The sequence below is a fragment of the Rhinichthys klamathensis genome, unplaced genomic scaffold (assembly GCF_029890125.1).
Source record: "Rhinichthys klamathensis goyatoka isolate OS25496 unplaced genomic scaffold, OSU_Roscu_1.1 h1tg000410l_1, whole genome shotgun sequence".
Lineage (NCBI taxonomy): Eukaryota > Metazoa > Chordata > Actinopteri > Cypriniformes > Leuciscidae > Rhinichthys > Rhinichthys klamathensis.
In genome coordinates this window covers 338,899-410,987 of record NW_026606910.1, presented here as the reverse complement: position 1 = coordinate 410,987, position 72,089 = coordinate 338,899, and the positions used below count along the sequence as shown (strand labels likewise).

Sequence of the window (72,089 nt, the reverse complement as noted above, 5' to 3'; positions counted from 1 at the left end):
CATATGATGATTTCTGTCTCTATGATGATCAGCATATGATGATTTCTGTCTCTATGATGATCAACATATGATGATTTCTGTCTCTATGATGATCAGCATATGATGATTTCTGTCTCTATGATGATCAACATATGATGATTTCTGTCTCTATGATGATCAACATATGATGATTTCTGTCTCTATGATGATCAACATATGATGATTTCTGTCTCTAAGATGATCAACATATGATGATTTCTGTCTCTGATGATGATCAGCATATGATAATTTCTGTCTCTATGATGATCAACATATGATGATATCTGTCTCTATGATGATCAGCATATGATGATTTCTGTCTCTATGATGATCAACATATGATGATTTCTGTCTCTATGATGATCAACATATGATGATATCTGTCTCTATGATGATCAACATATGAAGATTTCTGTCTCTATGATGATCAACATATGATGATTTCTGTCTCTATGATGATCAGCATATGATAATTTCTGTCTCTATGATGATCAGCATATGATAATTTCTGTCTCTATGATGATCAGCATATGATGATTTCTGTCTCTATGATGATCAACATATGATGATATCTGTCTCTATGATGATCAACATATGATGATATCTGTCTCTATGATGATCAACATATGAAGATTTCTGTCTCTATGATGATCAATTATGATGATTTCTGTCTCTAAGATGATCAACATATGATGATTTCTGTCTCTATGATGATCAACATATGAAGATATCTGTCTCTATGATGATCAACATATGATGATATCTGTCTCTATGATGATCAACATATGATGATATCTGTCTCTATGATGATCAACATATGAAGATATCTGTCTCTATGATGATCAACATATGATGATTTCTGTCTCTATGATGATCAACATATGATGATTTCTGTCTCTATGATGATCAACATATGATGATTTCTGTCTCTATGATGATCAGCATATGATGATTTCTGTCTCTATGATGATCAACATATGATGATTTCTGTCTCTATGATGATCAGCATATGATGATTTCTGTCTCTATGATGATCAACATATGATGATTTCTGTCTCTATGATGATCAACATATGATGATTTCTGTCTCTATGATGATCAACATATGATGATTTCTGTCTCTAAGATGATCAACATATGATGATTTCTGTCTCTGATGATGATCAGCATATGATAATTTCTGTCTCTATGATGATCAACATATGATGATATCTGTCTCTATGATGATCAGCATATGATGATTTCTGTCTCTATGATGATCAACATATGATGATTTCTGTCTCTATGATGATCAACATATGATGATATCTGTCTCTATGATGATCAACATATGAAGATTTCTGTCTCTATGATGATCAACATATGATGATTTCTGTCTCTATGATGATCAGCATATGATAATTTCTGTCTCTATGATGATCAGCATATGATAATTTCTGTCTCTATGATGATCAGCATATGATGATTTCTGTCTCTATGATGATCAACATATGATGATATCTGTCTCTATGATGATCAACATATGATGATATCTGTCTCTATGATGATCAACATATGAAGATTTCTGTCTCTATGATGATCAATTATGATGATTTCTGTCTCTAAGATGATCAACATATGATGATTTCTGTCTCTATGATGATCAACATATGAAGATATCTGTCTCTATGATGATCAACATATGATGATTTCTGTCTCTATGATGATCAACATATGAAGATATCTGTCTCTATGATGATCAACATATGATGATTTCTGTCTCTATGATGATCAACATATGAAGATATCTGTCTCTATGATGATCAACATATGAAGATTTCTGTCTCTATGATGATCAACATATGATGATATCTGTCTCTATGATGATCAACATATGATGATTTCTGTCTCTATGATGATCAACATATGAAGATATCCGTCTCTATGATGATCAGCATATGATGATTTCTGTCTCTATGATGATCAACATATGATGATTTCTGTCTCTATGATGATCAACATATGATGATATCTGTCTCTATGATGATCAACATATGATGATTTCTGTCTCTATGATGATCAACATATGATGATTTCTGTCTCTATGATAATCAACATATGATGATTTCTGTCTCTATGATGATCAACAACATATGATGATATCTGTCTCTATGATGATCAACATATGATGATTTCTGTCTCTATGATGATCAACATATGATGATATCTGTCTCTATGATGATCAACATATGATGATTTCTGTCTCTATGATGATCAACATATGATGATATCTGTCTCTATGATGATCAGCATATGATGATTTCTGTCTCTATGATGATCAACATATGATGATTTCTGTCTCTATGATGATCAACATATGATGATTTCTGTCTCTATGATAATCAGCATATGATGATTTCTGTCTCTATGATGATCAACATATGATGATTTCTGTCTCTATGATGATCAACATATGATGATATCTGTCTCTATGATGATCAACATATGATGATTTCTGTCTCTATGATGATCAACATATGATGATTTCTGTCTCTATGATAATCAGCATATGATGATTTCTGTCTCTATGATGATCAACATATGATGATTTCTGTCTCTATGATGATCAACATATGATGATATCTGTCTCTATGATGATCAGCATATGATGATTTCTGTCTCTATGATGATCAACATATGAAGATATCTGTCTCTATGATGATCAACATATGATGATTTCTGTCTCTATGATGATCAACATATGATGATTTCTGTCTCTATGATAATCAACATATGATGATTTCTGTCTCTATGATGATCAACAACATATGATGATATCTGTCTCTATGATGATCAACATATGATGATTTCTGTCTCTATGATGATCAACATATGATGATATCTGTCTCTATGATGATCAACATATGATGATTTCTGTCTCTATGATGATCAACATGATGATTTCTGTCTCTATGATGATCAACATATGATGATATCTGTCTCTATGATGATCAACATATGATGATTTCTGTCTCTATGATGATCAACATATGATGATTTCTGTCTCTATGATGATCAACATATGATGATATCTGTCTCTATGATGATCAGCATATGATGATTTCTGTCTCTGATGATGATCAGCATATGATAATTTCTGTCTCTATGATGATCAACATATGATGATATCTGTCTCTATGATGATCAGCATATGATGATTTCTGTCTCTATGATGATCAACATATGATGATATCTGTCTCTATGATGATCAACATATGATGATATCTGTCTCTATGATGATCAACATATGAAGATTTCTGTCTCTATGATGATCAACATATGATGATTTCTGTCTCTATGATGATCAGCATATGATAATTTCTGTCTCTATGATGATCAGCATATGATAATTTCTGTCTCTATGATGATCAGCATATGATGATTTCTGTCTCTATGATGATCAACATATGATGATATCTGTCTCTATGATGATCAACATATGATGATATCTGTCTCTATGATGATCAACATATGAAGATTTCTGTCTCTATGATGATCAATTATGATGATTTCTGTCTCTAAGATGATCAACATATGATGATTTCTGTCTCTATGATGATCAACATATGAAGATATCTGTCTCTATGATGATCAACATATGATGATTTCTGTCTCTATGATGATCAACATATGAAGATATCTGTCTCTATGATGATCAACATATGATGATTTCTGTCTCTATGATGATCAACATATGATGATTTCTGTCTCTATGATGATCAACATATGATGATTTCTGTCTCTATGATGATCAACATATGATGATTTCTGTCTCTATGATGATCAACATATGATGATATCTGTCTCTATGATGATCAACATATGATGATTTCTGTCTCTATGATGATCAACATATGATGATTTCTGTCTCTATGATGATCAACATATGATGATTTCTGTCTCTAAGATGATCAACATATGATGATTTCTGTCTCTATGATGATCAACATATGATGATTTCTGTCTCTATGATGATCAACATATGAAGATTTCTGTCTCTATGATGATCAACATATGATGATTTCTGTCTCTATGATGATCAACATATGATGATTTCTGTCTCTAAGATGATCAACATATGATGATTTCTGTCTCTATGATGATCAACATATGAAGATATCTGTCTCTATGATGATCAACATATGATGATTTCTGTCTCTATGATGATCAACATATGAAGATATCTGTCTCTATGATGATCAACATATGAAGATATCTGTCTCTATGATGATCAACATATGATGATTTCTGTCTCTATGATGATCAACATATGATGATTTCTGTCTCTATGATGATCAACATATGATGATTTCTGTCTCTATGATGATCAGCATATGATGATTTCTGTCTCTATGATGATCAACATATGATAATTTCTGTCTCTATGATGATCAGCATATGATGATTTCTGTCTCTATGATGATCAGCATATGATGATTTCTGTCTCTATGATGATCAACATATGAAGATATCTGTCTCTATGATGATCAGCATATGATGATTTCTGTCTCTATGATGATCAACATATGATGATTTCTGTCTCTATGATGATCAACATATGAAGATATCTGTCTCTATGATGATCAACATATGAAGATTTCTGTCTCTATGATGATCAACATATGATGATATCTGTCTCTATGATGATCAACATATGATGATTTCTGTCTCTATGATGATCAACATATGAAGATATCTGTCTCTATGATGATCAGCATATGATGATTTCTGTCTCTATGATGATCAACATATGATGATTTCTGTCTCTATGATGATCAACATATGAAGATATCTGTCTCTATGATGATCAACATATGATGATTTCTGTCTCTATGATGATCAACATATGATGATTTCTGTCTCTATGATAATCAACATATGATGATTTCTGTCTCTATGATGATCAACAACATATGATGATATCTGTCTCTATGATGATCAACATATGATGATTTCTGTCTCTATGATGATCAACATATGATGATATCTGTCTCTATGATGATCAACATATGATGATTTCTGTCTCTATGATGATCAACAACATATGATGATTTCTGTCTCTATGATGATCAACATATGATGATTTCTGTCTCTAAGATGATCAACAAATTATGATGATTTCTGTCTCTATGATGATCAACATATGATGATTTCTGTCTCTATGATAATCAACATATGATGATTTCTGTCTCTATGATGATCAACATATGATGATTTCTGTCTCTATGATGATCAACATATGATGATTTCTGTCTCTATGATGATCAACATATGATGATTTCTGTCTCTATGATGATCAACATATGATGATTTATGTCTCTATGATGATCAACATATGATGATTTCTGTCTCTAAGATGATTTCTGTCTCTATGATGATCAACATATGATGATTTCTGTCTCTATGATGATCAACAACATATGATGATTTCTGTCTCTATGATGATCAACATATGATGATTTCTGTCTCTATGATGATCAACATATGATGATTTCTGTCTCTAAGATGATTTCTGTCTCTATGATGATCAACAACATATGATGATTTCTGTCTCTATGATGATCAACAACATATGATGATTTATGTCTCTATGATGATCAACATATGATGATTTCTGTCTCTAAGATGATTTCTGTCTCTATGATGATCAATATATGATGATTTCTGTCTCTATGATGATCAACAACATATGATGATTTCTGTCTCTATGATGATCAACATATGATGATTTCTGTCTCTATGATGATCAACAACATATGATGATATCTGTCTCTATGATGATCAACATATGATGATTTCTGTCTCTATGATGATCAGCATATGATAATTTCTGTCTCTATGATGATCAGCATATGATGATTTCTGTCTCTATGATGATCAACATATGATGATTTCTGTCTCTATGATGATCAACATATGATGATATCTGTCTCTATGATGATCAACATATGATGATTTCTGTCTCTATGATGATCAACATATGATGATATCTGTCTCTATGATGATCAGCATATGATGATATCTGTCTCTATGATGATCAGCATATGATGATTTCTGTCTCTATGATGATCAGCATATGATGATTTCTGTCTCTATGATGATCAACATATGATGATATCTGTCTCTATGATGATCAGCATATGATGATATCTGTCTCTATGATGATCAACAACATATGATGATATCTGTCTCTATGATGATCAACATATGATGATTTCTGTCTCTATGATGATCAACAACATATGATGATATCTGTCTCTATGATGATCAACATATGATGATTTCTGTCTCTATGATGATCAACATATGATGATATCTGTCTCTATGATGATCAACATATGATGATATCTGTCTCTATGATGATCAACAACATATGATGATTTCTGTCTCTATGATGATCAACAACATATGATGATATCTGTCTCTATGATGATCAACATATGATAATTTCTGTCTCTATGATGATATCTGTCTCTATGATGATCAACAACATATGATGATATCTGTCTCTATGATGATCAACATATGATGATTTCTGTCTCTATGATGATCAGCATATGATAATTTCTGTCTCTATGATGATCAACAACATATGATGATATCTGTCTCTATGATGATCAACATATGATAATTTCTGTCTCTATGATGATCAACATATGATGATATCTGTCTCTATGATGATCAACAACATATGATGATATCTGTCTCTATGATGATCAACATATGATGATTTCTGTCTCTATGATGATCAACATATGATAATTTCTGTCTCTATGATGATCAACATATGATGATTTCTGTCTCTATGATGATCAACAACATATGATGATATCTGTCTCTATGATGATCAACATATGATGATTTCTGTCTCTATGATGATCAACATATGATGATATCTGTCTCTATGATGATCAACATATGATGATATCTGTCTCTATGATGATCAACATATGATGATTTCTGTCTCTATGATGATCAACATATGATGATATCTGTCTCTATGATGATCAACATATGATTTCTGTCTCTATGATGATCAACATATGATGATATCTGTCTCTATGATGATCAACATATGATGCTTTCTGTCTCTATGATGATCAACAACATATGATGATTTCTGTCTCTATGATGATCAACAACATATGATGATATCTGTCTCTATGATGATCAACAACATATGATGATATCTGTCTCTATGATGATCAACATATGATGATATCTGTCTCTATGATGATCAACATATGATGATTTCTGTCTCTATGATGATCAACAACATATGATGATTTCTGTCTCTATGATGATCAACATATGATGATTTCTGTCTCTATGATGATCAACATATGATGATTTCTGTCTCTATGATGATCAACATATGATGATTTCTGTCTCTAAGATGATTTCTGTCTCTATGATGATCAACATATGATGATTTCTGTCTCTATGATGATCAACATATGAAGATTTCTGTCTCTATGATGATCAACAACATATGATGATTTCTGTCTCTATGATGATCAACAACATATGATGATTTATGTCTCTATGATGATCAACATATGATGATTTCTGTCTCTAAGATGATTTCTGTCTCTATGATGATCAATATATGATGATTTCTGTCTCTATGATGATCAACAACATATGATGATTTCTGTCTCTATGATGATCAACATATGATGATTTCTGTCTCTATGATGATCAACAACATATGATGATATCTGTCTCTATGATGATCAGCATATGATGATTTCTGTCTCTATGATGATCAACATATGATGATTTCTGTCTCTATGATGATCAACAACATATGATGATATCTGTCTCTATGATGATCAACATATGATGATTTCTGTCTCTATGATGATCAGCATATGATGATTTCTGTCTCTATGATGATCAACAACATATGATGATATCTGTCTCTATGATGATCAACATATGATGATTTCTGTCTCTATGATGATCAGCATATGATGATTTCTGTCTCTATGATGATCAGCATATGATGATTTCTGTCTCTATGATGATCAACATATGAAGATATCTGTCTCTATGATGATCAACATATGATGATATCTGTCTCTATGATGATCAACATATGATGATATCTGTCTCTATGATGATCAACATATGAAGATATCTGTCTCTATGATGATCAACATATGATGATTTCTGTCTCTATGATGATCAACATATGATGATATCTGTCTCTATGATGATCAACAACATATGATGATATCTGTCTCTATGATGATCAACATATGATGATTTCTGTCTCTATGATGATCAACATATGATGATTTCTGTCTCTATGATGATCAGCATATGATGATTTCTGTCTCTATGATGATCAACATAATATGATTTCTGTCTCTATGATGATCAGCATATGATGATTTCTGTCTCTATGATGATCAACATATGATGATTTCTGTCTCTATGATGATCAACATATGATGATTTCTGTCTCTATGATGATCAACATATGATGATATCTGTCTCTATGATGATCAACATATGATGATTTCTGTCTCTATGATGATCAACATATGATGATTTCTGTCTCTAAGATGATCAACATATGATGATTTCTGTCTCTGATGATGATCAGCATATGATAATTTCTGTCTCTATGATGATCAACATATGATGATATCTGTCTCTATGATGATCAGCATATGATGATTTCTGTCTCTATGATGATCAACATATGATGATTTCTGTCTCTATGATGATCAACATATGATGATATCTGTCTCTATGATGATCAACATATGAAGATTTCTGTCTCTATGATGATCAACATATGATGATTTCTGTCTCTATGATGATCAGCATATGATAATTTCTGTCTCTATGATGATCAGCATATGATAATTTCTGTCTCTATGATGATCAGCATATGATGATTTCTGTCTCTATGATGATCAACATATGATGATATCTGTCTCTATGATGATCAACATATGATGATATCTGTCTCTATGATGATCAACATATGAAGATTTCTGTCTCTATGATGATCAATTATGATGATTTCTGTCTCTAAGATGATCAACATATGATGATTTCTGTCTCTATGATGATCAACATATGAAGATATCTGTCTCTATGATGATCAACATATGATGATTTCTGTCTCTATGATGATCAACATATGAAGATATCTGTCTCTATGATGATCAACATATGATGATTTCTGTCTCTATGATGATCAACATATGAAGATATCTGTCTCTATGATGATCAACATATGAAGATTTCTGTCTCTATGATGATCAACATATGATGATATCTGTCTCTATGATGATCAACATATGATGATTTCTGTCTCTATGATGATCAACATATGAAGATATCCGTCTCTATGATGATCAGCATATGATGATTTCTGTCTCTATGATGATCAACATATGATGATTTCTGTCTCTATGATGATCAACATATGAAGATATCTGTCTCTATGATGATCAACATATGATGATTTCTGTCTCTATGATGATCAACATATGATGATTTCTGTCTCTATGATAATCAACATATGATGATTTCTGTCTCTATGATGATCAACAACATATGATGATATCTGTCTCTATGATGATCAACATATGATGATTTCTGTCTCTATGATGATCAACATATGATGATATCTGTCTCTATGATGATCAACATATGATGATTTCTGTCTCTATGATGATCAACATATGATGATATCTGTCTCTATGATGATCAGCATATGATGATTTCTGTCTCTATGATGATCAACATATGATGATTTCTGTCTCTATGATGATCAACATATGATGATTTCTGTCTCTATGATAATCAGCATATGATGATTTCTGTCTCTATGATGATCAACATATGATGATTTCTGTCTCTATGATGATCAACATATGATGATATCTGTCTCTATGATGATCAACATATGATGATTTCTGTCTCTATGATGATCAACATATGATGATTTCTGTCTCTATGATAATCAGCATATGATGATTTCTGTCTCTATGATGATCAACATATGATGATTTCTGTCTCTATGATGATCAACATATGATGATATCTGTCTCTATGATGATCAGCATATGATGATTTCTGTCTCTATGATGATCAACATATGAAGATATCTGTCTCTATGATGATCAACATATGATGATTTCTGTCTCTATGATGATCAACATATGATGATTTCTGTCTCTATGATAATCAACATATGATGATTTCTGTCTCTATGATGATCAACAACATATGATGATATCTGTCTCTATGATGATCAACATATGATGATTTCTGTCTCTATGATGATCAACATATGATGATATCTGTCTCTATGATGATCAACATATGATGATTTCTGTCTCTATGATGATCAACATGATGATTTCTGTCTCTATGATGATCAACATATGATGATATCTGTCTCTATGATGATCAACATATGATGATTTCTGTCTCTATGATGATCAACATATGATGATTTCTGTCTCTATGATGATCAACATATGATGATATCTGTCTCTATGATGATCAGCATATGATGATTTCTGTCTCTGATGATGATCAGCATATGATAATTTCTGTCTCTATGATGATCAACATATGATGATATCTGTCTCTATGATGATCAGCATATGATGATTTCTGTCTCTATGATGATCAACATATGATGATATCTGTCTCTATGATGATCAACATATGATGATATCTGTCTCTATGATGATCAACATATGAAGATTTCTGTCTCTATGATGATCAACATATGATGATTTCTGTCTCTATGATGATCAGCATATGATAATTTCTGTCTCTATGATGATCAGCATATGATAATTTCTGTCTCTATGATGATCAGCATATGATGATTTCTGTCTCTATGATGATCAACATATGATGATATCTGTCTCTATGATGATCAACATATGATGATATCTGTCTCTATGATGATCAACATATGAAGATTTCTGTCTCTATGATGATCAATTATGATGATTTCTGTCTCTAAGATGATCAACATATGATGATTTCTGTCTCTATGATGATCAACATATGAAGATATCTGTCTCTATGATGATCAACATATGATGATTTCTGTCTCTATGATGATCAACATATGAAGATATCTGTCTCTATGATGATCAACATATGATGATTTCTGTCTCTATGATGATCAACATATGATGATTTCTGTCTCTATGATGATCAACATATGATGATTTCTGTCTCTATGATGATCAACATATGATGATTTCTGTCTCTATGATGATCAACATATGATGATATCTGTCTCTATGATGATCAACATATGATGATTTCTGTCTCTATGATGATCAACATATGATGATTTCTGTCTCTATGATGATCAACATATGATGATTTCTGTCTCTAAGATGATCAACATATGATGATTTCTGTCTCTATGATGATCAACATATGATGATTTCTGTCTCTATGATGATCAACATATGAAGATTTCTGTCTCTATGATGATCAACATATGATGATTTCTGTCTCTATGATGATCAACATATGATGATTTCTGTCTCTAAGATGATCAACATATGATGATTTCTGTCTCTATGATGATCAACATATGAAGATATCTGTCTCTATGATGATCAACATATGATGATTTCTGTCTCTATGATGATCAACATATGAAGATATCTGTCTCTATGATGATCAACATATGAAGATATCTGTCTCTATGATGATCAACATATGATGATTTCTGTCTCTATGATGATCAACATATGATGATTTCTGTCTCTATGATGATCAACATATGATGATTTCTGTCTCTATGATGATCAGCATATGATGATTTCTGTCTCTATGATGATCAACATATGATAATTTCTGTCTCTATGATGATCAGCATATGATGATTTCTGTCTCTATGATGATCAGCATATGATGATTTCTGTCTCTATGATGATCAACATATGAAGATATCTGTCTCTATGATGATCAGCATATGATGATTTCTGTCTCTATGATGATCAACATATGATGATTTCTGTCTCTATGATGATCAACATATGAAGATATCTGTCTCTATGATGATCAACATATGAAGATTTCTGTCTCTATGATGATCAACATATGATGATATCTGTCTCTATGATGATCAACATATGATGATTTCTGTCTCTATGATGATCAACATATGAAGATATCTGTCTCTATGATGATCAGCATATGATGATTTCTGTCTCTATGATGATCAACATATGATGATTTCTGTCTCTATGATGATCAACATATGAAGATATCTGTCTCTATGATGATCAACATATGATGATTTCTGTCTCTATGATGATCAACATATGATGATTTCTGTCTCTATGATAATCAACATATGATGATTTCTGTCTCTATGATGATCAACAACATATGATGATATCTGTCTCTATGATGATCAACATATGATGATTTCTGTCTCTATGATGATCAACATATGATGATATCTGTCTCTATGATGATCAACATATGATGATTTCTGTCTCTATGATGATCAACAACATATGATGATTTCTGTCTCTATGATGATCAACATATGATGATTTCTGTCTCTAAGATGATCAACAAATTATGATGATTTCTGTCTCTATGATGATCAACATATGATGATTTCTGTCTCTATGATAATCAACATATGATGATTTCTGTCTCTATGATGATCAACATATGATGATTTCTGTCTCTATGATGATCAACATATGATGATTTCTGTCTCTATGATGATCAACATATGATGATTTCTGTCTCTATGATGATCAACATATGATGATTTATGTCTCTATGATGATCAACATATGATGATTTCTGTCTCTAAGATGATTTCTGTCTCTATGATGATCAACATATGATGATTTCTGTCTCTATGATGATCAACAACATATGATGATTTCTGTCTCTATGATGATCAACATATGATGATTTCTGTCTCTATGATGATCAACATATGATGATTTCTGTCTCTAAGATGATTTCTGTCTCTATGATGATCAACAACATATGATGATTTCTGTCTCTATGATGATCAACAACATATGATGATTTCTGTCTCTATGATGATCAACATATGATGATTTCTGTCTCTATGATGATCAACAACATATGATGATATCTGTCTCTATGATGATCAACATATGATGATTTCTGTCTCTATGATGATCAGCATATGATAATTTCTGTCTCTATGATGATCAGCATATGATGATTTCTGTCTCTATGATGATCAACATATGATGATTTCTGTCTCTATGATGATCAACATATGATGATATCTGTCTCTATGATGATCAACATATGATGATTTCTGTCTCTATGATGATCAACATATGATGATATCTGTCTCTATGATGATCAGCATATGATGATATCTGTCTCTATGATGATCAGCATATGATGATTTCTGTCTCTATGATGATCAGCATATGATGATTTCTGTCTCTATGATGATCAACATATGATGATATCTGTCTCTATGATGATCAGCATATGATGATATCTGTCTCTATGATGATCAACAACATATGATGATATCTGTCTCTATGATGATCAACATATGATGATTTCTGTCTCTATGATGATCAACAACATATGATGATATCTGTCTCTATGATGATCAACATATGATGATTTCTGTCTCTATGATGATCAACATATGATGATATCTGTCTCTATGATGATCAACATATGATGATATCTGTCTCTATGATGATCAACAACATATGATGATTTCTGTCTCTATGATGATCAACAACATATGATGATATCTGTCTCTATGATGATCAACATATGATAATTTCTGTCTCTATGATGATATCTGTCTCTATGATGATCAACAACATATGATGATATCTGTCTCTATGATGATCAACATATGATGATTTCTGTCTCTATGATGATCAGCATATGATAATTTCTGTCTCTATGATGATCAACAACATATGATGATATCTGTCTCTATGATGATCAACATATGATAATTTCTGTCTCTATGATGATCAACATATGATGATATCTGTCTCTATGATGATCAACAACATATGATGATATCTGTCTCTATGATGATCAACATATGATGATTTCTGTCTCTATGATGATCAACATATGATAATTTCTGTCTCTATGATGATCAACATATGATGATTTCTGTCTCTATGATGATCAACAACATATGATGATATCTGTCTCTATGATGATCAACATATGATGATTTCTGTCTCTATGATGATCAACATATGATGATATCTGTCTCTATGATGATCAACATATGATGATATCTGTCTCTATGATGATCAACATATGATGATTTCTGTCTCTATGATGATCAACATATGATGATATCTGTCTCTATGATGATCAACATATGATTTCTGTCTCTATGATGATCAACATATGATGATATCTGTCTCTATGATGATCAACATATGATGCTTTCTGTCTCTATGATGATCAACAACATATGATGATTTCTGTCTCTATGATGATCAACAACATATGATGATATCTGTCTCTATGATGATCAACAACATATGATGATATCTGTCTCTATGATGATCAACATATGATGATATCTGTCTCTATGATGATCAACATATGATGATTTCTGTCTCTATGATGATCAACAACATATGATGATTTCTGTCTCTATGATGATCAACATATGATGATTTCTGTCTCTATGATGATCAACATATGATGATTTCTGTCTCTATGATGATCAACATATGATGATTTCTGTCTCTAAGATGATTTCTGTCTCTATGATGATCAACATATGATGATTTCTGTCTCTATGATGATCAACATATGAAGATTTCTGTCTCTATGATGATCAACAACATATGATGATTTCTGTCTCTATGATGATCAACAACATATGATGATTTATGTCTCTATGATGATCAACATATGATGATTTCTGTCTCTAAGATGATTTCTGTCTCTATGATGATCAATATATGATGATTTCTGTCTCTATGATGATCAACAACATATGATGATTTCTGTCTCTATGATGATCAACATATGATGATTTCTGTCTCTATGATGATCAACAACATATGATGATATCTGTCTCTATGATGATCAGCATATGATGATTTCTGTCTCTATGATGATCAACATATGATGATTTCTGTCTCTATGATGATCAACAACATATGATGATATCTGTCTCTATGATGATCAACATATGATGATTTCTGTCTCTATGATGATCAGCATATGATGATTTCTGTCTCTATGATGATCAACAACATATGATGATATCTGTCTCTATGATGATCAACATATGATGATTTCTGTCTCTATGATGATCAGCATATGATAATTTCTGTCTCTATGATGATCAACATATGATGATATCTGTCTCTATGATGATCAACATATGATGATTTCTGTCTCTATGATGATCAGCATATGATGATATCTGTCTCTATGATGATCAACATATGAAGATATCTGTCTCTATGATAATCAACATATGATGATTTCTGTCTCTATGATGATCAACATATGATGATATCTGTCTCTATGATGATCAACATATGATGATTTCTGTCTCTATGATGATCAACATATGATGATATCTGTCTCTATGATGATCAACATATGATGATTTCTGTCTCTATGATGATCAACATATGATGATTTCTGTCTCTATGATGATCAGCATATGATGATTTCTGTCTCTATGATGATCAACATATGATGATTTCTGTCTCTATGATGATCAACATATGATGATTTCTGTCTCTATGATGATCAACATATGATGATTTCTGTCTCTATGATGATCAACATATGATGATATCTGTCTCTATGATGATCAACAACATATGATGATATCTGTCTCTATGATGATCAACATATGATGATTTCTGTCTCTATGATGATCAACATATGATGATTTCTGTCTCTATGATGATCAACATATGATGATTTCTGTCTCTATGATGATCAACATATGATGATTTCTGTCTCTATGATGATCAGCATATGATGATATCTGTCTCTATGATGATCAGCATATGATGATATCTGTCTCTATGATGATCAACATATGATGATATCTGTCTCTATGATGATCAACATATGATGATTTCTGTCTCTATGATGATCAACAACATATGATGATTTCTGTCTCTATGATGATCAACATATGATGATATCTGTCTCTAAGATGATCAACATATGATGATATCTGTCTCTATGATGATCAACATATGATGATTTCTGTCTCTATGATGATCAACATATGATGATTTCTGTCTCTATGATGATCAACATATGATGATTTCTGTCTCTATGATGATCAACATATGATGATTTCTGTCTCTATGATGATCAACATATGATGATATCTGTCTCTATGATGATCAACATATGATGATTTCTGTCTCTATGATGATGAACATATGATGATATCTGTCTCTATGATGATCAACATATGATGATTTCTGTCTCTATGATGATCAACATATGATGATTTCTGTCTCTATGATGATCAACAACATATGATGATTTCTGTCTCTATGATGATCAACATATGATGATTTCTGTCTCTATGATGATCAGCATATGATGATTTCTGTCTCTATGATGATCAGCATATGATGATTTCTGTCTCTATGATGATCAACATATGATGATTTCTGTCTCTATGATGATCAACATATGATGATTTCTGTCTCTATGATGATCAACATATGATGATTTCTGTCTCTATGATGATCAACATATGATGATATGTCTCTATGATGATCAGCATATGATGATATCTGTCTCTATGATGATCAGCATATGATGATATCTGTCTCTATGATGATCAACATATGATGATATCTGTCTCTATGATGATCAACATATGATGATTTCTGTCTCTATGATGATCAGCATATGATGATATCTGTCTCTATGATGATCAGCATATGATGATATCTGTCTCTATGATGATCAGCATATGATGATATCTGTCTCTATGATGATCAGCATATGATGATTTCTGTCTCTATGATGATCAACATATGATGATTTCTGTCTCTATGATGATCAACATATGATGATATCTGTCTCTATGATGATCAACATATGATGATTTCTGTCTCTATGATGATCAACAACATATGATGATTTCTGTCTCTATGATGATCAGCATATGATGATTTCTGTCTCTATGATGATCAACATATGATGATTTCTGTCTCTATGATGATCAACATATGATGATTTCTGTCTCTATGATGATCAACAACATATGATGATATCTGTCTCTATGATGATCAACAACATATGATGATTTCTGTCTCTATGATGATCAACATATGATGATTTCTGTCTCTATGATGATCAACATATGAAGATATCTGTCTCTATGATGATCAACATATGAAGATATCTGTCTCTATGATGATCAACAACATATGATGATTTCTGTCTCTATGATGATCAACAACATATGATGATTTCTGTCTCTATGATGATCAACAACATATGATGATTTCTGTCTCTATGATGATCAACAACATATGATGATTTCTGTCTCTATGATGATCAACAACATATGATGATTTCTGTCTCTATGATGATCAACAACATATGATGATTTCTGTCTCTATGATGATCAACATATGATGATTTCTGTCTCTATGATGATCAACATATGAAGATATCTGTCTCTATGATGATCAACATATGAAGATATCTGTCTCTATGATGATCAACATATGATGATTTCTGTCTCTATGATGATCAACATATGATGATTTCTGTCTCTATGATGATCAACATATGATGATTTCTGTCTCTATGATGATCAACATATGATGATTTCTGTCTCTATGATGATCAACATATGAAGATATCTGTCTCTATGATGATCAACATATGATGATTTCTGTCTCTATGATGATCAACATATGATAATTTCTGTCTCTATGATGATCAACATATGATGATTTCTGTCTCTATGATGATCAACAACATATGATGATTTCTGTCTCTATGATGATCAGCATATGATGATATCTGTCTCTATGATGATCAGCATATGATAATATCTGTCTCTAAGATGATTTCTGTCTCTATGACGAGTCACGCAGGCACTGGGCTACTCCACAGCGGTGCCGACCCGACCGGTCTAAAATAGTCTATAAACACTTATTATAAGTGGACCGTAGTGATTCAGGATAAGACAAAAACACGGTTTAGAAAATGGATTCATGATGTACTCGCTGCTCATTACGGTATATATATTTCGTAAACTTTTAACACAAAAAAAGTAAAATACTGCAGCTTTAATGTTTATGCTCAAAAGAAGTGCATATATAATTGTATTTGTTGTTTGCTAATTTTCAAATATAAAATTTGAAATGTATACACACGCACACACACACGTTTGTCTTACTCTAGTTCAATGGGGAATTGTGAAACTGTAATCTCACTTTTTTAACACTGAAATGATTTAATTCCTTGTGTTTGAATGTCAGTATGTTATAGAGTTAAAGCTGAATTTACTGCAGAAAGAGAAAAACCCTGAATGTATGAGGAAGAACAGTGATCATTATTACACTGACTAAAGATACTCACCAATGACTTTAACTCTGAATGTCTTGTATGAAACTCCACTGCTGGATTTGATCTTTAGTTTATATTCTCCATTGTCTGTGTTTCTGGTGTTCATGATGATCAGAGATCCAGTCTTCTTGTCCAGCTCCAGTCTGTCTTTGAATATCCCACCAGCAACAACATCATCATATTTAGAGATGTCTCCTCCTTTGATTGTAACTATTGGAAAGTATCTATATCCAAATGTCCACTCTATGACATCATCTCTCTGTATTTCAGCATCAGTCTCTAGAGCGACAGGATCTCCTTCAGACACTGACAGTGTTACTCCTTCATGCCACAGGAACACATTGAAACAGAGAAATGAGAAATTAGGATATAAGCCGATGAACATGTCAGTAAAGCTTCACTGAGGGTGTGTGTGTGTGTGTATTGAAGGGTTGGATTCTGGAATCCACAGCATCTTCAATATATCCTTTTAAATGATTTCCAATGAACGATTTATAATCAAGGTGTTATTCAATATCTATCCTTCATATTAAATCAACATATGATGATTTCTGTCTCTATGATGATAATATAAAGTCAATGGAGAGGGTTGGATTGTTTCCCCCGGTGGATGTGGTTTTCAGATTATGAACATAAGATTTCTGTCTCTATGATGATCAACATATGATGATTTCTGTCTCTATGATGATCAACATATGATGATATCTGTCTCTATGATGATCAACATATGATGATTTCTGTCTCTATGATGATCAACATATGATGATATCTGTCTCTATGATGATCAACAACATATGATGATATCTGTCTCTATGATGATCAACATATGAAGATTTCTGTCTCTATGATGATCAACATATGATGATTTCTGTCTCTATGATGATCAACATATGATGATATCTGTCTCTATGATGATCAGCATATGATGATATCTGTCTCTATGATGATCAACATATGATGATTTCTGTCTCTATGATGATCAGCATATGATGATATCTGTCTCTATGATGATCAACATATGATGATTTCTGTCTCTATGATGATCAACATATGAAGATTTCTGTCTCTATGATGATCAACATATGATGATTTCTGTCTCTATGATGATCAACATATGATGATATCTGTCTCTATGATGATCAGCATATGATGATATCTGTCTCTATGATGATCAACATATGATGATTTCTGTCTCTATGATGATCAGCATATGATGATATCTGTCTCTATGATGATCAACATATGATGATTTCTGTCTCTATGATGATCAGCATATGATGATATGTGTCTCTATGATGATCAACATATGATGATTTCTGTCTCTATGATGATCAACATATGATGATTTCTGTCTCTATGATGATCAACATATGATGATATGTGTCTCTATGATGATCAACATATGATGATTTCTGTCTCTATGATGATCAACATATGATGATTTCTGTCTCTGATGATGATCAGCATATGATGATTTCTGTCTCTATGATGATCAACATATGATGATTTCTGTCTCTATGATGATCAGCATATGATGATATGTGTCTCTATGATGATCAACATATGATGATTTCTGTCTCTATGATGATCAACATATGATGATTTCTGTCTCTATGATGATCAGCATATGATGATATCTGTCTCTATGATGATCAACATATGATGATTTCTGTCTCTATGATGATCAACATATGATGATTTCTGTCTCTGATGATGATCAGCATATGATGATTTCTGTCTCTATGATGATCAGCATATGATGATTTCTGTCTCTATGATGATCAACATATGATGATATCTGTCTCTATGATGATCAGCATATGATGATATCTGTCTCTATGATGATCAACATATGATGATTTCTGTCTCTATGATGATCAACATATGATGATTTCTGTCTCTATGATGATCAACATATGATGATTTCTGTCTCTATGATGATCAGCATATGATGATTTCTGTCTCTATGATGATCAACATATGATAATTTCTGTCTCTATGATGATCAACATATGATGATTTCTGTCTCTATGATGATCAACATATGATGATTTCTGTCTCTGATGATGATCAGCATATGATGATTTCTGTCTCTATGATGATCAGCATATGATGATTTCTGTCTCTATGATGATCAACATATGATGATATCTGTCTCTATGATGATCAGCATATGATGATTTCTGTCTCTATGATGATCAACATATGATGATTTCTGTCTCTATGATGATCAACATATGATAATTTCTGTCTCTATGATGATCAACATATGATGATTTCTGTCTCTATGATGATCAACATATGATGATTTCTGTCTCTGATGATGATCAGCATATGATGATTTCTGTCTCTATGATGATCAGCATATGATGATTTCTGTCTCTATGATGATCAACATATGATGATATCTGTCTCTATGATGATCAGCATATGATGATTTCTGTCTCTATGATGATCAGCATATGATGATTTCTGTCTCTATGATGATCAACATATGATGATATCTGTCTCTATGATGATCAACATATGATGATATCTGTCTCTATGATGATCAACATATGATGATTTCTGTCTCTATGATGATCAACATATGATGATTTCTGTCTCTATGATGATCAGCATATGATGATATGTGTCTCTAAGATGATCAACATATGATGATTTCTGTCTCTATGATGATCAACATATGATGATTTCTGTCTCTATGATGATCAGCATATGATAATTTCTGTCTCTATGATGATCAGCATATGATGATATCTGTCTCTATGATGATCAACATATGATGATATCTGTCTCTAAGATGATCAACATATGATGATTTCTGTCTCTATGATGATCAACATATGATAATTTCTGTCTCTATGATGATCAACATATGATGATATGTGTCTCTAAGATGATCAACATATGATGATTTCTGTCTCTATGATGATCAACAACATATGATGATTTCTGTCTCTATGATGATCAACATATGATGATTTCTGTCTCTATGATGATCAGCATATGATAATTTCTGTCTCTATGATGATCAGCATATGATGATATCTGTCTCTATGATGATCAACATATGATGATATCTGTCTCTAAGATGATCAACATATGATGATTTCTGTCTCTATGATGATCAACATATGATAATTTCTGTCTCTATGATGATCAACATATGATGATTTCTGTCTCTATGATGATCAGCATATGATAATTTCTGTCTCTATGATGATCAGCATATGATGATATCTGTCTCTATGATGATTTCTGTCTCTATGACGAGTCACGCAGGCACTGGGCTACTCCACAGCGGTGCCGACCCGACCGGTCTAAAATAGTCTATAAACACTTATTATAAGTGGACCGTAGTGATTCAGGATAAGACAAAAACACGGTTTAGAAAATGGATTCATGATGTACTCGCTCATTATATATATTTCGTAAACTTTTAACACAAAAAAAGTAAAATACTGCAGCTTTAATGTTTATGCTCAAAAGAAGTGCATATATAATTGTATTTGTTGTTTGCTAATTTTCAAATATAAAATTTGAAATGTATACACACGCACACACACACGTTTGTCTTACTCTAGTTCAATGGGGAATTGTGAAACTGTAATCTCACTTTTTTAACACTGAAATGATTTAATTCCTTGTGTTTGAATGTCAGTATGTTATAGAGTTAAAGCTGAATTTACTGCAGAAAGAGAAAAACCCTGAATGTATGAGGAAGAACAGTGATCATTATTACACTGACTAAAGATACTCACCAATGACTTTAACTCTGAATGTCTTGTATGAAACTCCACTGCTGGATTTGATCTTTAGTTTATATTCTCCATTGTCTGTGTTTCTGGTGTTCATGATGATCAGAGATCCAGTCTTCTTGTCCAGCTCCAGTCTGTCTTTGAATATCCCACCAGCAACGTCATCATATATAGTGATGACTCCTCTTCTGATTGTAGCTATTGGAAAGCCTCTATCTCCAAATGTCCACTCTATGAGATCCTCTCTCTGTATTTCAGCATCAGTCTCTAGAGCGACAGGATCTCCTTCAGACACTGACAGTGTTACTCCTTCATGCCACAGGAACACATTGAAACAGAGAAATTAGGATATAAGCCGATGAACATGTCAGTAAAGCTTTTAAATGATTTGCAATGAACGATTTATAATCAAGGTGTTATTCAATATCTATCCTTCTTCATATTAAATTATTTGAATAACGTACTGTATTACTGTATATTTAATGAGCTGTCTCCATGTTTTTGAGAGAGGCACCCAACACATGTTAAAAACTATATCTTCCTGCAGATGCATTATTTATTCAGTATATTTTTCATGCTTTGGCTTCGATTGGAACTATTTTTATTGTTAAAGCAGAAACACAAAGTGGATCATCACTTTTCACAAAGACATCATCTATATTTTAAAAATAAATAGAAAAAGAACTACTTACCATTTATAGTAACAACAAATCTCTTGTTTGTGGTTCCTCTGCTGCTGGTGATCTGTAGTTCATATTCTCCAGTATGTTCACTTATTGTGTTTGTGAGGATCAGAGATCCAGTCTTCTCATCCAGCTTCAGTCTGTCTATGAATCTCCCATCATTATCATCATCATAATGTGTCTTCACAGCCCCTCTTCTGATTTCAGCTATGAGAACGCCTACAAACTTCCACTGTATCAGATCATCTTTCTGTATTTCAGTTTGAGGGTTTAGGATCACATTCTTTCCCTCTTTCTCTGATATGTTCCTCACTTCATTAGTGACAGCAGCACATAGAAACAGAGAAACACAAAGAAATGTTTTCATTAGTGTGAGCATGTGAACATCAGAGTTAGAAATTACTACACAAATATCATTCAGATAATGTTCTATCAGATTGAAATGGAGAAAAATGAAAAACTTTATATTACTGTCTCTCAGTGTCACTGTAATGTGCAGGACCCTGAAGCGACAGGTGACGTATCCTGACTTCTTTACACATGATTTTATTATTTAAGTTGTCACTTTGTGCAGGTTAGATGAACTGATTTGCTAATATATGATGCTTTCAGGTCTTTCTGTTATTTTGTTTCATCCAATAACTAATCAAACATATTTTTAGAGCAATGTTTCTTCTGTGATGATCGCTGATGTCACTACACTGACACCACATGTCTGCTCAATGTTAAAACAGTTAATCAAATTACCACACTACACATTTTCACTAATATGCAACTGTAATTTTAACTACTAAACAGATGTTAATTTAAGAGGATGATATTTTTTGATCATAAGATTATAAAGACTTGAATTACTCACCATTGACAGTAACAACAAATTTCCTTTCTATACCACGCGTGAGGAACTTTAGACAATAAACTCCTCTGTCACGGGATCTGATGTTTTTGATGGTCAGAGATCCAGTTTTATGATCTAATTCCAGTCTGTCTTTGAATCTCTCATCACAGTATGAAGTCTTAGTAATGTCTCCGTTCTTTCCACTTGCAAGAATTTTGTCATTAAAGAACCAGTTTACCTCATCTTCTACTATAGAAGTATCAGAGGATAGAATAACATCTTCTCCATCCAGCACTGTTTTGGAAGTGTACGCACCTGGAGAACAAACAGAAATCATTATGTAGACAGAGATAAAACTGATATTTCACTGTTCATAACGGGTAGAACCAAAAATTTGGCTGCCGAAAATGGCATTTTTTGTAGAAATAAGGAGGAAAATATGACAGCGCACAAAAAAAAAAGAAAAGAAATTGATTTGAATTAAAAAGTCTAATAATTGATAGAATTATACAAACAAAATAATTAAAAATAGCAAATTAACTATTTTACAAAAAGTTATTTTAGGTTTTGTTTTTCCGCCTAGTGCTTCCAGAGTTTTAATTTCAGTTCATCCCTAGATTAAACTGAGGTATCGTTTCACTTGATCCAGTCTAAATTTAATGTTTACCTAACTATTCACATCTGTAGTGGTCTAAAGCAATATCTAGTGGTTTACTATGAAATGACTGTGGAGGTCAGGAGAACATTTTACTTCAACAGATTGTAGCAACTAAATACACAAACTTAACTAACATAATACAGTTGGTTTCAAATAATATCATAGACTATATACTTAATATAGCGTAGAGAGCATAGACAATAAATACATAGACTTTCAGGGAAAGGTTTCAGGGAATTACCTTTCCCAAGCAAAGCTGAACATTTGTTTCTGGTTGTATTTGGTCATTATATAATTAGTAATAGTAACGTTAGTTGGCCACTGGATTGAGGGTCAGTCAGACTAAAATAGCTAGCAATGTCGCTATAATTTAGCTGTGAAAGTTGAGACATGTGTTACGTTCCCTCTCCAGTCTAGGGGATTTAAAGAGGGAGTAACAATACATAAAAGATGTAACAAGTAAATAAACGTGAGAAATTTCCTTTTCCTCTATCCCAGCTCTAATTGTATTTCACCCTTATGTTCAAAAGATTTACACAACACCCTTTGAATGACACCTGATCACTAAAGGAAACTGAAAGAGTATGCTTAATTAGTTATTTTGTATTTTCTTAATTAAAGGCCAACAAAGGCTTAACCCATAGGTTTACAAAAAGAAAAAGAAAAACAAAGAACAGTATAGATAAACAAATGTAATAATAACCAGATTGTCAGGAGAGGGCCAGGCCAAAATAACAAACAAAACAGGGGCTTCCTAAAGTTTGAACCCAGTTAAATTCCCTAACAAAAAGAAATTGAAATTAAAGGCTTACCTCTCACCCTGACTAACGAAAAACAAACAGGACAAAAGTTTTGGAGTGGAAACTCCAAACAAATTGGCGCCCGTCTCCCTACACGGTGTAACACTTTAAACCCCCTACAGTTTAACTACAGTTAACACGACAATGTTTGGGATAGCTGAAGAGGGATTCCTCCTGTTTTGTTGCTGCTTTATACATGCTCCTGCTAATTAGCACCAGCTGCGGATGGTTTGGAGTGTTGCATGGCTGGCAGAGAGAGAGAGATGAGAGAGAGAGAGATGAGAGAGAGAGATGTGTGTGTGTGAGAGAGAGAGATGTGTGTGTGTGAGAGAGAGAGATGTTTGTGAGAGATGAGAGAGAGAGAGATGAGAGAGAGAGAGAGAGAGAGAGAGAGATAGAGAGAGATGAGAGAGAGAGAGAGAGAGAGAGAGAGAGAGAGAGAGAGAGAGAGAGAGAGAGAGAGAGAGAGAGAGAGAGAGAGAGAGAGAGAGAGAGAGAGAGAGAGAGAGAGAGAGAGAGAAAGACAGAGAATTTGAATTTTGAAAAAATACTTTATTTCACAATCATCTACATACACACAAATTAACAAGTTAGCAACAGAAAACTATTTACGGGAAAAAAATTAAATCATCTTCAAAAATGGTACAAACAACTCCCTTACAACACCAAATCTTCTCAAAAGTAAACAAATCATTCATAGTTTTATAAAACTTGTAATCAATCACTACTCTTGATTTCACCAATGTTAAAAAAGTCTAAATGATGCTTTGACCAGGTTTCTGTTCAATTTTATCCCTTCTACTAATATATATTGCCATTTTTGCTTCACCAATTATACAATTCAGTAACTGACAAATGTACTTATTTTTTTTAGTATATTTAAAACCCAATATAAATACAGTTTCCGTAAAAGATTCGTTAAAACCACAAAAACATTTTCCTAAAAACTCAAACAACGATATCAACCTAGCACATTGTACGAATGCATGAAAAATTGTTTCTTTTTGTGAACAAAAGGGACACTCATCCTTAACTTCCACATTTAAAACAGAAACAAAATAATTAACAGCTAAAATACCATGTAGAATTCTCCATTGCAAATCCCCAACCCTTTTTGCTAATGGCGGTTTATATAGAACTCTCCATTCTGGTTTTACACTTTCTTTTAAGCGAAGAAAATTCCTCCACGGTGTATCAGATTTTTTTGCCAAATAATTCTTATTAAAACCCATAACACAGGCTCCATACAACATCTTCCCTTTAGTAGATAAAACATCCAACCACTGCGTGTACCACGTTTTAAAAGGAAAACTTCTAAAACCATCCAACTTTGGAGAAATCATCAAACAAGGGAAAAAATCGTTTTCATCAGGAATAGATACTCCAGAAAAATAGTCTTTTAACATTAGACTCTCCTCTGTTGTGAGGGTAGGTAGACTTTAACTTAGCTAAAAAAAGAGCAACTAATCGAATAGATCTAGTGCCTAAAAAATTAGCTACGTTTACAGTATTGTCTAATTTCTCTCCAGCTATATCCAGCAATTGTCTTAAAACAAACACTTTTGATTCTTTAAGCTTAAAACCACAATTAAAAAAACTGTTATTATCATTTACATCCAAACGGGCCCCAAGAATGAAAGGTTCCTCCAGAAGCCAGTAAAGTGAATATGGGTTTTCAGATTTCTGAATGTAAAACAGACTCCAAACTTTAAAAAGACTGTTATAGAAAGATGGAAAAACAGACAAGTCCATTTTTAAGGGGTTTAGTAGAAACAGATGTTTGTTTAGTCCGAAACCTCCAAAGTTTTGCAGAACAATATGGGCCATTGCCCTCCAGCTGACATCTGACGCACCGTCCAGAAGTCTCTGCAGAAAACGCAAACGAAAAGCGGCAGTTCTGCTCTGTAAATGAATCAGCCCTTGTCCTCCTTCTTTCGGCAGATAAAGAACACTCTGTCGAATCCAGTGTAGTTTATCCCAAAAAAAGTCTACAAGAATGGCTTGTATTTTCACCAGTAGTTGAGGAGGAGGATCAATACACGCCAGCTTATGCCACAGTGAAGACGCGACCAGGTTGTTGATGACAAGAATGCGTCCTCTATATGACATTTTAGGGAGCAGCCACTTCCATTTCTCCAAACGTCCTTTAATTTTTTCAACAGCTCCTTCCCAGTTCTTTTGTTGAGTCGTGTCATCACCTAAAAACACTCCCAAATATTTTAAACCACCTTTCCCCCAGATCAACCCTTCAGGAATATTTGGTTTGCCACTTTTCCATTTACCAACCAAAAGTGTTTCACATTTCTTCCAATTTACTTTTGCCGAAGAAACAAGAGTAAAATCACTAATTAAATTAAATAAACTTTGCACATCTTTTTGTCCACTTACAAACACCATTACATCGTCAGCATAAGCAGATAAACATATATTTTTTGTACAGTTAGGCAAATGTAATCCATAAATACTTCCCTTATTTTTTGTAATAAAGGCTCAATGGCTAAGGCATACAACATTCCAGATAGAGAGCACCCTTGTCTTACACCTCTTTTAACCTGAAATGGAGCACATAAACCGCCATTAATTTTCAATACACTTTCAATATTACTAACCTGGACCATCATAATAAAATCTTTTTTAAAACCGAATGCTACTAACGTTTTCCACAAATAGGGGTGCTCGACCCTATCAAAAGCTTTCTCCTGGTCCAGTGAAATCAATCCAAAATCCAAGTCAAGCAATTTTGACACCTCTAAAGCATCCCGAACTAAAGAGATGTTGTCAACAATGGATCTGCGAGGAATACAGTAGGACTGGTCTGGATGTATAACTTGCCTTATCTCTTCAGCCAATCTGTTTGCCAAAACTTTAGAGAGCAGTTTGTAATCACAACAAAGAAGTGATACAGGGCGCCAGTTCTTTATGTCTGTCAAATCTCCTTTCTTTGGTAATAGCGTTATCACTGCCCTCCTGCAGCTCAACGGCAACATACCTTTTGACAGACTATCACTCAGAACTTGTAACAAGTCCGCTCCCAACTCTGCCCAGAAAGACTTGTAAAAGTCAACTGGAAGGCCGTCAATCCCAGGAGCCTTTCACAGTTCCATGTCATGAAGGGCCTTATATAACTCTCCCAGACTTAGCCCGCCTGAAAGAGCCACATTACCTTCTTCTGACATCTTTGGTAGGGAATTAAAAAAAAACTTGTCCTCATCGCCCTCCATTGCATACTCACTTCTATACAGATTTTTGTAAAAACCAACTGCTCTCTCTCGAATGTCACTGGGGTTCAGCAAAACTTGACCCTCTTCCGACCGCAAGGCTTTAAAGGTCCCGTATTATGCCCCTTTTCACAAGATGTAAAATAAGTCTCTGATGTCCCCAGAATGTGTATGTGAAGTTTCAGCTCAAAATACCCAACAGATCATTTTTTACAGCATGTTTAAATTGTCATTTTTGGGGCTCAGAAAAACGTGCTGTTTTAGTGTGTGCCCTTTAAATGCAAATAAGCTGCTGCTGCTGCCGGCACAGGGGGCGGAGCTTCAAGAGCTCACGCTTAGTCTCTCAGGACAATTTCATCTCACGGAATGATGATAATATCAGAAACTCTCAGTAACGGTGTTCATTTCGAGTCGGACAATAATGCCTACAGAGTCAGAGTGCTGTATAGAGATGGAACATGTATAGTTTAGTAGTTTAATTATGGTTATTATAACGTATTTGTCATCTGCTTGTATGTATCCATTATTTATTAATAGCCTACAAGTCTGCTGTTTCGGACCAGGTCCGAATGATGATCAAACATATACTGATGAGTTTAATAAAGTTTATTGTACATCACACAAAAGACGAAGCGTCAGTTTTACTTCAGAAAATCACCGTAAGAGCTGAGTAAACACAGTAAGTTATGGTTATAAGAAGTGCGCAAGTTGAGGGAGTTGAGGGAGCATTCCTGTGGGCGGACGTTAGTCAAAAACCTGTTCTACTGACGTCATTAAAGAAGGAAGTAGAGGGATGTAGTCCAAACGGGCCGTTCGATGTAGGCGACTTCTGTTAAATAAAATATCTCGCTTGGCATTGAATTTTGAGCTTTATAATTTTACAGATATTATTTATACTCTAACAACAACATTACACACTAACTAAAGTTTGAAACATGGGATCACGAAGAATGGGACCTTTAATCAACCTCTTCTGCCCATTCTTTTTCTCTAAACAGAAAAAGAATTTTGACGGTGCATCCATATGATTTACATTTTGGAATCTTGATCTGACCAATGCGCCCTGTGTTCTGTATTCTAGCAGATCCGCTAACTGAGCTTTCCTTTTGAAAAAAAGTTCAGAATGATTACTTGTCCCAGTTGATTCAGCTATTTTTTGACACTCACTTAATTCTTTCTCCAAAATTTCCAGAGACTTTTTAAACTCCATAGTGACATTGCGAGTGTATTGTTGACAAAACTGTCTAAATTTAACTTTACCAATGTCCCACCACTGCTGTATTGAACTAAAATTAGTCTTTGATTTTCTATAATTCTGCCAAAAATACTTAAAAGAATCTCTAAAAAAACTATCACTCAATAAAGAAATATTAAAATGCCAATAGGCACTGCTAGGTTTAATTGAATTTAAAATAAAATTACATTGCACCATACTATGATCAGAGAACCCTATTGGGATTATAGAGCAATCTTTGAAAATATTAAGATGATGTGTAAAGCCATACAATCTGTCTAATCTGGCAAGGGATACCATGTTTTCCCTCATAGAAACCCATGTATATTGTCTCGTATTTCCATTTAATTGTCTCCAAATATCACATAGTTCAAACTTCTTGATGAAATGAATTAGACGTTTCTGAGACAACAAATGGGGTTCAACGTGGTTCCTATCTATCATATTTTCTGTACAATTAAAATCTCCCCCCAAAAACAAATATTCCTCTTCTGCGCAATTTTGTAGAGTAGTACACAATAAATCCAAGAAAAACAATCTTTCCACAGGAAATGTTGGAGCATAAATACAGATAAGAACCAAAACATAGCTTTCATAGACAGCTCTAATTTTTAGTAATCTTCCTTTCACAACTTCATCAACAACGTAAGAAATTGGACTAAAACTTTTAGAAAATAATACTGCAACTCCTGCACTCATTGAAGTGTTATGGCTTAAAATAGTTAACCCCTCAAATTCCCTTCCCCAATCTGCTGCATTCCCCCCGTCACCATGTGTTTCTTGTAACAATAAAATATCAATATTCATTAATTCATTTAACATTCCTCTTTTCTTAATATCTCTAGCCCCATTTACATTCAGGGTTGCTAGACGAACTTCACTCATGAAAAAGAAGAGAAAAAACAGCCAATAAAAAACCACACATTAATGTTGTAGCAACATTGAGGATGGACCAAACACAATCGAAGCTTTCAGACATAACCAAACACAAGGGGCTGCATATTCCAAATTATCCCTGAGGCTATGAGCCAAGAAGACCTTTTGTTGCTTAACTAAAGGGAGGATGTTGTCAATGTTTTATAATTTGGCAAGAACAGATCTGTTCAGAAATGGTGAAACAAGAAGCCTTTCTTTAAGGACCAAGGTCTCATGATATGCGAACTAAACTCTCACGTGGTACACACCACGGATGTGACAGATGCGGACCATAAGGATACCCACACACACACACACACATAAGGACTTTCTTACATATCAAAATCCATAAAACTCATCCCAGAACAATTCCTGACTGACCCATAATCAAAATGATATAACATAACATAATTATATATTGTGTTTTACAACCCCTGTATGGGACTATTCTGCTTAGATCACATCTAAGTCATGTAATTGTTATGCTATGAGATGCTGGAATGAAAGTGTCGTGTTTCCTATCATTATGCTCGTATGTGTTTAATTCAAAAGATGGCTTGATTGAAATCTGTGTAAAAATGTTTATGTTCTTAAAATGGAAATTATGTCTAAACTGAATCCTCTGTTTCGAGCTGATGAGTAAGCAGACCACAGAGGACACATGATTCGCGATGAGAGAAGGGGGGGGATAGAAAAGACCCCCTTCTCAAATAACCATAATAGTGTCTTATTGTCCGAATTCCAAATTCCTCCTGGAGGCGGGACAAACATTTTGAGTTTAAAATCTTAGACCCGGACACAGAATCTCTCTCCTCTGACTCTCTCTCTGAACGCTCTTGTGATCCTCTCTCTTGTGATGCCCGACGCCGGGTGGAGCCGACGATGGTTATAGTAGGCTAACCATGTAGACGAAGAGACAAAATGACCCAAATCAAGATATGGGTTAAAACAGATTCAGCCAAGCCATCTCGTCTCGTCACACCTTTCTTTCTTTTCTTAGTTGTTTCTTTTCCGTTAAAAGTCTCGGTTCTAAGTTAAGTTTTGCTGCAAAGTTTCGTTTTAACGTTTCAACTGCAAAACCAGCTTTCAACTTCAAAGACTTTCATTCATCCGCGCCAACACACCACGTGATTGGCCGCCCCAAGACATCTATCCAGGCACGAGACAGCCAGCCAACCAACGGACCGGGAAACCCCCTTTACGACAAAAAGGAGAATCCCCAAAGCAACGCAAAGGACAAGCAAGTAACGCCTCCAGACTCTTAACTGGTGTTTAATATAAAATTGAATCACCCGTCTAGGAAACGATAAAAGGGTGAAATTAATTATTGATGGTTCGTTCAGGTCATGTCTTTTAAGTGCATATAGAAACTTGGAATCTCACCATCTAACTCCTAAAACTCATTCTTCCTCACTCTCTGTCTTTCTTCAACTTGTATGAATGCGTGTGCGTGTGTTTGTGTTAGATATTTGTTTTGTGTGTTAGCCATAGGCTTATAATCAATAAAGTATTGTTTGTATTTGAAAAGAGAAGCATTACTTGTGATATGTGCTTACCGATTTATTGTCTTGAACTTCGATCTAAGTTACCTATGCTTTGACCCTTGATTTATTTCTTAATTTAGCTGTTAGCTGGGAATTAGTCTTTCTTGGCCAAGAAGATATTATATTTCCTAGAATTAATAATTGTTTATGCTTTCCGTTCATTGGATGAACTGATAAACTGATCATATTGTTGATTTTGCTACAGTAAATTCTGAAAATAATTCAATTATTAATTATTGATCATAATCTGTTATGAATAATAATTAATTATATTTATACGTGCGTACAATCGCTACAATGTGGAAAATGAGCTTAATTTATTCAACATCATTCTTAAGTTTCTCCACATTCCTCACTAATTTCTTTAGACGATAAACCTCCTTATTTGTGAAGCATCCTTCAGCCATTAACTTCCTCGTTTTCTCAACAAACTGTGTTACATTAGGGAAATACTCTTGTACACACACCCCTCTCTTGTTCTTCGTTGACTTAAGGAATAACTTTATCTCCTCAGCATCATAGCTGCGAACAGAGAAATCACTCAAAGACAAAGCCATGCTGGAATCTGATGATTCACTTTCACTTTCAGTTTCAATTTCATCGCTACCATATAAATCAGCTTTCTTTACAGCTTTTTTATTTTGAGACTTATCACTCATTTTTCTTTTTTGAGGTGTTTTGAACATTTCTGTTTCTGTCTCCATTTCTAGTTCCACACAATCAAATCCACTCTTTTCCTGTACAACCTGTGTTACAACAATTCCAGTAATAGCATCTTGTCTTTCTTTTTCAGGAAGTTTTAAGTGTTTTTCATCAGATACCATATCAACTTTGTCTTTCTTTTCTAAAACTATACCTGTCACACCAACAGATTTGATTGCAGACAACTCCTTGCAATTAACCACTTTAATCCCACTGTTATGGTCACCCTGCAACTCTGAACTCAGTGAAACTATACCAGCTTCTCTACTCGTGCTTGGAATGGAAACCATATCCCCTTTCTCAGTGACTTTCTTTTCTGGGCAGTTGCGAATCAGATGCCCTATTTTACCACAACCAAAGCACTTCGTTTTAGCAGTTGTTACAAAAATGATGTAATCAAAATCATCAGCCCTAAAATTAAGTGAAAGATCCAATTCCTCATCATCCTGAATTATCATGTATGCAAATCTCCTGAAAGACATAATATGTTTCAAGAGGGGAGAACCCTTGCTGATCGGGATTTTTTTTATTGGGGATACCAATTTTCCATAGCGTGATAACGCTTCTGTTATTATTTCGTCACTGAGAAAGGGGGGAACTTTCTAAGAGAGACAAGGTGACTCTCTTAGAAGGTAGTGAGAGGGGAAGAACAGGAACAAACTCGCCACCAATCACAATCACACGCTCAACTACTTCATTGACCTTTTCAACGTTACTAAGAAAGATCACAGTTAGCGTGATTCATCCTCGATGCGGATAGAATACATCCATGTCCTACAACTTCGCCGATCGCTAAACAAATCTCTTCTATACTCGCCGCGAACGCCACTTTGACCGCATGGCGCCGCGTGAGTGTAGACAAACCCTGTGTAGCTGCGGTCATCATGCTTCTCCCGGTAAAGACCGGTAGCACGCGGCCCAAACCACACCAAAAACTACCACAAACAAAACAAACAACAACAACAAAAAGGCGGAAAAGACAAAGATATAGACGCAGAAATCAACTTCACTCACCGCACTCGCAATACACCACTCACGCACTCAAACCCCACACCGAGAGAGAGAGAGAGAGAGAGAGAGAGAGAGAGAGAGATGTGTGTGTGTGAGAGAGAGAGAGATAGAGAGATGAGAGAGAGAGAGATGAGAGAGAGATGAGAGAGAGAGAGAGAGAGAGAGAGAGAGAGAGAGAGAGAGAGAGAGAGAGAGAGAGAGAGAGAGAGAGAGAGAGAGAGATGTGTGTGTGTGTGTGAGAGAGAGAGAGATAGAGAGATGAGAGAGAGAGAGATGAGAGAGAGATGAGAGAGAGAGAGAGAGAGAGAGAGATGAGAGAGAGAGAGATGTGTGTGTGTGTGAGAGAGAGAGATAGAGAGATGAGAGAGAGATATGAGAGAGAGATGTGTGTGTGTGAGAGAGAGAGAGATAGAGAGATGAGAGAGAGAGAGAGATGAGAGAGAGAGAGATAGAGAGATGAGAGAGATGAGAGAGAGAGATGTGTGTGTGTGAGAGAGAGAGATAGAGAGATGAGAGAGAGATGAGAGAGAGAGAGAGAGAGATAGAGAGAGAGATAGAGAGATGAGAGAGAGAGATGAGAGAGAGATAGAGAGATGAGAGAGAGAGAGAGATGTGTGTGTGTGTGAGAGAGAGCTGTTAAATTTTGGTGTCCCACCACTGACAAAGCCCTGGAGCTCCTGACGGAGTCCCAGCTAGGCCGGCCCAGCCACATCATTATCCACACGGGCACCAACGACCTGCGGAGCCAGCAGGACCGAGTGTCTGACTCCCTCAGAGCTGTCGTGGAAAAAGCTAGACAAACTTTCCCCAACTCCAAAATCATCCTGTCCACTCTACTCCAGAGGAGAGATTTCCATCCCAACACAATCAATAAAATTAATTCCAGCATCTCTAGACACTGTGCCCTCCTACCAAACGTCCACTTGGCCCATCATCCAGACCTGGACACTGAATGTCTATACGACCACGTCCACCTTTATAAGAACCTGGTACACATCCTCGCAAAGAGACTCAAAGATGTCACTCTAAACCGGACCAACCAGACCAGCCCCAGGTGGAGCAGAACCAGCCCGAACCCAGTCAACCCATCGAGACACACTCCAGCAAACTACACCCCAGCGCACAGCTCATCTAGAGCCCCGAGCGGAGCAGCACACCGAGCCGCAGCACCCAGACAGGACCCCTACAGACTGTCCTACAACAGCCCCACAGCTCCAGCAGCTGAAGCCCGTCCTCAGCAAAGCCCGGCCCAGCCCAGGAGACCGAGCTACGCCCAAGCTGTCAGCGGAGGAGCAGATCGAGCCAACACTGAACTCCACGACATACAACACATGCTGAGTATCATCTGTTCTCACCTACTAACACACAGTGGACAGTGGTAAAAAAAAAAAAAAAAAAAAAAAAAAAAAAAAAAAACCTAAGTCTGTGGTATTAATGTACATTTTATAAGGAATTGTTAATGTTTTGAGTTCCTAACACAACTTTACTTCCATCATTCTTTGCTTTAATTTAATCTAATCTAATGTAATTTTGCATCTTTTCTCTTTTCTCAAAATAGCAAACACACCATACACATTATTTTAAAAGTTTATGATGAAATCACTTAGTTTTTCTACGTGGAATATTCAAGGTCTAAACTCCTCAGTTTTTGGCTTAAAAAGTAGAAATTCTGATTTTATGAAAGAACTTCAAGACCTAGATGTCATCGTCTTACAGGAAACCTGGTGTCGAGGAGATGCGTTCACTGGCTGTCCCTCAGGATACAGAGAAATAATATTACCATCAGTAAAGCTCACATCAGTCACACAAGGGAGAGACTCGGGAGGGATGATCATATGGATCAAATCTGAACTAGCCATAGAATTAATAAAAAGAGAACAGCACCACCTGTGGCTAAAAATACAAAAAGGAATGATATCAGCATCTAAGCCGGTTTTCCTTTGTGCAATTTACATTCCTCCCCTCGAGTCTCCGTATTTCCAAGAGGAAACTTTCCAAAACTTAGAAAGAGAAATCAGCAATTTCCAGGCCCAGGGAAATGTGCTGCTTATGGGTGATTTAAACGCCAGAACAGGAGAAGAACTAGATTTCATTGAATCGCACGGTACCAGATTCATCACTGGCAATAATGACCTGTACCCTTCTTACCCTAGCAGGCAAAACTGTGATGAAACCGTGAACGCTCACGGACGGCAGCTCCTGCAGCTCTGCCGAGGACTGGCTCTGTACATCGTCAACGGAAGACTGCGAGGAGACTCGCTCGGCCGATACACCTACAGCTCAGCTCTTGGTAACAGCACTGTAGACTATACCATCACAGATCTAGACCTGTCCTCTTTGAGAGCATTCACAGTCAAACCCTTAAAACCTTTCTCAGACCACAGCCAAATCATCCTCTATATAAAGCAATCTGAAACATCACCCAAACCAATTAGGACTCCATATCAAATGAGCAAATTAATGTCTTTCAAATGGACTGAAAACAGTGGCACTAATTACAGCACTGCCATTGAATCTCCAGAAATACAGTCCCTCATACATTCATTCCAAATACAGGAATACCCTAAAAATCAATTCGGCATCAATCAGGAAGTACAAGATCTAAACAACATATTCTACAAAACAGCACAAAAAAGTAATTTGTCAATTGTCAAACCAAAGAAAAAATATTTAGATACAGACAAATGGTTTGATTTGGACTGTAAGGCTCTGAGAAAAAACCTAAGAAATTTATCAAACCAAAAACACAGACAACCAGATAATTCGGACCTCCGCCTTCTTTATTGTGAGGCATTAAAACAATATAAAGCCACACTCCGGCGGAAAAAAGCACAGTTTCTGCAAAGCCAGTTTGAAGAAATTGAAAAATCTATAAACTCACACAAATTTTGGGATAAATGGAAATTGTTATACAAACCAAATCGAGAAGTTCTGGCAATCCAAGACGGGGAGAAGTGGAAAAACCACTTCCAAGAATTATACAGCCCAACTGAAATTCAAAATTATAAACAAAATGAAATAATTAATAAACTAGACAATTTGGAAAGATCAATTAAAGAAAATCAAAACCCTTTAGATTTCCCCATAACAATGAAAGAATTGGAAGAAAAATTAGGAGTCCTTGAGGCCAAGAAAGCCTGTGGTGTCGACAGTATCCTGAACGAGATGCTGAAACACACAGACCGAAGCTTCAGACTGGCCATGCTGAAACTGTTCAATGATGTTCTGTGTGTAGGGTTCTTCCCTGAGATCTGGAACAAGGGCCTCATCAGCCCCATCCACAAGAACGGAGACAAATTAGACCCCAACAACTACCGAGGCATCTGTGTGAACAGTAACCTGGGGAAGGTCCTCTGCAGCGTCTTAAACTCCAGACTTTTACACTTCCTTATGAAGCACAATGCCTTGAGTAAATGCCAAATTGGCTTTCTTCCAAAATGTCGCACATCCGACCACATTTTTACATTACAAACACTAATTGACAAATATGTACATCAAAACAAAGAACAAATTTTTGCTTGTTTCATTGATTTCAAGAAAGCATTTGATTCAATCTGGCATGAAGGACTATACCTAAAACTTATCGACAGTGGAATAGGGGGGAAATTCTATGATTTGATCAAATCGATGTACACAGCCAGCCAATGCGCTGTTAAAATTGGAAACCAAAGAACCGAGTTTTTCCCCCAGGGGCGCGGAGTGAGACAGGGCTGCAGTTTAAGCCCCACCCTCTTCAACATTTACATCAACCAATTAGCCGATACGCTAGAACATGCTCCCTTTCAAGGTCTCACTCTACACGACACCGAGATCAAGTGTCTTCTCTACGCAGACGACCTGGTCCTCCTGTCGCCCACTAAAGAGGGGCTTCAGGACAGCCTGGATCTGCTGGAGGATTACTGTCAGTCCTGGGCCCTGACCGTCAACCTCCAGAAAACTAGAGTCATGATGTTCCAGAAACGCTCCAGATCTCAGGGACCAACACACACATTCACACTATCACACAGAACCATTGAGAGCACAAAAACATACACCTACCTCGGCCTGAAAATAACTCCAACTGGCAACTTTACTTTGGCTGTGAATGAACTCAAAGAGAAAGCTCAAAGGGCTTTCTATGCCATAAAAAGATCCATCAAAATTGACATCCCAATCCAAATTTGGCTCAAACTTTTCAAATCAATAATTGAACCAATTGTTTTATATGGCAGTGAAGTGTGGGGTCCTTCTATCAAATTTGATTTTTTAAATTGGGAAAAAAATCCGATTGAAACTCTACATTTAGATTTCTGTAAACGAATTCTCAAAGTCCAAAGGAAAACACCAAACAACGGATGCAGGGCAGAATTAGGCCAATACCCTCTCCTTCTAAACATCCAAAAAAGAGCCATCAAATTCTGGAAACACCTAAAAACAAGCGACCCCAACACATACCATTACAAAGCCCTACAACACCAAGAGCTGAGCGTAGCGAGGAGTCCCCTGTGCCAGCGGGTGCTGAGACTGACTGGGCTCTCTCCTGCAGAGATCAGCTCGCCTCAGCACACACACACACACTCACACACATTCGGCCCGCACAAATTATCACCACAGAACAAGACAAGTACATCACCCATTGGACAAACACCATTAAAAACCAACACAAACTGGAATGTTATTCGGCACTAAATCGAGAGTACACTGTTGCGAACTACCTGAGCACAGTGAGTGATGTGAGACTCAGGAGAACCCTGACGATGTACAGACTCAGCGAGCACAGCCTGGCCATAGAGACGGGCCGGCGCAGACAGACCTGGCTCTCCCGTGAGGACAGACTCTGCCCGCACTGCACCCTGGGAGTGACGGAGACCGAGCTGCACTTCCTCACAGAATGCCCAAAATATGAACACATCAGAGACCACTATTACCCCAAAATTAATCAAATATTTCCCCAATTTAACACCTGTAACCCAACCCAAAAACTCCGTTTCATTCTTGGCGAAGAAGCCAAATGCTCAAATATAGCTGCAAAATTTGTATCATCCTGCCATATCCTGAGGGACGACCAGAGACCAGCAAACATCCAATAAACACACACTCACTCACAGCCTAAGACCTACACAGACACACACACACACACACACTCACTCACAGCCTAAGACCTACACAGTACACACACACACTCACAGCCTAACATATGTTCAATTCCAAGTTCAGTGTTCGTTTGTTTTTTGCTTGTTTTTGTTTTGTACAGAGATGTTTTCTAAATCCTTTATATTTTATTTATTAATCTTTGTTTATTTTATTATTATGGTTTTATGCTATCAGTATTATTATTTTGTGTACTAAATGTTCTAAATCATTTTCTATGTTGTTTTGATGCTTTGGCAATACAAAATGTATTTTTTTGTCATGCCAATAAAGCTTTCTGAATTGAATTGAGAGAGATAGAGAGATGAGAGAGAGATGAGAGAGAGAGAGAGAGATAGAGAGAGAGATAGAGAGATGAGAGAGAGAGATGAGAGAGAGATGAGAGAGATAGAGAGATGAGAGAGAGAGAGAGATGTGTGTGTGTGTGAGAGAGAGAGATAGAGAGATGAGAGAGAGATGAGAGAGAGAGAGAGATGTGTGTGTGTGAGAGAGAGAGAGATAGAGAGATACATTGCACTAATGTAAATTGTTTGCCATGTACATTTTCACATGTACTTCACATTGTCTTCTTTCTGTCTCACCAAATAGGTTTATCTTTTAGAATACAAATGCGTTCATTTCAAATAAGTTGCTGGAATATTCAGGGTCTTCACTCTTCAACGTTTGGTTCTAAAAGTACAGACCCAGAATTTCTAAAAAATATCGAAGATGTTGACATCATAATCCTCACTGAAACCTGGTGTCGAAATGATGTGCTTACCTACTGTCCCTCAGGCTACTATGAAGTAATTGTGCCCTCAGTTAAAATAAGTACAGTCCATCGTGGACGAGACTCGGGAGGAATTCTGGTGTGGTACAGGGAGCATCTGGCCAAACACATTTCTACTATTAAAATTGGAAAATTTCATTGCTGGTTAAAACTAAACAAAACTGGCATTTCTACTACAGAGAAGAATATATCTCTGTGCCATCTACATTCCCCCAGCAGAATCCCCTTACCATGACGAGGAATACCTCAACCACATCCACACAGAAATCAGCCATTTCCAGGCCCAGGGGAACGTGCTGCTGTGTGGAGACTTTAATGCGAGAACCGGATCTGAACCTGATGACATAGATCCAAAGGGTAATGAATATGTCTTTGGCCAAAACCCCTCAAGTCTCACAAGAAAACTTCCACCGAGAAACAACCTCGACCAAACAGTAAATAAAACCGGTAGAGAGTTGGTGCAGCTCTGCCGGGCCTCAGGCCTGTACATACTGAACGGCAGGATCCGAGGGGACTCTTTAGGGAGGTTCACGTGTTGTTCAGGTCTTGGAGCTAGTGTAGTTGACTATGCCATCACTGACATGGACCCATCCTCCTTCAATGCATTCACTGTCAAACAGCAAACTCCGCTTTCTGACCATAACCAAACTAACATCTATATCAGAACACATCCCACACCAGAACAAAACAGACTGGAAACCTGCCGAATGTCTCGGGTCCAGCAGAGATACAGATGGACTCCAGACAGCGCAGACAAGTTTGTCCAAGCCCTCAGCTCTGAAGAACTAAAAAAATCGAATAAATAAATGTATTAATAAGAAATTCGAAACAACTAAAGATGGTGTTATTACGACTACAAATGAAATCAATATGTGACGGCTCAGTGATTGGTTGTGTGTTTGTCCCCGAGTTACAGGCTGATTGCTGGAGGGCGTGGCTTTACACCTGAACGAGATCATGATACTTTAAAAGAGACTGGGTCAAACCGAGAAGAGGGAGGTGTGCTCGCTGGTGTTGTTGCTGCTCTGGAGGTTTCCGGAGAGCTGACGGGATGTGTTGGTTACGGGAGACCACAGCCGCATCGGAGATCTGATGTGATCCAACGTCCCCTAGGACGTTTTGATTTGGGACTTTTCGTTGCTTATATTTGGTTGAACTGATGTCACTCGAACTTGCTACATACATTCACATGCTGACACGCTGACTAACACTTACACTGATCACTTGACATTCACGTTTCTTACTTTAGTTAAATAAATCGTATTGTTTATGCAGCGGTTGTGTGGCGTCTCCCTTACTTTGTTGCGGTCCAAGAATAGGATCGTAACAATAACATATTTAAAAAAGCAGCACAGAGAAGTGAATTGAAAAAGAAAGGCAAAAAATACACTAAAAATACTCCAAAAGATGAAAAATGGTTTGACTCAGACTGCAAAACATTAAGAAAACAACTCAGAAAATGATCAAATCTGAAACATAAAGAACCAAACAACACTGACATAAGAACTGAATACTTTTCAAAACTAAAAATATATAAAGACACAATTAGAGTGAAGAAGCAACACCATCTGACCAAAAGTATAGAAGAATTAGAACATTCAATAAATCAGAATCAGTTCTGGGATATGTGGAATAATCTGAGCACGGCAAAACCACAAGACCTACCAATACAAGATGGAAAAATTTGGACAAATCATTTTGAAAACTTATATAAAGAAATCCCATCAAACCAACTCAATGACAACTATAATCGGATCAAACAAAATCTACAAACTTATGAAGAGACAATTAAACAATCAAAATCCACTTGATTTCCCAATCACACATGAAGAATTGGCAAACAAACTCAAAAACCAAAAAGGTAAGAAATCTTGTGGTCCTGACAGCATTCTAGGTGAGATGCTGAAACACAGCACACCGGAGCTGCAGGCGGCCGTGCTCAAACTATTCAACACTGTACTTAGTTCAGGCTGTTTTCCTGACATCTGGAGCCAAGGACTCATTACCCCAATCCATAAGAGTGGAAATAAATTGGATCCTAATAATTTCAGAGGCATTTGTGTGAGCAGTAAGCTGGGGAAGTTATTTAGCAGTATTTTAAACAATAGAATTGTAAGCTTCCTTAACGAACACAATGTCCTGAGCTCGAGTCAGATTGGCTTCATTCCAAATCACAGAACTACTGACCACATTTACACCCTACACACCCTAATCAATAAACACGTAAAACAAACCAAAAACGGAAAAATATTTGCATGCTTTGTCGATTTCAAAAAAGCATTTGATTCTATTTGGCACAACGGATTATATTATAAACTTTTACAAAGTGGTGTAGGGGGTAAAGTCTATGACATTATAAAATCAATGTATTCGAACAACAAATGTGCAATACGAATTGGCAACAAACATACAGAATTCTTCACCCAGAAAAGAGGAGTGCGGCAGGGCTGTAGCCTGAGTCCAACGCTGTTCAACATCTACATTAATGAACTAGCGGTGCAGTTGGAGCAGTCTACAGGTCCGGGACTCACTCTACTACAGGACAGGAGCATCAAGCTCCTGCTGTACGCAGACGACCTGGTGCTGCTGTCACCCACTGCACAGGGACTACAGCAGCACCTGGACCTGCTGGAGAACTACTGCCAGAACTGGGCCCTGGCAGTCAACCTCACAAAGACCAACATTATGGTCTTTCAGAAGAAGCCCAGATGTCAGGAACACAGATACCAGTTCAGTCTAGGCAGCACCGGCCTAGAGCACACGATGCAGTACACTTACCTCGGCCTGGTCATCACTGCACACACACACACACTTACCTCGGCCTGGTCATCACTGCATCGGGGAGTTTCAGTGTGGCAGTGAATGCTCTCAAAGATAAAGCTCGAAGAGCTCTATATGCAATTAAGAAGAAATTCCAAAACACTGAATTACCGATTCCAATCTGGTGTAAAATCTTTGATAGTGTAATCCAGCCCATTGCGCTGTATGGAAGTGAGGTTTGGGGTCCACTCAGTGATCAGAGCTACACTAGATGGGACAGACATCCAACAGAAGCCCTACACACAGAATTCTGCAAAATGATATTAAAACTACAAAGGAAAACACCCAATAATGCATGTAGGGCAGAATTAGGCCGATTCCCATTTATTATTAATATGCAAAAAAGATCCCTTAAATTCTGGATGCATCTAAAATCAAGTCCCACAGAATCGCTACATTTTAAAGCATTACAAACCCAAGAACTGAACCCCGAAAAGAGTCCCCTCAGTCAGCTGGTCCTGAGACTCACTAACCCGACTAACTCTAACCAGTCTCAGACCAGCACTGCTTCTCTCACACACATCAGAATAAACCAAATTACCAAACAGTCTAAAAATACATATTTGGAACATTGGGATCAGGAAACCAAAACACAAAGTAAATTACAATTCTATCGAAATTTGAAATCTAATTATGAAATGGAAGAATATCTCCAGAGTGTGAGGGACACAAAGCAGAGACGGATCCTGAGCAAGTACAGGCTGAGTGAACACAGTCTAGGGTGTGTGTTCAGTGTAGGACAGGAGAGATCGAGACAGAAACACACTTCCTCCTTCACTGTCACAGATACAGCTCAATCAGAGACCTCTACTTAAACAAACTCACTAACTTGCTACAGGACTTTACAGCCATGCCTGAAGTAGAGCAGATACAGATCTTACTAGGAGAGGGACAGACCGCAGCACTGGCTGCCAGATACATGTGTGTATGCCACAGCCTGAGAGACAGCAGGTGAATGTGTGTGTAATGTGTGTGTGTGTGTGTGTCTGAACTCAGTGTGTCTCCCTACTGTCCACCACAGTGACCCTCAGGAATGTGTGTGTGTTTATGTAAAACACTGTGGTATCAAAATGTTCACAGATATTCTAATCTGTTACACTGTTCACTTGTACAATTAATTTAATTTGTACATTTAAATTTAAGTTATAATATTTGACTATTTTGATGTCTTTATAATTTTTCTATGTATTCCAAGCTTTGGCAATATTGTAATATATACAGTCATGCCAATAAAGCAATTTGAATTTAATTGAGAGAGAGAGAGAGAGAGAGAGAGAGAGAGAGAGAGAGAGAGAGAGAGAGAGAGAGAGAGAGAGAGAGAGAGAGAGAGAGAGAGAGAGAGAGAGAGAGAGAGAGAGAGAGAGAGAGAGAGAGAGAGAGAGAGAGAGAGAGAGAGAGAAAACATCACCAGCACAACATACACACTAAATATTAAGTAATGGGAGTTTAGTTTGACATGATTTATATGATAGCTTTAGCTTATATTATATTTTATATTATAAAGTAAATGTCCTGAAATCTAAATATTCATCTATATTTTCTTAAAACCGACTTTTATGACAAGTACTCATTTTTGGGTAGGCAGGCCTACTAGTCACTATTCCATTTACTATTTTTATTATTGTCTATATTATCCTGCAATTGATATTACATTGTATTTGCTATTATTATTATTATATTATACCACTTGCGATTATCAATCTATTATAGTTATGCTGTTAAATTATTGTACTATTCACTAGTCACTATTTAAAGTATTATTTTTTTATTGTCTATATTCTGTCATTGATATTTCAGTATCCGTCACTCTTCAGAAGAGGTTTAAAGTCCAGGTTCAGAAAGTAAAAGTCCTCCTCAGTGTTTTGGTCCAATCACCTGGATTTGCTAATTAGGACAGTTTTTCTGCCAGGAGATGAGTTCATGGGTGGATTAAACATATGGCAGGATTTTTACTTTACACCTCTGCTCTTCAGTGCCGAGCCCGAACGAGGAAAGATGAATAAGAAGCTAATTTTAGCAGTCAGAAACTGTGCTCTTTGCCATCGCGGCTATTTAACTGCAGCAAAAGAGCAAATGCCGAGGCTCGGAGTCAGACCAGCGAGTACCACCGTATGTACACAGAGACATTTCATAAATTATAGGATTCCTATAATTTATGAAATGTCTCAGTGTACATACGGTGGTACTCGCCGCTCTGACTCCGAGCCTGAATGACCGGCATTTGCCCTTTTGCTGCAGTTAAATAGCCGCGATGGCAAAATGCACGGGCTGTTTCTCATTAATCTTTAATAGTATGCATTTTATGTACTGATTATATTTATGTTTAGACTTTTCCTTCTAAAATGTTTCTTTGTTGGTGGCAAGAAAACTGATTTGTTGTCTACAACATGGAGTTAACCTCCGTGAATCACTCACAAACATTACTAGGCAACCAGTACTGGGAACGCCTACTAAAGACCTCACCGCCAGACACTGGCAACATGCAGCGACAAAGTCGTTTGTAGTGTGAATGCACCTTTATGGGTCTTTGCCCTAAAAAATCTTTGAAGACCCCCGTATTAACTGATTCTGACAGCATTTCATGCGATTTCAAACACAGATGCAAAGATCAAACTTCCCTTCTGTCATGATCTGATAATCAGTCTCATCCACACTTTACCAGGAGGTTTCAAACTTTTCGATAACAAGAATCCCCATATACAATGATCCCATCATGATCCTAAAATACTTTATATGAGCAACATTACATAGTGTTGTTATAAACACATATCATGTGTCTTTCAAAACTAAATGTACTAAATGGCTTTTATATTGCACTGGAGTCCATTGCACTTTTATATTGCGTTTTATATTGCACCTTCTATCCTCTCGGGGGCCCTGGAGCACAGTCTGAAAACCTGTGTGCTTTACAATAATAATTCAGAAAATAAACACACCAATAAAATGACAACTCTATTATAGTTTAGTCATTGTATTCATCATGTTTTCATTTCATTTGTTGCAAAAGCAGCAAGGTAAATATCATTAAAGTCTTAAACCAAAAGATTATACTCACTATATACAACTACTTTGAAGGTCTTGTTTGTGGTTCCTCTGCTGCTGATGATCTGTAGTTTATAAACTCCAATGTGTTCAGTTCTTATGCCTGTGATGGTCAGAGATCCAGTCTTCACATCCAGCTTCAGTCTGCCTCTGAATCTCACATCATCATCATGTGTCTCTCCGGTCCCTCCTCTGTTTTCAGCGATGAGAATGCCTTTATCTCCAAACCTCCACTGTATCAGATCATCTTTCTGTATTTCAGTTTCAGGGTTTAGAGTGACTGATTCTCCCTCCACCACTGATTTCAGCCTCTCTTCATTAGTGACAGCAGAACATAGAAACAGATAAACACAAAGAAATGTTGCCATCAGATCAAGAGTGTGCATGTGAACATCACAGCTTGAAACTACTACATAAATATCATTCAGATGGACATGATTTGCTGTCTTCTCACACAGAAAATTCATATTACTGTCTCAGTTCCAGTTTGCTAAACACTTGATCTGAGAAGTGCTGATCTAAATAAAAGCTGGAGGAAGTACTTGTGGATGCAGGTAAGCAACAAAATGGGTTTTAGCTGAATTTGACAAGCTGTAAAGCTAAATAAAAGAGAGAGATTCAGATGAATATCCTCATGTTATGACCCTGTTCTGTCTCCATATTTTGAGCTGAAGATGCTAGATCATGTCACACACACACACACACACACACACACACACACACACATTTGTTTCACTGTCTAATTCAATGGGGAATTGTGAAACTGTAATTTTACATTTTTGATCACTGAACTGATTTAATTCCTTGTGTTTACAGATGCCTGTAGTGTAGGGTCATAACACTTTGAAGCAAATTGTGAAGCTGTGTGCAAAAAGGGGCACCAGCGGTTGTTTTGTTTGAGGAAACGGTCTTATTTTAACATTGACAAAAACATGATGGTCTTATTCTATCGTGCTTTTATTGAATCAATTTTATCTTTTTCTCTGGTGTCATGGTTTGGAAATCTATCCTTAAAGAATAGAAACTCCCTAAATCAAATTGTTAAGTGGTCTAGTAAGCTGATTGGTGTGTCACAGTTTAGTCCAGTGTCCCTGTACACCAGACAGTTACAGTGGATAACTGGCTCAATTTTAAATGATGATGCCCATCCTCTGCACAGGGAATTTCAGCTTCTTCCCTCCAGACGAAGGTATATAGTCCCAAAGTGCAGAACAAAGCGGTATAAAAATAGCTTTGTTCCAGCAGCCATCAATCAGAGGAACAAAATGCACAGATGACACAGAAGCTATGTTTTATTTATTTTTATTTATTTTATCCATTTTATTTTATTGTTGTCAAATGTGTATTGTCTGTGTTTGTCTTAAAAAATTGTGTGGATAACTATAAAGGACAAATAAACAAATAAAGGAACCTGAACCTGTAATAGAGTTAAAGCTGTTCACCACTTGAGAACTGTGGTTCCCTTTCGTTGTCACTCCAAGTTACGTCGGATGACGACGAATGGGAGTTTCGCTTAGAAAGCCTATCGACTTCAAATATTACAAAACGAGCCAATGGCAAGGGAAATACAATGGGTCTGCGGAATTTGCATGGTGCAACTCCACCTCACCTCGTGGGTATAAAAGGAGGACGCCGGCAACATGCAGATATGTTTTCACTTCGAAACCAAATGTATACTTCACTCCACAAGCCATCTCTATCAACTATCAGTTCTACGAGACGAGTGACTCTCCTGTGTTGGTGTGACGGCGTTCTCCAGCGAGTGCACATTGCCTGCTGTATTTCCACTGTAAGCCTCTCTGAGCCTCTCTTTCCCTTGGCAAGCCACCTTGCCACCCCTGGGGTTGATATATTCCACCTGCAGCTGGACACCCCAGTGTTCTCCATATGCATCCCTCTGGGTCATATGTGTATTCTCTAAGCCCCCCCTCCCCCTACCAGACACTCGGTAGAAAGTATGATTAAGTTACAGCAATAAAGTTCAGCAAGATAAAGTTTTATGCGAAACCATAGACCTTTATCTACAGATCAAGTATAATAATAGTAACATTGAATCATCTGGGAGAGAGTTTCATCGTGTTGACTGTCGTAACCGAACGCGACGCGGTGTTTGAATGCTGAATGAAGAATGATTGAGTCACAGCCGGAGTCAATTCACCTTTGTTTGGCCTTCCCAGGGACGTTGTGCTTAGAGATCAATGGTTACAGTTTATGTTTAACTCGGTTCCAGAAAAATATAATCCTCATTTAAAACTATGTGCAGCACATTTTTTCCGAGGACAGCTTCCTTGAGGTGTTACAGTACTTTTTGTATTTCTTTGCAACAGATGTTTTCAAACTCCGTTGGCATTTTGTCACAGTTACCACATGTACACCTATAAAACATATATTACTAATCAAAACTCGTGCACACGTGTAACTAAGGTAGGAATAAACAATGGACTTATTTTAAAAATTCAACAACACCATCGTTAATTCGACAGACGGACAAAACCATATACCACAAGCTTTTATAACAGTTTGTAACATTTAACATTACAATTTAACCAATTAAAAGTATGACAACTACTAAATAAACAGCTTACCACTGTGAAACATCCTGCAAAAGTCGTGTTTGAACAGGTTCTTCTAATCGATTCTCTTCATCTATGTTCTCCGGGTCTGATTCAGGCTCAGATTGATATGGTAATATGTTTGAGATTTTTACAATATCAATCAGCGCATGCATCTCCAATTTATGGTAAGAGGCGTGACCTTTCCGGGCAACGTGCGATAAGCTGCTGTCCAATCACAACACAGGAACCACTGGCACAATCAGAACTCGTTACGTATTTCTGAAGGAGGGACTTCATAGAACAAGGAAGTCATCGGCCCGTTTTTTGGACAGTGAAAACAGCGGTATACAGATAAGTAAATTGTGTGAAAAATACTGTGTTTTTTTAGACGCGAAACATGAACACATGTTATATTGCACACTGTAAACACAATCAAAGCTTCATAAAACCACGAAGAACGGGATCTTTAAAAGGTTGCAAAGGAAATATGAAGATGACATGTCAGTGTCACACAATGTTATTTTTATTGCCTTAAAATTACTGACAAATGCAAGTTGTCTTCACTGAATGACTGAGTAATTCATAAAGTAGACTGTGTTCCATAATATTTGGGAAAGCAGCATTTTGATGAGAAAATGCCATTCAAGTGTCATACAATGTAAACATTTAAGACTATCAGCTTGTGAGTGTGAGGTACAAGTTAACACGAGCACAGCAGCGCATTGCTATAATCAAAAACCAAACATATCAAACAGAACTCGAGTAACTCGATAAAAAAATTACTTTTGCAGTTACAAATTATGAAATCACTTATTTTTACTTTTACAATGATACCAACAATCACATAGTGAGATCGTTGTCTTGTAATGGACATGTTGCACATGTTTGCTGAATTGACAAATCTGTGGCGATCGTTCACAGCTGGAGTAAAGCTCAAGAAATCTCCAGTTAACAGTGACAGTCTCAGCCTCAGGCGTCACTCCCACAGAACGTTGGCTAAACGTCTGATGCATATGGTACACTTAACTGGAAACACTTCAGGAATGTCGAAGTCGTCATCTGATTGGTTGAATTTTATCGGATTTCTGGGGGGCGCGAGTGTCGCCTTTATTTTCGGTCCGCCGGGAAACAAAGCGCAGACGTGTGATTGCGGAAGAAAAACTGTTGTGTTTACATGAGTGACAATGAGCATTTATCAAGATCAGCTAAACGTAGGATTCTCAAAAGTATGCGAGGTTCACGGCATAGACTCTTTAAGAGATGTCCAGGAGTTTTGTTTGAGGCACTTAGTGGAGACAAAAAGAGATATTTTAGCCTGTTTGCCGACGGGATTTGGGAAGAGTATTATTTTCCAAGCCTGGCCGACCCTTTGTCAGCATTTAGAAGGATTCCCAGCAGATCCAATTTTTAGGGGCCAAGCACCGAAGGTGCAGAGGCACCTATTGTATCTGTTGGTTTTCTTATTATTATTATTATTCCGTGAATGGGAGTCTATGGCAGCCCTATGAACCGTAAGTAGGAAAATGATGAAATTTGGCACACTTGTAGTGATGCTAGTGAATAGTAATTGGACCAATTTTTGACCCTCTAGGACCAACTCTATAGCGCCACCAGCAGTTCAAAAATTCAACATTGAAATGGTTATAACTTTTGAACCCTTTGATCTAGAGACATGAAACTTAGTACACCTGATTCCACTCATCATGCTGATCACAACCAATACCTTACATTAAGACCCCACCCATTACAGTAGTGGCCATTTTGAAATGTACAGTATTCAGTTATTTCGCTACTCCTCCTTCAAATTTTGTCCAATTTTCTCCAAACATGCACTCAAATGATCTTCAGACTGAGCCGCATAAAAGTACTGTTCCCGATTTTTTTGTTATACTGGAAAAAAAAAGTTATAATGTCGCAAACTTAACAAGGTCCACCCAAAATTGGCTAAGAGGCTGTATCTCGGCCAAAGTTTGATCAATCGAAACGAAAATTGGTACACTTCATCGGAAGCATGTTCTGAGGTCCCATACCAAAGTTGGGAATAGCGCCACCTACGGGTCATGAGATATGACAAATTGATATTTTGGCCAATAACTTTTGAACAGTTTGTCAGAAATTCATAATTGTGGTATCTATGGATTCCTTGCATCATGCCGAATCCGTGGATATTGATTTTGCCATGATGGGATGTACCACGTGTCCGCCATTTTGAATTTTGTCATAATTTGCAATATCTTTTAAACTATTTGAAATTTCCTCACCACATTTGGTATGGATCATCATTAGCATGGCCCGAAGGTACATGAGAAGTTTGATCACAGCGCCACCTAGTGTTCCAGAGATATCATTGTTTTTTGAAAAAACGCTTATAACTTTTGCTATCATTGCTTGAAATTTGATTTCTTTAGGTCAATATATTCCTTGGCTTATGCCGATTTCAACGATATCTCATATGCTATTTTCCAACAATGTGACTGGCCGCCATATTGGAGCGAATGTAAAACAGTTTTTTCGCTACTCCTCCTTCAAAATTTGTCCAAAATTGTCCAAAATTTGCTCAAATGATCTTCGGACCGAGCCGCACAGAAGTACTGTTCCCGATTTTTTTGCTATACTGAAAAAAAAAAAGTTATGATGTCGCAAATTTAACAAGGTCGACCCAACATTGGTTCAGATGCTGTAACTTGTGAACAGTTTGTCACAAAATCATAAAATTGGTGTCTATCGATTCCGTGCATCATGTCGAATCCGATGATATCTATTTTGCCAGGATTGGATGTACCACGTCATAAGCTAAATTAGCATTAAGCTAGCTTAGCATGCTAATCTGGTTAACATGTCATGGAACTTTTTTGTGAACTCATTCTCACACTGAACCCTCTCCTCTGCTGTTTTGAAATTCACGTCCTCTGAGTGGCGCAATCAGCTAAACCATGCATCTCGAATCCAGAACCATTCTGGTCGTGGGTTCGAGTCCCATGTGGAACGACTTTAAAATTGTGTATAAAGTTGTCATTTCAATTCCTTCCGGCTCTGCTCTGCTGTTGGTGCTTAAATGCTCGCTGAGCTTCATTTACATGTATATTCAATTTGTGCTGTTTTTGTTCTTGCGGCTCTGCACTGCTATTGGTGCTTAAATGCTTGATGCGCTGCTGTACTTGCAGTACTTGCTGTACTTGCTGTGCTTGCTGTGCTTGCTGTACTTTTTGTACTTGCTGTACTTGCTGTGCTTGCTGTACTTGCAGTTTGCAGTACTTGTTCTGCTTGCAGTGCCAAGCCTTTGAACTTTGCTGTACTTGTTCTAATTGCGGTGCCAAGCCTTTGAACTTTGCTGTACTTGTTCTAATTGCGGTGCCTTGCAGGGCTTGGCCCCGTGTTGCTGCTTGCAGCTATATTACTAGTTGTGTAGTTGTGTGTCCCCTCCTATCTATTATGGAAGATCAAGTGAAGTACCTAACTGCGAAGGGGATATCAGCCGCGTTTGAGGCAAACATGAAACAACAGACGCTGACATCGCAGCTGGCCGATTCAGTATTGTGTTCGGTTCTCCAGAATTGCTTGTGGGTGTTAAAAAGTGGAGAGATATGCTTCAAGCAGACGCCATTGTTGTTATACGTGCACGAACAGATCAATGACTTACTGCTTGTTTTCTTCTCCTTCTTTGATTTTCTATGCTGACTGACTTGTTGCACGCCGGTCTGTTGTTGTGGGGACATTTCCACGCCCCGAAACGTGACGCTGAACGAAACGAACTGTAATTGGTTGTTTGACATGTCGGTCAAACGGCCTTATGGGCGGGCTTTGGCCAAAGAAAGCTGCTATGAATTCCAGACCTTTAGCCGTCAGTCTGAAGGTCTGGCTACGCGAGACTAACAGTGACATGGAAACCAGTTAAACCGTAACACCTGTTAATCATCTTTAGCTTCAGCGCATGCGGTTCCAACATTAAAAACTAGGATTGGGACTGTCATAACATTATAATGAGAACACTAGTGTAATAAAACAATAGACATAGGCTACTAAATTAAAAAATATATAAAAAAATAAAAATGCAGAATTTATGTGAGGGTTATGTTTAGGGGACAGAAAAACCATTACGCCAATGGAAAGTCCTCATAATGAGAGCTGCACAGGTGTGTGTGTGTGTGTGTGTGTGTGTATGTGTGTACACAGTACATGAGTCAAGAGTACTGCTAAAAATACATTTCCGGTGACATGCAAATTAAACATGTAACACTAATAACTCAAGTTCAAACATATACACTATTTCTTGCAGATACATTATTTAGTATTTTTTCATGCTTTGGCTTTGATTGGAACTATTTTCATTGATAGAGCAAAACACAAAGTCAGTCATCATCTATATTTAAAAAAAAAATAGAAAAAGAACTACTTACCATATATAGTAACAACAAATGTCAAGTTTGTGGTTCCTCTGCTGCTGGTGATCTGTAGTTCATATTCTCCAGTATGTTCACTTGTCGTGTTTGTGATGGTCAGAGATCCAGTCTTCACATTCAGCTTCAGTCTGTCTATGAATCTCTCATCAACATCATCATAATGTGTCTTCACAGCCCCTCTTCTGATTTCAGCTATGAGAACGCCTACAAACTTCCACTGTATCAGATCATCTTTCTGTATTTCAGTTTGAGGGTTTAGGATCACATTCTTTCCCTCTTTCTCTGATATGTTCCTCACTTCATTAGTGACTGCAGCACATAGAAACAGAGAAACACAAAGAAATGTTTTCATTAGTGTGAGCATGTGAACATCAGAGTTAGAAATTACTACACAAATATCATTCAGATAATGGTATATCAGTTTGAAATGGAGTAAGACACAAAACATCATATTACTGTCTCTCAGTGTCACTGTAATGTGTAACAGGACCCTGAACCGACAGGTGATGTATCCTGACTTCTTTACACATGATTTTATTATTTAAGTGGTCACTTAGTAGCCTGACTACGTCAGACTTCCTACTTCCGCTAATTTCATTTCGCTCCTGTACTCAGTCTGAGATAGCAGCCTATCTTTCTGTTTTCCACCGGCCTGAAAACAGCCGGGCCAATCAACGAACAGAGGGCGGGCTGAAAGCCGTGACGTAGTCGGTAAGCGCCGTGTTTAAGATTAGGTCAGGGAAATCGAAAACGACCGCTGATATGGAGACGCGGATGCAATTCGCTCTGTTGTGGAGAATATTCCCGGCATTAGCAAACTGAAGCCCGAACACGAAGAGTGTGTATTAAACATTTTGAATGGAGGTGATGTTGTGGCCCTACTCCCTTTGGGAAAAGTTTAATTTATCAACTATTACCGATCGTCAGCGAGAAACTGGGGAGCCTTTTGACAGGTCAGTGTAGCTTTTCTTTTCCAGGTCTTAAATACCGTAAAACTTCAAATAATAGCCCGGGCTTTTATTTGCCCAAATCGTCGAACTGCACCGGCTTGTACTTGAGATAGGCGTCTAACTTATATGAGACAGGCCTTTATAGTTGAGATGTTGTTCATTGAGATGTTGTTCCTAGAGTCTATAATCTCTAAAAATCTCCAAATGCTCCACGTGAAACCGCGGTCTTCCGACCTCTTACTATCTTGTCGATTGATTTTTATGAATATGCGCGAGGGAGAGAGAGCAAGACAGCGCTCGTGTTGTTTGTAGACGTGGGAGTGCGCGCGCGCGGCCGGGGCTCTCTCTCTCTCTCTCTCTCTCTCTCTCTCTCTCTCTCTCTCTCTCTCTCTCTCTCTCTCTCTGCTCGTTTGTGCCCTGTCAAGCGCAGCAGTCATTCTATTACATCACTCACAGATCAAAAAAGTCGTTTACAGCCATGTTCACTCGGGTATTTCGCTCGCATCATCAAGTGTTTACAGTGGAAGTTCGATCATAGATTTGAGTTCGATGCATGATGTCTGTGGTTCGATGCGGCTGTGTCGGAGCATAACATACGTCATAAACAAACTTATCTGATTGGCTTACGGGTAACCAATGATTTTAAACTTCAGTACGCGCCCCCTAGCGAGAGAGAAAACACTTCTCTATTATGCTATCCCAGACTCTGTGTACGAAGCAAAGTGAAGTAGCAGAGTCTGGTATTACCAGGCTAGTCACTTAGTGCAGGTAAGAAGAACTGATTTGTTAATATATGATCCTGCAGTGTTTGGGTCCCTATTTGAGACATTCAGTGGATCATCTCAAAACTAACATCACACTCATAACACTCCATCAGTAAGTTGGCTAGCGATGGAGCAGCTAAAATAGAATTTTTAGTATTGGAATAAAGTTATAGTAATGTGTGATGTTTGGGGATGCTGCACACTTCAGTGTGACTGTGCAGTGCTCTGTTCTGCCTGTAGTATACACTACACATTCATGAGATGCTGTTTTCTGTCGCATAATTTATATCCACAGTACGGTTATACTTAGTTAACATTTTTTTCACATTCACATAATTTCAAGGATTTTAATAATTATACAAATGGAATCATTTTATAATAATGGGATAAAACAAGGATTAAACAGCTTTTCACCAGATACGGAATGAGGAACATGGGCACCATTTCCATCTGATTTAAGATAAGATGAGCCATATGATCTGGCTCACTAAAAAGAGCCGGAAAATTTGAATCACTTTGGTGCTTCAATCAGTGTTTCACACAACACATTCCACTCAAACCACATCCCATAATGATCATGTGTTAGGCAGAGCTTCACTGCAGTCTGAGATGCATTCAGGTCGGACAGCATTTCCATAATTTCAGTGATCGACCACAAAACGTTTGAGATCAATTTCCACCTGTATTCAGCACAGAACACTTAAAGTGGATGTTAATACCAGGTGTCAAATGGGTCATAAAGAACTACTTTCAAATGACACTCTGAAATGCTGATTCCTTCAGAAACAAAACATATGCTTGTCTTCTCGAGTGAGACATTAAATCATTCATTCAACTGATTTGTTCAAAACACTGATTGATTCAGGAACAAAAAAGAAGCTGTCTTTACGAGTGAGACATTAAATAAATAACTCTGTAGATTCCTTCATAAACACGGATTCATTCAGGAATGAAACACTGCTACTGTCTGTTACTTGGAGACGCCTAACTTCTGTGGCTTCGTTTTCATTGGTGGAGCAAAAACAGACAGTACTTCTTATTGAAAAGCAATATCACACTCGGAATTGTGCTGTTGTTCTGATTATTTAGACTTGGAATCTGTATGTTTATTTTGCTGGAAGCTAGTTATTTTACTTTATACAGTTTTAAATATGGATAATTTTTCTTACACAAATACATCTCTTCAGAAGGCCTTTGTTAACCCCCCAGAACCGTGTATATACTTTTATGATGAATGGATGCACTTTTTTAAACTTCAAATTGATGGTTGCAATCCACTGCGATTAAAGCCTGAAGCGTCAGGGTGTTTATTAATATGAGTCTGATTGTATTCGTCTAAAAGAAGAATGTCATATACACCTAGGATGACTTGAGGGTGAATAAATCATGGGCTAATTGTCATTTTAAAGTCAACGACTCTTTTAAACTGTCGTAAATCTCGAATGCTTTAGCACAGACTTAAGTTTGATCTCTTTTCAAAGATGACATTTGGCAGATTATTGCTGAAGTGAAAAAGTTTTAAAAAGTTAAACTTAAATTAACAGAATTGTTATGAAAAATGAACAAAAATACTATTTTAAATTTTTATGATATATATATATATATTTCAAAATCCCATAAAACTGCAAGAAAATCAAAGCAATAAATCTAAACAAGTTGTGTTCCAAATTTGAGCTTGATATCTCAAAAAAATGTACTAGATAAAATTTGTCTCCCGTTCATTTTCAATGCGCTCATCTTTGACCGCGAGGAGCACACGCAGTGCTCAATTTGAGCCGGATCCTGCTTCGGAAAATATCAGTTTTGTGATTTTTTGCATTCCGGCATTGCTTTTAAACGATCCAGCATTAACAAGTGCATTACATGGTGACGGTGCGTGCAAACTGACTGAAGCGTTATGGCGTTCTGATCGGTTCTTCAATATAACTTTGCAACATGCACTCGTCTCAATTAACGTCTAACTTAACGTCTTATTTTTTTATTCTGCCATTTATTCCATTCAATTTAAGGCACAGACGAGGCGTAGGGATGTAAATCACATGTGGCAGAGAAATGTCGAGTCAGACATATTTTGGAAAGACGCAGCAAAAGACACGTTTTATCTAATGTTTATGGTATATACACTACTGTTCAAACTTTTATGTTAGATTTGTGAAATATTGTTACAATTTGTAATAGTTTTCTATGTTATTATACTTTAAAAATGTAATTAATTCATTTTTGTGACTGTCTTCAGTGTCACACGATCCTTCAGAAATCACTCTAATATGAAGATTTGCTGCTCAAGAAACATATGATTATTAATAATGTTGAAAAGGGTTGTACTGCTATTTTGATTTAAAGAGTGACGCATTTTTTTCAGGATTCTTTTATAAATAGAAAGTTATTCCTCTATTGCAAAATATTCTCTGTTTTTGTTTAAGGGCTCGTATTTTGATGTGTACTGAATCACTTCACATGTTTTCTCATCCGTTCCTTTTTGTTTCAGTGGCTCCTGATCACAGTCCTCCACTAGTTTCTAGTTTAGTTGATCAGTATCCAGTGCTTGAATAGCTCTCTGATTCAGTCTGTTGTGGTCAGGCGATATCTTTAGTATATTTACAAATCTGTCCCGTTTATGGGTTTTCTCTCTCATTTAGGATTGTCTGGTTTACCTTCATCCGGTTTGATTCACTAAATGCTGCGGTAAGATCCTTGCCTCTGCTCCATTCATTCTGCACTCCAGAACCAGATCGTGAAAATTAAAAATGTATTTACTGTCACCTTTGATTAATGTAATGCATCCTTGCTGAATAAAAGTGTTAATTTTTCTTCTTTTTTTTTAATCAAACTTTTGAATGGTGATGGTGGCTATAAAGAAACACCATGAGGATTCAATGGTAACATCACATATGTCTCTTGCTAATCCTAATTTGTTCAAAAAGTTAATAGATCAACAGTTGAGTGCATCTTTCAACCAATTAATTAACAAACTATTGAGCACTGTGCTATTTATTGTGTTTACAAGCAATACATTTGTTACTGCATAACTTCATTCAGTGTTCATAATAGAATAGTTTTCAGTTCTTTTGAGGCTGGATATTTGTCACCTATGGTATCAATTTACAGTAGAATCAATATTAGATTCTGGTATCGTACCAAAGCCAAAATTGCAGTACAGAGCCAACCCTATTCTCTTGCTATATCAGCTGTAATACTTACACTTTCTTTCTAGTTCAGAGATCTGTCGGCGATGGTAAATCACACCAGCAGCAGCAGCAGCAGCAGACACCAGCAGCAGAACAACAACTATTCCTGCTACAGCACCTGAAGACAGACCTGGTGCTGTAATGATAAAGAGAGACAGACATTAGTGTGAATGTGTCTGATCTATAACACACACTATAAACATCAGCACTATATAACCTGAGTGTAGATCTGATACTGTAATGATAAAGAGAGACAGACATTAGTGTGAATGTGTCTGATCTATAACACACACTATAAACATCAGCACTATATAACCTGAGTGTAGATCTGATACTGTAATGATAAAGAGAGACAGACATTAGTGTGAATGTGTCTGATCTATAACACACACTATACACATCAGCACTATATAACCTGAGTGTAGATCTGATACTGTAATGATAAAGACAGACATTAGTGTGAATGTGTCTGATCTATAACACACACTATAAACATCAGCACTATATAACCTGAGTGTAGATCTGATACTGTAATGATAAAGACAGACATTAGTGTGAATGTGTCTGATCTATAACACACACTATAAACATCAGCACTATATAACCTGAGTGTAGATCTGATACTGTAATGATAAAGACAGACATTAGTGTGAATGTGTCTGATCTATAACACACACTATAAACATCAGCACTATATAACCTGAGTGTAGATCTGATACTGTAATGATAAAGACAGACATTAGTGTGAGTGTGTCTGATCTATAACACACACTATAAACATCAGCACTATATAACCTGAGTGAAGATCTGATACTGTAATGATAAAGACAGACATTAGTGTGAATGTGTCTGATCTATAACACACACTATAAACATCAGCACTATATAACCTGAGTGTAGATCTGATACTGTAATGATAAAGACATTAGTGTGAATGTGTCTGATCTATAACACACACTATAAACATCAGCACTATATAACCTGAGTGTAGATCTGATACTGTAATGATAAAGACAGACATTAGTGTGAGTGTGTCTGATCTATAACACACACTATAAACATCAGCACTATATAACCTGAGTGTAGATCTGATACTGTAATGATAAAGACAGACATTAGTGTGAGTGTGTCTGATCTATAACACACACTATAAACATCAGCACTATATAACCTGAGTGTAGATCTGATACTGTAATGATAAAGACAGACATTAGTGTGAGTGTGTCTGATCTATAACACACACTATAAACATCAGCACTATATAACCTGAGTGTAGATCTGATACTGTAATGATAAAGACAGACATTAGTGTGAGTGTGTCTGATCTATAACACACACTATAAACATCAGCACTATATAACCTGAGTGTAGATCTGATACTGTAATGATAAAGACAGACATTAGTGTGAGTGTGTCTGATCTATAACACACACTATAAACATCAGCACTATATAACCTGAGTGTAGATCTGATACTGTAATGATAAAGACAGACATTAGTGTGAATGTGTCTGATCTATAACACACACTATAAACATCAGCACTATATAACCTGAGTGTAGATCTGATACTGTAATGATAAAGACTGTCATTAGTGTGAGTGTGTCTGATCTATAACACACACTATAAACATCAGCACTATATAACCTGAGTGTAGATCTGATACTGTAATGATAAAGACAGACATTAGTGTGAGTGTGTCTGATCTATAACACACACTATAAACATCAGCACTATATAACCTGAGTGTAGATCTGATACTGTAATGATAAAGACTGTCATTAGTGTGAGTGTGTCTGATCTATAACACACACTATAAACATCAGCACTATATAACCTGAGTGTAGATCTGATACTGTAATGATAAAGACTGTCATTAGTGTGAATGTGTCTGATCTATAACACACACTATAAACATCAGCACTATATAACCTGAGTGTAGATCTGATACTGTAATGATAAAGACAGACATTAGTGTGAGTGTGTCTGATCTATAACACACACTATAAACATCAGCACTATATAACCTGAGTGTAGATCTGATACTGTAATGATAAAGACAGACATTAGTGTGAGTGTGTCTGATCTATAACACACACTATAAACATCAGCACTATATAACCTGAGAGTAGATCTGATACTGTAATGATAAACACAGACATTAGTGTGAATGTGTCTGATCTATAACACACACTATAAACATAAATATTTAAAAAAAATATTTAGTGAGTAAATATATATGCCAATGACTGTGATAATTACATATAAACATTAAAATTACATTTAATGTTAATTATAATGTCATCTGAATTATTTATAGACAACTGATAAAAAAATCCTTCATAAGACTTGAGTTACTCACCACTGACAGTAACAATGAATCTCTTGTATAATGTATGTTTGTTGCTGCTGATCTTCACTGTATAAAATCCAGAGTCTGTGGTTCTGGTGTTTGTGATGGTCAGAGATCCAGTCTGATGATCCAGCTGCAGTCTGTCTCTGAATCTCTCATCAGTGTCATGTAATGGTGGGCTCTTTGCCTCTATATAATGTTTAGCTATGAGTTTTCCTTCATCTCCAAACCTCCACACTATCAGCTCATCTCCGTGTGTTTCAGTAACATCAGTCTGAAGAATGACAGAGTTTCCCTCCATCACTGACACTGTCTTCATTTCAGCTTCACCAGCATGAACAACAGATGGAGACTCTGCAAGAAACAGATTCACAGACACACAGATTAAACATGTTGAACACTGTGACTGGCACTAGAATATCAGTTTATCTTATGGTTAATACACAAGGCATATGCAGATTGATAAAGGTAATCAGTTTAGCATGTACAACAGTTACTTTTGGTTGACTAATTTAATGATGTGTCATTTCATATAAGAGCACAGGAACATTTCACTATTTGAAACACTACAATTGTATGTGTTCAGTAGATAGAATTACAATTTATAATTCTATACAATTGATCCTGCTTTGAATTATTTCAAAACTATTATCAATGGAATCAAACTAAAAATATCTGACCAAATTGTGTGTAAAATGTAAGTCAATCAATATGGATTTATTTCTAAAACTATAGCATATCTTAGCAGTATCACACTCGACATCATGCTGCTGTTCAGTCATGTGATCATATGCGGCCCAATCACAGCTGTGATGATATTCAGAACAACAGCATGACTGTGATTTTGTGAAACTACAATTCTGTAAGACTGTTGAAGACATAATTAATATTTGCTAGTGAAATCTCAGCTTAATTCAGTTTAATTAATAAAACAAAACAAAAACATAAAAACATCTAACTATCGATAATAAAAGTATTCTCACCAGAGACAGTGACATTGAAAGTCATACGTGAGGACCCAGACTTGAGGTCGATCTGTACTTTATAGAGTCCAGAGTGTTTGGTTCTCATGTTCTTGATGGTCAGAGATCCAGTCTGATCCAGCTGCAGTTTCCCTCTAAATATGTCAGTGTGATTGGGATATGAGATATCCTTTCTATTAATTTGAGCGATAGTGGAACCTTTATCTCCAAACCTCCACAGAATCAGAATTATTCCCTGTGTTTCAGTAACATCAGTGTTTAGAGTGACAGATTCTCCCTCCATCACTGACACTGGCTTCACTTCATCTGCTTCAGCAACAAACACTCCTGTAGAACAAACAGAAACAGTTTCTCAGAGATTAAACTCATGTGACACTGCTAGAGATGTTAGAGAACAGATTTAAGCATTTCAGATCAGGCTTGCACAATAAGCACACTTTGACCAATTAAAGGGCCCCTATTATGCTCATTTACAGGTTCATAGTTTGGTTTATGGAGTCTACCAGAACATTTACTTCATTTACATTTTAAAAACCTCTCTCTTTTATTTATAAGGTTATAATATGGTTTATTGTTTGTATCTTTTCCTTCTGAAAAGAAAATCTGCTCTGCTCGGTCAGTCAGTCCGAGTCTGTTGTGATTTGTGACAACAGTTGATGAAAGTTAGGGTTTATCAGCTCGTTTTTCTTGACTGTCATTGTCGGACTCAAGCTCAAACTGACGCCATAGTTAGCATTACAGGGTCATTCCGTTCCAAATCAGCCAAATATCAGAAGCTTCGACTACATTTATTGGATTTTTTGTTGTTTTTTTTCCTGAAGAAAGACGAAGATAAATCGTGACTGAAGACAAAATATTAAATGTCATGAATGTATATTTACTGAGTAATCCACTATTTTTTTATGACTATGACAATTTTCACCTGAGTTTCTGAGACAAATTACAGATAATAGTAAAAATAACTTTAAAAAGATGGCAGCATCATTTTATTTTTTTACACAGAGACTGGTAGGTCTGTTAGTGAAATATGTTGACTTTAGCAATCTTTGTTGCATTACATACCAACAGAGACAATTTAAAAAAGGGGAGAAGCACTTTCATGGGTTTCCCTTTTCCGAGGTTTGCATGCCTGTAACTAATACTTCCTTTTAGATTTTGGATCTTACACTTTTCTTTTGTAATCTTCATTTTACAGGCTCTGTATGGATAAATCCCAGAAATATGGAGATCTTAATGTGGTTTAGTGAGTTAATTGGTATATTGTACACATTTCCAATGGTCAGAATTAAATGTGGGACACGCAACAGCTAATACTTTTTTTCTTTTAACGCTTGTATGGTGTTCGGGTCTGTATGGTGTTCGCTTGTATGGTAGCGGATTACATTATTTTGCATCACTTGCAGTCTGTTTTTAAGTTTAACTGATAATCCACAGTACCAAGCAGAACATGCATAATCAAAATGATATTGAATCAGTGATACAACCAGTAATTTCTTTATAGAAAAATCTAGATGCCTTGTTCTGCGATACAGGAATTTCAGTTTACCGGCACACTTGGATAATATTTTGTAAGCATTATATTTACAGGTTAATGACTGCTCTAATGTTAACCCCAGGTATGTGACACTTTTCTGAGACACTATTTCAGTGCCATTACAGGTGACCTTAAGAACATTTGTTCTAGACAACTTCCTTTTTGTTCCAAATAAAATGGACTCAGCTTTTCCCAGATGTATTGAAAGCCTGTTGTCTATAAGCCACTTGCTAACACTATTTAATTAATTACCTAGAGTCTTCTCAATCTCGCTGATATCATCCCCAGAGACCAGTAATGCAGAGTCATCACATTTCACCACAGCTCTTAAACAAAACAGCTCGACATAAAAAATGATCGAGAACAAAACCCAATAAACAATAAAGCGTGATATAATATGCACGAGAGAACAGGTGAGACTTCAGATGAAACCTAAAAATATTTAATGTTGGGGAAGATCTAACAAAACACGGTAGATCGTTCCATAATCTCGACCAGCGACAGCAAAAGCACGATCACCGTTGGATTTAAGATGTAGCCTACTCGTGGGATAGTTAACAGGAGCTTAGTTGAGGACCTAATGCGCATTGTGTTAAACGCTTAGAGTAATGAACCTTTTTTTGGCACAATTTTATGAAAGCCTCAACTGCTTCAGAAATCCTCGGCTTCCCTTCACTAACTTATTGTATTTAAAGAGGAATGTCTGAAAAATAAATATTGTTGAAAACTACAAATGTGTTTCAATTCCCTCTATCAAAACAATTGCATGGAATGGATTGAAGGGTTACAAATTTATTAACTGTTTAATTTCGGTTTCCACTACAATAGTATATAGACATTCCCAAAGCTGCCTGTTCCTGTATGTCCTGATTTTACTATAGCAAGTGAGATTGTTATCAACACCATTTGTCTTGGGGGTTCCTCTCAGTGCGAGAAGGCCCTGGGATCCCTGTTCCCGGGTCACATGCTGAGCAGGTCCCAAAACCTGTATTCCTCATTTACATTTGCTTTGTTTTCACCCCAATGTAAACTCCTCCCCCTCTTAATGTATAAATTGCAAGGGAACATTTCCCTTAGTTGGATTAGATTGAGATGACTGCAGCGAAATAAAGAACTTATACCTCAAACAATCTCCTGGTCTGAACTTTGACTTTTCTACACGTGAGAAGAAAATAAGTTTCCTACAGGATCATTCTTGTCTGAGTACCAAAAATACAATTAAATGGTCAAGTTGTGGCACATTACCTTACTCTTAAAAGTGTATTTATATTGGAATCTGTTTCAGAGATATTTGGAAGAAGTAATTTTGTTCATTTTAACAGCTTTTGAAGCTACCAAGGTGGTAAAATCCTGATCATGTATTATAATAAAAAAATATAATAAAATGTGTATTTTTTCATAGACCATCATGATTGGGATTTTCATGATTAAGGACAATGTAGCATTTGTAAATTTTATAGCTGAAGTAGTGAATTGTTCAGCGGAAACTGAAAAACGGACAGAAAGAATCAGAATAATAATCAAAGCAGCTGAAAAATATCTAGAGAACGAGGATATTTCGGTGGAAATGATTAATGAGAAGTTAAAGATGCAATTGCAAACAACAAATACTCAAACAGGATGTGGTGGCTCATAATGGTGCTTTTAATATTAATGCATAATGCATTATGGGGGAGTGTTAAAACAGATAGCAATGGGCTGATTAGTGGAAGAAATGCTAGATTGGGGACAATTAGTTTGTATTAATAATGGTATTACGAGAATAGATGTGAATCAATAGATGATGAAAATCAGCTTTGGATATTACGCTAGTGTCTGAAAATCTAGAAAATGTGAATGGAATGTAAACAAAGTACTTTAGGAAGTGATCACTATCCAATATTGTGTCAAATTGGTGTGGATATTGTTCAAACCTTGGTGGAGAGAATTCCAAGGTGGAAATTTGCAGCCAATTGGGAGCTTTTTAAAGAATTGTGTAATAATAATATGAGTGAAATGGTAGATATTGAAGACATTGAAGAGTTAAGTAAGAAAATTAGTGAAGTGTTAAGAAATACGGCAGGGGAAGTAATTGGTAAAAAGAAAACTATAAGCAGAAGAAAAGCAGTCCCATGGTGGAATGAAGATTGTAGTAAGGCAGTTAGGGAAACAAAGCAATGAAGAAAGACAGAAAATCATTAGTGTTTATGATTAAATTAATTTTAAGAAAGCTCAGGCAATGGCGAGGAGAGAAGTAAGAATAGCAAAAAGAACGTTCTGGAGAGAATTCTGTAATAGAATTGGGGAAGAAATTGAAATAAATGATGTTTGGAATATGATTAGGAAGATAGGAGGGATTTTGAGAAAAAATAATATTCCAGTCTTAGTTAAAAATGTAAAAATTGCGATAAAAAACTGATAAAGCAGAGATGTTAGTGGAAGCATTTGTAAAGGTGCATAATGAAAATATCTCAGATAAAATGAGGAAATATAGGGAACAGAAAGTTAAGGAGAATGTTCACATATATAGAAAGAAGAATCAATCAGGAAGGAGGTTAGACTTAAAATTTAGTTTGTACGAGTTAAAGAGAGCACTGGTAGGGATTAAACATACTTCTCCAGGCAAGGATTATATTTGTAATGAGATGATTAAACAATTGTCAGAGTTATCATTGGTCGTGATTTTAAAACTTTTTAACAACATATGGGAGACAGGGAATATACCAGTGGAATGGAAGCATGGGGTCATAGTGCCAATAGCCAAACCAGGAAAAGACCATTCTTAGCCAATACATTATAGACCTATTGCACTGACATCAAATTTATGTAAATTTATGGAACGAATGGTTATGAACAGGTTGACTTATGAAATTGAAAGTAGAAACATTTTGTCAGAATATCAAAGTGGATTTAGAAAAGGGTGAAATACGATGGACCCAATTTTGAGTTCGGAAGCTGACATTCGAAAAGCTTGTTAATGAAACTGGAAAGTTTGGGAATTGAGGGAAAAATGTATAACTGGATTTCGATTTTCTTGTTTGGAAGATCGATTCAAGTATATAGAGTTGGGTCTGAATATTCTCGGATTCTACAAATTGATAATGGAACTCCCCAGGGAAGTGTGAGCAGCCCTATTCTTTTTAACTGAATGATTAATTACATTTTTCATATAATTGATACTGGAATAGGAAGATCATTGTATGCGGATGACGGAGCATTATAGAAAATAAAAATAAAATTTTATATTTGTAGAAAATAAAATACAAAATGCAGTGAATGAGGTGGAGAAATGGGCAAATAGCTGGGGTTTTAGGTTTTCTGTGGCAAAAACGCAAGTAATATGCTTTTCCAATAAGAAAAATATCAAATGAATATCAAAATGTATGGTCATCAGCTGGAACAAGTGAAAGTGGTGATATATCTGGGTATGTGGATGGATTATAAATTTAATTTTGAAGTTCAGGAATAAGGAATAAATGTATTAAGGTTGATTGTCAGGAGCAGATTGGGGGGCAAGCTGTCAGTCACTGAAAATAATTTATTATGCAGTGATCAGGTCAAACATAGACTATGGTAGTATGGTTTACAGTTCTGCAAACAAATCCTTACTTAAAAAGATAGAGGTAATACAAAATCAGGCTTTGCGTAGGCTATTTGTTGTGGAGCCTTTAGATCATCTCCGGTATAATCATTACTAGATGAATTGGGAGAATTGCCGCTAGAACAATGTAGGATTCAGCTGAGGATGAGGTACTGGTCTAGTGTAAAGGGACATCTGGAAAACCATCCAGTTAGACTACTTCTGAAAGATTGTTGCGAATATGAATACAAAGAAATAGCAAGTTTTGGATGGGTAGTAAGGAAGGAGGCAAACCGCTTGGGATTGATAGACCATGTAATAGCCCCCACTGTTCCTATACCGGCAATTCCCCCTTGGATGTTTCCTATGCCATTGATAGATTTACAAATACATAAAGTAATAAATAAACCAGGAAAAAACCTACCAACTGATATAGTAGTTCAATAATATATTAGTCAAGAATATTATTCTGTATTACAGATATTTACAGATGGATCAAAGGAGCCGGAGTCTGGTAGAACAGCAGTAGCAGTATACATCCCGACATTTAAAACAAAAATTTCAAAAAGAATATCTGATCATGTGTCAGTATTTACTACCGAAATATTAGCAATCATATTAGTGCTACAGTGGATCGAAGAAGTTCAACCAGCAAGAACTGTGATATGTACTGACTCAATGGTTACTCTAACTAGCCTAATAAATGGAAAATCTGAAACTCGGCAAGATTTAATATTTGAAGTGTTACAATGTCTATTTAGAACAAGGCAGTTAGGGATAGGTGTACTTCCTCTGGGTGCCAGTGCATGTGGGGGTGGATGGAAATGAGGAAGCAAACCAGCTGGCAAAGAAAGCATTAAATCATCCGCAAATAGAAATTAATGTATTTTAAAGCAAATCGGAAATAAAGAGATTGATATCAATCGAAATTAGTAAGAAATGGCAAATTATATGGAATAATGAATCTAAAGGAAGTCATCTTTATCAGATTCAGGAGTGTATTGGAAATGAGAGGAAAAGATATGGAAATAGGAAAATATATTTATTATTTTATTTTATTATTATCATTATTTCAACAGGGCTCTCAATTGTCATGCATTGAGAGTGACAGTCACTCATTTCGGTCTTTTGTCACGCACTCCCGCCACACATTGTATTTCTCACGCAGAAAAACTATTTATATATATTTAATATGCCGCAGTGCCCAAAATGTCTCTGTCCGTGTCGCTCTCACTGGAACCGGCAGGAATCAAGCGCGTCTCCTTTAGTTGAGCCTGCCACTTATCAGCCAATGAAAAAAAGAAAAGGGCTACACAATAGCCAATCAGAAAATAGCACTATTGTATCTGGGTAAGATTTAACGCAACAACCAATGAAAAAAAAGCATTTCCTGGAATTGTTCACGTGATTCTGCAATAACATCTCCCGAAAGTTTCGTTCACACACACAGAGGAAACCACTGGAGCTCCGAGCATAACTTTGAGCACAGAGTAGGTCATGATCTCCTGTTTTAATGTTACAACAAATTCACAACTTGTTTGACAAAAACAATGACAACTTGACTGCTGTTAGATAATGCTTCCCAGACAATTAGCATCAGTTTTTCACGAGTGTCTGTAAGTTAGACAACAGTTTTACAGCTGTTCACAGACAACACCTGCTCAGAACAAGTAGTCTAGGCCTTGTCATATTTTCCTTATCACACGATGACTGACATATTATCACATTATAAACATCTCTCTCTCCAAATAGGCTTAATAATTGTATTAGTAGGCTACTAAATAAATTAAAGTGTATTGCATAGTCGATGTTATTGGTCACACACACACACACGGAAATTCCATAAATACTTTGTATTTGGTTGAATTGTCAGTGCCGGGAACGAGGCAAAAACGAGGCAAAACAATCAAGAGCTCATGAAATATTATTTAAAAGATACAGGAAAATGAATAGAATCTAGTTGTTGCTTTTTAAATGTATTTATTAAGCTTATTTATTTTATTATTACTATTTTTTTCTTTTCTCTTTATTTCTTTTTCTCTTTTCCCCTCATTGATTCATTTCAATTCTTCCAAAACTAAGTGCACTCCACACTCCAGATAAGTAGGTGGTGGTAAAGCACCTTTTACGTTGGCTTGCCAATCTGCCCTAAAACAACAGAAGAAGACGCAGCCACAGCCTTAGATGAAATCAGCTGAAGATAAAAGACATTACTTACGTTTACACGACAACGATATGCTTAAAACAGAGAAGATTTTTATTTGAGTTTTCTACAGAGTTTTCTATTATCAAAACGATCATCCCCCCTTTACACGGATCCACGAAAACCACTAAAAAACCCTGTATTCTGAATGAAACACTATAGACTTAACATAAAGTTTAACGTTTTTAGTTGAAAACGGTGTCATGTAAATCTGTAAGTCGCATGAAGAATGCATTGTTGAGATTCATATGCTGATTCTTAATATTTTTCATCTTTGGGATGTACCTTCGCTAAGTGAGATATAGTAGGCTTCTGTGACATAGCCTATATAAGAATATAATTATTTGCATATTTAATTGCCCATGTTATAATTTAAGATATTTCATAATAGCATCACTATGAATTCAAATGTAATGGATTTTACTCGACACCGTTTTAACTGAAAACTATAATAAAACTAGGCTACAGTAATGTGTTCTGGCCGTTCATTTGTACGGCAACAGGGCCTGGTGGTTTGAAAACGCAAACAATAGCCGAGTTTCCACCGAAATTACCGGTGGTAATTACAATGTCTTCTATCTCAGACCCTTTAAATCGGAATAGCGTTTGTCTAGTCATTCTAGTGGTTTGTGTTATTTTCTCATCCTGCCTTGGGGAACTATTTGCAACCGGAGTCCATTATCTTTATCTAAACTAGTTTTCTCACACATACAGAATGCAAAAACTGCTTTATCCGGTTTTAATTTATTTATCCTTAAACAGGAGGGCATGTCCAAAATCATTCAAATAAATGCGATCATTTTAATAAGGCAAGTTAATGAAGTTCAGGAAGAAGACAGCAGTCGATGAACGCTGTATCGCTGTCAAAGTGAAACCGAAAGTGGTAAACAATTTACAGAAAACGAGCACTTACCGCATATTAGTAGAACAATCTGAAATAATTTGAAGGTGTACTTCATAATGTTGCAGATTTCAACAAAACCTAACTTCTAACTTATTGTTTTTAATATTCGTTGTTCGTTTCTGAACCACACCCTACCGACTGAAGGCGACGATTGTTAACCCTACAAAATACCAACAGACTCAGAGAGATTTATATATCAACTGTGTCTGACTAAATAATTTACACGATGATTTCTAACTAACTAAAGACGTAACGTTACGTTTACTTTTCCAAATTTGGAAAACTTTTGCAAACCGCAGAAGACCACAATGGCGGAGACTCTAACGGTTTTCTTCTTTACAGCGGATCGCAAACTAAAAACGAACATTACCGCCACCTGCTGTTTGGACTAGTCGATTATCTTTTTTCCTTCTTCTTCTTCTTCTGGTGTTTAATGGCGACATAAATGGTGCATTCCCGCCACCTACTGATCTGGAGTGTGGAGTATACTTGGCTTTGGAAGAAATGAGAGAGAGAAAAAAATTCAATTCTATTTATTATTCCTGTTTTATTTAAATATCTAAATATTAATTCGTGAATTCTTGATTGTCTTGACCCATTTCCTAACAATACTTTTATTGAAATTGTATCAACTCCCATCCATTGTAGCTCTTGAATTAACTCTTGTCTCTCCCATTCGTATGCAGCACATTCTAAAAGAATATGCTGCACTGTTTCTAAATCCCTGCACTTATCACAGTTTCCTGTATCATGCTTTCCTATTTTATAAAGACTATAATTCAATGCAGTGTGACCAATTCTTAACCTTGTAATAATGACATCTTTTTTCCTATTTCCATATCTTTTCCTCTCATTTCCAACCTGTTCTTGAATTTGATAAAGATGTCTTACTTTAGAGTCACTATTCCATATCTTTTGCCATCTTTTATTAATTTCAATTGATATTAATCTCTTGATTTCTGATTTACTTAGTGTTACGACTTCCCTTTTTGTCTAGGGGTGAAAGGGAACGACGAACAAAAAAAAGTGGAGAGACTTTGAGGATCTCCAGCTCTCCAGACCCAGATTCACAAAATCACCAAACAAGTTCGTTTTGAAATGGCAGGTGTGCCTTTTATTTTTACACTTTAGCCGAAGCTAGAAAATAAATAAAAAATAAAGGAACACATTACAAATAAATCCCAAAAAACAAAAGTACTACCTCGGGAGGAGGGCCCAATTCAAAAGAAAAACAAAAAATAACCTCTACCTAAAAGGGGAATAACATTAACTTACCTATACAAAACTGAAAACAAACAAAACAACAGTTCCCTTATCGAGTCGGTCTCTCGACATTACGTATGGGGAAATCCATTTTCCTCGAATCATGAAGTCTGATAGAATAACTCTTTTGCTTGCAAATAGCCAATGGCGGTCCCGCCATCACCTGATTGGCTGACACTGCTCAATATAGGTGACGGCGGGCGCCAAAAACCTCAGAATCTTTTTTCTTCACTCGAGTCTGTTTTCACCGTTGATGTACGCATTCAGAGCGGAGTATATTAAGGAGTTTTAATTCCCCTCTCGTGTTCCAGTGGATTATATTATGTCTCTTTGTCGCCCGTGTGGTGGACCCATCGAATCCCCGGACGCACACAACTTGTGTGCTGTGCCTCGGTCGGGACCAGGCAGAGGCGGCACTCGAGGGATCGGGATGTCCCGCCTGTGAGGAGCTTCCCATCAGATCCTTCGTGCAAGGCTGGCCGTTACACGTAGCGACGACCTTGTGTCTCCTGCCTCTCCCCAGTCTGCCGCGGACCGGGAGACGGCAGAGATCTCCATTCGCGGGTTCTGTTGAGGCGCTGACGTCGGCCCAAGGTCCACGCCATCCTCACGTGGCAGAGCCCGTGAGTTACTCTTGAGGCCATTTACCGCCCTCTTGAGGAAGCGCGGGAATTATCTCGTTCGATTACGACGATGACGACGCCAATGGTCCGAGTCTCCGTCTGAAGGCGCCCTCGCCTCTTTGGATGCGGAGCTTATGGCCATTCTCACTGAGGCGGTGGCAGCAGGGGCGTCACTAGGCCCTTTTTAGGGGGGCTTCAGCCCCCCTAAACTTCTGCCTAGCCCCCCTAAAAATGTGCGATTAATGTAGGCTACACAAATTCGTGTTCGTTTCAGTCTTGTTATAATCAGATTCAGCGCGTTCTTCATCTTCAATCCGCAGCGGCGCCGAGCCGAGAGCACGTCAGAAACAGAGGACAGGGTGTGTGTGTGTGTGTGTGTGTGTTCATGTGTGTGTTCACCTGAGCCTCATTGGTCTGTCACTGCTCGTCAATGTCAGAATATTTGAGATGACCAATCAAATCAAAGTAGGTGGGCTTTATGTTCACAGACGCTGAGCGCGAATTTTAACAGTGCGACTCGACGCGTACGGTCAAGTGCGAGATAAGATGTAAGTAGCTAAACGTAACATTTCATATTTTACTTTTTTAGGTCATAAATGTTAAACGAATGACAAAAAATAATCAGGCAAACTACCGGTAATATAGTTTTGTCTAATTTCGCCATTTTGAACTGAAAATAGGCCTATGTAACGTGACTCATGTAATGTAATAAAGTTTACAAGAAACATTAACAAAGCCGTTTTCATCATGTTAGGCACAAGATTAATAATGAATGTGTACATATTGAGAATATAATACAAATTGTAGCCTTTAGTAACTTAAAAAAGCTCAGCTTTAGGAGGGGAAGAGAAAGGGATGAAGAGACTGAGAAAAAAAGAAAGAGTGATGGAGATGAGAAGAGAGCAGGTATTGACAAATAATCTGCCCACTGGCACTGACATGGTTTTAAAGCTATTTCTTATCCTTTTTTTTTTTGGTCTTCAAACGTCTTGAAATGCACATATCAGAGAAATAAAAAATTTGAACCCCCTACCA

The 72,089-nt window shown here is 36.3% G+C and overlaps 1 protein-coding gene across 1 annotated transcript; it reads right to left on the bottom strand.

Annotated features, from left to right (window-relative positions):
* Nucleotides 1–45,766: 45,766 nt before the first annotated feature.
* On the bottom strand, nt 45,767–69,486 carry LOC130070541 (coxsackievirus and adenovirus receptor homolog). The gene is made up of 6 exons (XM_056234964.1): nt 69,178–69,486; nt 60,969–61,295; nt 59,995–60,339; nt 57,647–57,769; nt 52,944–53,028; nt 45,767–46,004 (listed from the first exon to the last, which is right to left on the bottom strand). The coding sequence occupies exons 1-6, from the start codon at nt 69,221–69,223 to the stop codon at nt 45,767–45,769; spliced, it is 1,164 nt and encodes a 387-aa protein (XP_056090939.1). The 5' UTR covers nt 69,224–69,486.
* Nucleotides 69,487–72,089: the final 2,603 nt, after the last annotated feature.

Excerpts from the sequence above, each read along its gene's own strand:
- LOC130070541 (XM_056234964.1), bottom strand. The coding sequence starts at position 69,223 with ATGAAGTACACCTTCAAATTATTTCAGATTGTTCTACTAATATGCG. Across the intron at positions 61,296-69,177 it reads GATTGTTCTACTAATATGCG|GAGTGTTTGTTGCTGAAGCA; the intron begins GTAAGTGCTCGT and ends TTTGTTCTACAG. Across the intron at positions 46,005-52,943 it reads GATGATCTGATACAGTGGAA|GTTTGGAGATAAAGGCATTC; the intron begins GTTTGTAGGCGT and ends GATACAGTGGAG.